This window comes from Adiantum capillus-veneris, chromosome 5 (genome assembly GCF_014529385.1).
Source record: "Adiantum capillus-veneris isolate H3 chromosome 5, ASM1452938v2, whole genome shotgun sequence".
Taxonomy (NCBI): domain Eukaryota; kingdom Viridiplantae; phylum Streptophyta; class Polypodiopsida; order Polypodiales; family Pteridaceae; genus Adiantum; species Adiantum capillus-veneris.
This window is the reverse complement of record NC_140935.1, coordinates 106,127,914-106,200,002: the sequence shown is the minus strand read 5'-3', so window position 1 is coordinate 106,200,002 and position 72,089 is coordinate 106,127,914. Positions and strand designations below refer to the sequence as shown.

At 42.7% G+C, this 72,089-nt stretch overlaps 1 protein-coding gene across 7 annotated transcripts; it reads left to right on the top strand.

Moving 5' to 3' along the window:
- The first annotated feature begins 12,294 nt into the window (after positions 1 to 12,294).
- Positions 12,295 to 67,911, top strand: LOC147457872 (KH domain-containing protein At3g08620-like). Of its 7 annotated transcripts, none has more exons than XR_015188157.1 (9): positions 12,295 to 12,865; positions 12,991 to 13,076; positions 14,132 to 14,268; positions 14,340 to 14,471; positions 14,676 to 14,792; positions 15,760 to 15,903; positions 15,992 to 16,297; positions 17,158 to 17,202; positions 67,675 to 67,911. XR_015188157.1 is itself a non-coding variant. In XM_086512655.1 (7 exons), the coding sequence occupies exons 1-7, from the start codon at positions 12,735 to 12,737 to the stop codon at positions 16,136 to 16,138; spliced, it is 894 nt and encodes a 297-aa protein (XP_086368781.1). In that variant the 5' UTR covers positions 12,295 to 12,734; the 3' UTR covers positions 16,139 to 16,549. The 7 variants fall into 7 exon arrangements, 1 of the variants encoding a protein (XP_086368781.1); XR_015188155.1 differs by having other exon boundaries at positions 15,992 to 16,317; XR_015188156.1 differs by lacking the exon at positions 67,675 to 67,911 and adding an exon at positions 17,380 to 17,489.
- The last annotated feature ends 4,178 nt before the right edge of the window (positions 67,912 to 72,089 follow it).

Here is a 72,089-nt window from a genome sequence, read left to right as displayed (position 1 = left end):
AATTAACAAACATGGGGGCATCATCATTAGCACCTTCATGTGCAAAATCAATAACGGAGTCTCTCGGGGCTTGCCTTTGGCTTAACCATTATTGAGCTACGAGCAAGCTCAACAGGAACCATAATCAACCGAGCAATGTTAGACCCTCTCCACTAGTGTTTGCAATCAATAGTGTCTAAACCACGGGTGTGGCTGCTTGAGAACTAATTTTCAAAGGTAAAGAAGAGTAGCAACTAAGGTTTTTGAGGGTACCAAAGCACAAAGTAATTCTATAGTTTAATTAGCATGATTGACAATAACCAAGAGAGTAGCATGAACATTAATAACTTTGATTTTGCACATGAAGGTGCTAATGATGATGCCTCCATGTTTGTTAATTATCTTCTTACTAGGTTGCATCAAGCTATGGGCAACCCTGCTTTGCAAGCCATAGTTACCCAACAACTTCGTGCTTATGGGATTTCCCTTCCTCTCCAAGAGGAGAGAGAGCTTAGGAGGCCTCTTGATGAGACTCCCAAAAGAAGACTCGCTCCCATAAGAGAGGAGGAATCCAAAGAAAGAGAAAGAAGTGAATCCCTAAGTTCCTTTGAAGGTGTGGCTCCATGAAGACGGTCGCCAACTCCTCCCAAGAGGAAATGGTCAACCCATAGTCCTCCTCCTCGTCACTACAAAAGGAAAGAGAGGACACAAAGGAAGAAAAAGGCAAGAAAGAGGTCACCCTCTTCTCCTTCTTCTTCACCTTCCTCCTCTTCCGACGAAAGCAATAGCTATTCTCCTAGAGAATACAAGAGGAGAGGACATCGTAAATCTTACCCTGCATGGGAAAGGTCCCAAAAGCTCAAGAAGTTTAAAGAGGGAGGAAAGAGTATCTCTTTTCTCACCTATGATGGCACCTTTGGTGCTACCGATAAAGTATTGGCCTTCATCCAACAATTTGATGTGGCCTTTGGAGATGAGGGCTTCACGGAGTCCTCCAAGCTATGCCATGTAGCTATGCACTTCCAGAAATCTGCTCGTCAATGGTGGGCTAGCCTTCGTGGCAACAGTGAAGCCCCAAAGACATGGAAAACTCTACGAGTTTCCATCATGAAGCAATTCCTTGCAAGCGATGCAAAGGTCAAAGTTAGTGAGTCCGGTCGCACTATAACACTTGTAAATTCACCTGCTTTTGATAAGTCAATGAAAAGCTCAGTTTTTGCATACATCATTTTTGTTAAAGAGTCTCTAAATGATGCTAATGTTTTAACAAAGCAAGAAGAATCAAGAAGAATTAGACTTGTCTAATTTTCTAAATGTATTCCAAGATGTGTTTATCGATGATATCCCTTTTGTTCTCCAATCTTTTTAGTGCAAAAGAAAGATGGTATATACTGCACGTGTGTCGACTATCAAGCGCTAAACCATATCACTATCAAAGATAGATTCCTCGTACCACGGGTAGAAGGTCTGTTTGATAAGCTACCAGGTTCGATCTACTTCAGTACAATTGACCTTAAAAGTGGCTATCATCAAATAAGGATAGTGAATGAAGATATCCTAAAGACTGTGTTTCGTACAATGTTTGGTCTTTATGAATATCTATTCATGCCTTTTGGCTTGATTAATGCACCGACCACATTCAATCGTTTGATGGAGAAAATATTTAGACCCTACCGCAAGTTCACTGGAGTGTTCTGATGATATCATCATCTACTCCAAGCCCTTGGAGGAGCACAAGCAACATGTGAGGGAGAACAAGCTTTTTATCAATCAAAAGAAGAGCAAATTTTTTCTTCAAGAGATTCAATACTTAGGTCACATTATCTCTCAAGATGGTATTCGTATGGATCCATCAAAGTTGGAGGTAATAAAGCATGGCCTAATCAAAGGAATCTACATGAGCTGAGAAGCTTTATTGCTATGTGTGCATACTATAGACGCTTCATAGCAAAATTCTCTCAAATAGCAGGACCATTGTATGACTTAACAAAGAAGAACGCTAAGTACTCATAGACTGCTAAATAGCAAAATGCTTTTGACAAGCTCAAAGAGAAGCTTACCTCCCAACCAGTCCTTATGCTTTTGGATCTCTCAAAGACATTTGAGGTCCAACGTGATGCTTGTGGTGATTGCCTTGGAGCAGTTTTCCTTAAAAAAGGGAATGTCATAGCATATGAGAGCCGAAGGCTTGATGCCGATGAATGGGTCTTGGTCATATGCGAAAAAAATCTTTTAGCTGTTCTAAATGCCCTAGACACATGGAAGCACTATCTGTTGGGGAGACTTTGGTGGTCCCTTTGCAAAGTCTCAAATACTTCGTGACGCAAACCAAGCTCTCCAACAAACAAATGACGTGGACAATTTTTTTTTTGCAATTTTATTTTCATATTGCTCACATTGCTGGTAAGCATAATCAAGTAGCCGATGCACTTTCACGACTACAAAGAGTTAATGCGGTGTCGATAGCAACTCACAATGATCTATCTTCTATGATAGATGAGTATGCTATTGACCCCGACTTTAGAGACATAATGTCAGCCCTTGCATTGGGGGGAAGAAAGAAGAACCATTCACCTTGCAGGATGGTTATCTTCTCCATGGCAATAGGCTATGTGTTACCCACTCCCTTGGTGAGAAAGTTATGTATGAATCCCATGCTCCTCCCTATGAGGAGCATAGAGGCATTCAACCTACTCTTTGAGGAGTAGAGATGTACTTCTATTGGCCTATCATGAAAGTAGACATACAAGAGTATGTTTCAAAATATGTGGTATACCAAAAGACCAAGTATGATAGAGGAAAGCAACCTACATTACTCCAATCATTGTCAATGCCTAATTCACCATGGAGAGTATATCTATGGATTTTATCTTTGGATTACCAATGTCTATCCATGGGAATACATGAATATGGACAATAGTCGACAAGTTTAGCGAGCAAACACACTTTATTCCTGTCAAAAAGACTATTAAAGCAAACCAGATGGCAACTCTCTTCATATCTTAGATTTTCAAACACATGGATTGCCAACATCCATCGTGTCAGATAGAGATCTTAGAATGACCAATAATTTTTGGAAAGGTCTCTTTGAAAATCTAGGTCCAAGATTGAACTTCTCTTTGGCCTACCACCCACAAACAGATGGCCAAAGTGAGATAGCCAATCTTACTATTCTCGATCTACTAAAGACTTATGTTACCAAAGTAGATCAACGCTCACAATGGGAGAAGTACTTACCCCTTGTAGAGTATGCGTACAATAATAATGTCCATACTACTACAGGAAAGGCACTTTTTGAGATCATAGAGGGAAGACCTAAAAGTCCCTTGCTACTTAAAGTACATGGGAAGATCTTCGTTTTGGTGATGAGTATAGCGGTGACCTACAAAAATCTTTCCAAAAGATTAAGGAGGCTATATCCATCTCTCAACAAAGGCAAAAAGCTCTTTCTTATAAGCATAAAAGGGCCTTAACATTCAAAGAAAATGATTGGATCTTACTTAAGTTTCCCAAGGCTTGATTGAGGCAAACGACATGTCAAAATCCTATGGACCATCAAAAGTATTATGCTAAACTAGCAAAAAGATACTATGGTCCTTTTCAAATCTTGAAGCCAATCAATGACGTGGCTTATCAACTCGAGTTGCTCAACTGTTGGCTCATACTCAATGCTTTTCATGTGAGCCTACTTAAGTCCTACAAAGGAGAGCCACCAAGAAAACCAATTATTGAAGACCCTCCAAAAATCGAAGACCAAGAAGAGGTGCTACAACCCGAAGCTATCCTTCGGCATGAAGACAAGGTACTACCACATGATAAGATTATCCGATGATATCTTATTAAGTTCAAAAATTATCGTTTTGAAGATGTTAGATGGAGGCAAGGAATACAGCTTAAGGATAGTATGAACCTTGTCAATGCTTATAATGCTACATTAGAGTAAGAAAATGTACATGTTTCTTTTAAATGAGCAATGTTTTTGTCTTATAAGGCTAGTTCTCTCTTTATTGTGCACAAATTTAAATAGTATGCATGCTTAGAATCATGTTTGTGATGACGATGTCTCTCAAACACCAAGTAGAATTTGTCACTCTACTTTGGGAGAATGAAATAGAGTAAAGAACAGACATGCTTGCGGAAACTACGTCTCCCAAGCACCAAATGGATTAGTCATCCATCTTGGAATGATGTCGTGGGTAAAAAGGGATCCTCTACCCGCTAAGAAACATAGACTAATGACTAAAACTTTATCTCTTTTACCTCATAGTCGAGGACGACTATGATCTCAAGAGAGAGGTAATGTCATACAACATAATATCTAAGCAGCCCAAATGATTTTTTCATATTAAACTGATCATTTAATGTGGGAGAATAAGGGTTAGGATATAGACATGCGCTTATGGATCTATCTTAATATGGGGCCAAGTAAAAGGGTCCAAATGAGAGATGGTCTGTCAAAGAGAAATGCTACCTATTGGAGCTTAAAGACCTTCGGGTTAGCTTCATTAAAGACCTCAAAAGGTTAGTGTCAAAAAGTGCTTTGACCTTAGGAAAGCTAGGGATGTGCTTGAGGTGGGAACCCGGCCCAAGCTTGAGGTGCTTGTCATGCTTGCGGACTAAGGTGCTTGTTGTCATAAAATCTAATATCTAACCAACCCAAATGATTTTCTCATATTAAATTGATCACTTAATGTGGGAGAATAAACGGGAACAAGTGTTAAGATATAGATATGTGCTTATAGATCTATCTCAACACGGGGCCAATGGTAAAGGGGCCCAAAAGGGAGATGGTCTATCAAAGAGCAAGGCTAACCAATGGAGCATAAGACCTTAGGGTTAGCTTCATTGAAGACCTCCAATAAATGTGTGTAAAAGTCCTTTGACCTTAGGTAAGCTAGGGCTGAGCTTGAGGTGGGAACCCGGCCCAAGCTCGAGGTGCTTGTCCTGCTTGAGGTGCTTGTCGTGCTTGAGGTGTTTGTCATGCTTGAGGTGCTTGATTAAGATGCTTGAGGTGCTTGACTTGCTCCATGCTTGAGGTGCTTGACTTGCTGCATGATTAAGGTACTTGAGGTGCCTTGAGAAACTTGCCTGAGATGCTTGTGGGAACACCCCCTAGTTCAAGTGCTTTGTCATGCTTGGTGAGTAAGGTGCTTGATCACCTAAAGTCGAAAGCATTCCTACAAGAGGGGGGGCGAGCCCTTTTCCTAGGGGCTAGAGAGAGAACACCCACTCACACACACAAGGGAAGCCCCAACTTGAAGAGGCAGCAAGGACACATGTCAGGCCCCTACCCATGTTACCTTCATGTGTTGCTTGAAACCTATTGGCTAAGCTTCAAAGGGGTCCAATGATAAATTACATGAATTATCTAATTGTTTTAGCATTTATCTAGCCCTCTCTCTCAAAAAGGAAAGGGGGACACTTGTCTCAAGGCTACCCCTACTGCTTGTAATGCCTCCTGCTCATGATTGGCGAGGCCTGGGAGGGTCCAATGAGCTTCAAGCATGAGCTACAAGGGGGGTCGACCCAAGCTAGCTAGGGGCTTGCTTGAGGGGTATACTCACCCACACACACTCACAATCACTCTCATTGTGTGCTATGCAAAGTGCAAGTGCTCCCTCTCCAAGCAAGTAGAGGTTGAGAGCCTACACCAACACTCTTGGCTATGGAGTGAAAATCCAACCAAGAGCCATGCTTCAATGCTTGAGCTTGTCATCTCCTTCTTCTTCATTACTATGCTATTATGTATGCTAGCAACAAGAGTATGATAAGTGAGGAACTAGTTCTTTCTCCTATGAAATGTTTCTTCTTCCTCTTCCCTACCCTCATTCCCTGCTAGCTCTCTCCACCTTCGAAGGTGTTTGAGGTCTTGGGACTGAGGCTTGGGACAATTAAAGCTTTCTTCAAGTTCATGTTATGCTATGATTGTGATGCATGAAGCTTTCCATCTTCATTGCATCACCTAGGTCACAAGGAACACAAAGAATGTATTGTAACAAGTCTCTCTTGATGGGAGAAATCATAATACAAATGCCTATTGGAGGGGGGACCGGCTCCACATAAATCCGGTCCTCAACTGTTGTCATGTTCTCTAAATTCTCTCTCTTGCAAAAGTATTGTTCATGCCAAGTTAACTAATTGCTATGATTATGTTGCTATCTTCAATTATGTCTACCCGCTATGCTCACAAAGTTATTTCTCGAAAGTATTCTCATTAATTTCCGCTATTCTCAAGTTGAATAGGCTAATTCCATTACACTTGTCGTGCTTGATCACTAAGGTGCTTGAGGTGCTACGGCTGAGCTTGATGTGGGAACCTTCTCCAGGATTGATAGAGTTGAGCTTGAAGTGAGAACCTCCCCCAAGCTTGAAGGGTTCAAGGTGTTTCCAAAAGTCAACATGATCCCTACTCAAGGGGAGCCGAGTAGGAGCTAGAGAGAGAACACATATACCCTCACACAAGTCAAGTTCTAAAGAAGCAACTAGGACACTTGTCAAGTTCCTCTTCGTGTTGCCCTCATGGTGTGCCTAAAGCCTATTGGTTGGCCTCTCAAGGGGTCCAATGATAATTTAGCTAGTTTATTTAATTGATTATGCATTTATCAAGTCCTCTCTCTCAAAGGGGAAAGGGAGACACTTGTCCCAAGGATAACATGCTTCCTTGATCTGCACTCTTGCGTGTGATTGGCTAGGCTACAACACACTCTCTCATTGTGTGAAGTGCAAAGTGCAAGAGCTCCATCTCCTTCTCCAAGCTTGTTGAGAAGTTGATAGCTTACACCAACACTCTTGGCTATGGAATGCAAATCCAACCAAGAGCCATGCTTCAATGCTTAAGCTTGCCATCTTCTTCATCTTCATTACTATGCTATTATGCTATGCTAAGAAAGAAGAGTGATGATAAGTGAGGAACTATCTCTTTCTCGTATGTTACTTCTTCTTCCTCTTCCCTACCCTCATTCCCCGCTAGCTCTCTCCACCTTCGAAGGTGTTTGAGGGCTTGGGACTGAGGCCGGGGATGGTTAATGTTTTTACAAAGTTTATGGTATGCTTGTGATACATGAAGCTTTCCATCTTAATTGCATCACCTAGGTCACAAGGAACACAAAGATTGTATTGTACCAAGTCTTGCAGTATGGGAGAATCTATAATACAAAAGCCTATTGGAGAGGAGACCAACTCCACATAAATTTGGTCCTCAACTGTTGTCATGTCCTCTAATTCTCTCTCTCTTGAAAAAGTATTTTTCATGCCAAGTTCATTAAGTATAATGACTATGCTGCTACCGCTAATTAAGTTCACCCTCTATGTTCTCAAAGTAGTCTCGTGAAAATGCTCACTCTAATTTTCTTAATTCTGCTATTCTCAAAGTTCTTAGGTCATTTCCATTACAGAGAAAATAAACATTATGCACATTATATGGTTCCTCTTTCGTCCCTAGCAACATTTATCCTTGGCCTTTGTGAAAGTGCATCGGCCACTTGGTTGTGCTTACGAACTATGTGAAAATTAAATTGTGAAAGAGTATTTGCCTATCTCATTTGCTTATCACATAATTTAGTTTGTATCAATAAGTAAGCAAAATAAATGGAGTGCCTAGAAGATAATGCTTCCATGCATCTAGGGCATGTAAGATAGCTAGCAGTTCTTTTTCATATATGCCTGGATTCTTTTCTCGGTCATCCAATCTCGTACTTTTGTATGCTATGGCATGCCTTCCTTGAAGCAAAACAGCTTCAAGGCATTGTCCACAAGCATCACACTGGACTTCAAAAGGCTTTGAAAGGTCTGATAATATTAGCACGGGTTGAGAGGTAAGCAATATACAAGAATATGGACGATAGTAGATTGGTTTAGCAAGGAAGCGCATGCCATACCGATCAAAAAGAGTATTAAAGCACACCATATGGAAACCCTCTTTATCTCATAGGGTTTTAAGTATCGTGGCTTACCAACATTATATTATCTGATTGAGATCCAAGAATGACCAATAATTTTTGAAAGGGTCCCTTTGAAAATCTCGGTACTAAGTTGAATTTCTCTTCGGCCTGTCACCCACAAACGGATGGCCAAAGTGAGATAGCAAATTCAACTATCATCGATCTACTTAAATCCTATGTTATGGAAGTAGATCAAAGAGATCAATGGAAAAAGTATTCACCCTTAGTAGAGTATACGTACAATAACACTATCCATACTTCTACAAGAAAGACACCCTTCAAGGTAATTGAAGGAAGACCCAAGCTCCCACTGATAGTCAAGACACTTAGGAACGTATTTGTTGATTATGAGTATAATAGAGGTCTTAAAGAATATTTTCAAAAGATCAAAGAAACTATATCCATCATGCAATAGAAGCATAAGGCTATTGTTGATAAGCATAGATGAGCCATGATCTTCATGAAAAATGATTAGGAACTGCTCAAGTTTCCAAAAGCATGCCTAAGCCACGCTACGGACAAAGGCATACAAGGACGTCCAAAGGGTCACCAAGAATATTACGTTAAGTTAGCAAAAAGATATTATGACCCATTTCAAATTCTTAAGCTTATCAACAATGAACCAACTTATAAGTTAAGGTTACCAAGTACTTGGCTCATTCATAATGCCCTTCACGTGAGCCTCTTGAAACCTTATAAGGGTGAACCACCCAAAGAACCAGTAATTGAAGAACTACTTGAGTTCGAGGGTCGAGAAGAAATTTTGTTAAGTTAGCAAAAAGATATTATGACCCATTTCAAATTCTTAAGCTTATCAACAATGAACCAACTTATAAGTTAAGGTTACCAAGTACTTGGCTCATTCATAATGCCCTTCACGTGAGCCTCTTGAAACCTTATAAGGGTGAACCACCCAAAGAACCAGTAATTGAAGAACTACTTGAGTTCGAGGGTCGAGAAGAAATTTTGTAGTCAAAGAGCATCCTACAACATGAAGACGAGGTTTTAAGAAGTGGTAAGACTCTTGACGATATCTTGACAAATTTAAGAATTATCCTTTTAAAAATGCAATGTGGATAATGTAAACCTTATAAATACTTACAATGATTCCTGTCAAAGGTAAGAATCATGTATGAATAAGTATTGTTTATAAAGAACTTTGTCTTGTTTTGACTCTAAGATTTCTTTTAAATGCTCATAAGTTTTAAGTGTATGCATAGTATGAATAAAGCTTACGACAGTTTAGTCTCTCGAGCATCTAGTAGACCTTGTCATTCTACTATGAAAGATGATTAGGACTAAGTAAAGACATAGTTACGATAGTAGTTAAGCCTTTTAAGCACCGACTGGAGTTAGTCACCATTGTGGAAGAATGTTGACAAGGAATAAGGGATCCTCTACCAAAAGCAACAGAACTAGTTATGACTTTATTTTCCCTACCCCCTAATTGAGGATGACTATGATTTCAAGGGAAAGGTAATGTCATGAATATTAAATTTTAACCTTCTAAAAGTATTTTCCATCTTAATTTGGCCACTTGAGTCATGAAAAAATAAAAAGGGAACAAGTGAAGTTGATTAAGTACCGCTGATAGACTAACCTGGTCAAGGTTTGGGACCAAAAGGAAAAAAGTGCATAAAAGATCAAGGGTAATTGCTAACTAGTTACCTTAGTCATAGCTATAGGTCAAGAAATGATAAATGTATCTTGGGTAGCTTTAATCAAAGGTACATGACAAAGGAGACGATTGGGAGCAATTATAGGAGTCTAAAAATAGAAAGTAATTGTGCTAAGCTCAAGTCATTAGAAAACTCTTTAGACTCCAAGTATGAAGTCTAGAAAGTCGTAGGGTGAAATTCTAACTTGCCACAAATTGTCTAAATTTAGCAGGTTTTGAGAGTAGCTAGGTGGGCCTTTAAAGCATTGTGCTAATGTTTCACATGGGAGGTAAAAGTTATAAAGCACAAAGGTGAGTTTTATTTTTACCGAAGATTATCATAATTTAGCAGGTCCCAAGTTAGCTGGTAAGCTGTAGTCCCATGTCAACTTTTTAAGCCTCTAAGGTTTGCGCAAAGGTCTTGTACCTGAGCTAATCTAAAAAGGAGTAAGTTTATGGGTTTTAATAAATGAAAGAGAAAAGCTAAAGTCTAAGGTTAGATCAGCCCATCCTTAATTAGCAAGTTGACCTTAGACCTTCTATTCCATGTTTGACTAGGCCACATGTCCAAAGTAGCACGTATTGAAAAGCGTGATTCTTAGTTGAGAAATAACGTAATCCTTCGAAAACACAAGGGGATAGCTGATAACAGGGCTACGAGAAGATACAAAGAGACCTATTTTTGGGAGATTCCACAACATCCTACCCCTGCTAACACTGGGCACGACCCAATTCTAAGTTTCATCTTTAAGTGTTTACTTTCTCATTTGACCACATGGTAAGCATTCCTTCTTTAATTTAGAGCAAGTTGGGGGAAGAAAATAGCACGAAGGGCTCGTTGGGTTTTTCCTTTGTCACACTCTTCATTTTTGCAACTTTTGAAGTTGGCAAAGGAAAGCAAACTCTCTCTCATGGGAACTTAAGAGATGGTCTCCATGCTCGAGAATCTTGGCTATGGATGCAAATCTCGCCAAGTGAAAGCTTCATCTTCTTCTTCATCATCTCCTACTACTCTATTATAATAAGTCGTGCTAAGAGCTTACCAATGGGGTAAGCGTATACATTGTACAATTCTCTTGCTTGCAAAATGCTTCTTTTCACCCCCATCTGCCTCTTTCCCCGTAGTTCCTTTCTCTCCATTGGGGTGTTCAGGGTTCGGAAAGGAGGGTTAGACCATGGAATCTTGAATAACTCAATATTTTTGATTCAAGAAAGACTCTGCAAGAGCACAAACATGTATTGTAATAAAATTATAATAAAAGTCCTTTTGAAGAGGGGACCGACTCCAAGCAAATTCGATTCTTATCAAGCTGTCAATTTTAATTGGGTATGCTCTTTGAATTATGTGCATGATTGTACTGTATTTTTGTGTGCAAAGAAATCAGCCCAGCACAACCTATAATCTCATTGTTATCTTTTTCTTAAGGAAAACTCGCTCCTTTCATAGTTAAATTCCGTTGAATCTAAAAGTAAGAATTAGGTTCTCTTACATAAAACATCTTGAGCCTTCAAGGCGGACAACTCTTTGGAGGAGAAAGTGGACATATCTTATCTCCTCCACCACATTTTATTATCACAAAATAGCAATAACTTTAACATGGTCGGATCATTGCCTAAGTCCTCCTAGGAAATGTAGGAAATGTAATGGCTCACTTCAAGTAAGCTTTAGAACTTAAGTCCCAAGACAAGTGGTACATTCCAAGCATAGAAATAGTTCCTCTTTTGTATACATTCACCAATTACATACAAAGGTCGCCCTTTGTGTGCTAGTTTTGAGGGTTTTACCACTCGAGGAAGGATTTGTACATTCCAAGCACAAGACGAGGTCCATCGTCCTCCTTTGCGAGTTAGTAGAGGTGTTGCTCTATGTCATGCAACAACAAACAAAGACAAGTTGACAACTGATGATGCCGATGCTAAAAAAACACCTAGGTTCAGTGTAATCTCACTTGCAAATTTAGAAAGAATCCAACAAGAAAGGTAAGATGCCATTTGGCACTGGAGGGAGCGCATGAACAGGACCCTCTAGAAGGGTGGAGGAGGACATCACAACTAATCATGTGTACAGGAGGTCTCTCTCTCTCTCTCTCTCTCGTGCATGGTAGGAAGATGGGGGAAGGTGGATCACCACTGCTCGGCACGTTCAGTCCAACACAACTTTCACGTTCCATGTTCTCACCCTTGCAGACAGCTTCAACCATAGCTCGAAGGCAAACAAAAATAGAGAGAGCTCGAAGAATCACATGCATTATCCTAGATTTGCGTCGCTCTGATGAGAAAGTTAGGGGTGGTGTTTTGCAACCTACTTGGTTAGGGAGATAAGGGAAGGGTTAGCAACGGGCCTGTGTGGTTGACGTGCGAGAGTGAGAGAAGGGGAACAAAGGCGAGGGAGGGGAAAGCAGGGGAAGAGGGGAGGTAGGCTGCACGAGGGGGGGAGGAGATCACGTAGAGGAGAAGGGAGTATTCCGCGGTAGCAATGATTTTATTTTTTTGAGGAGCACACCAGCAAAAGAGAGAAAATTGTTTTTCGAGGAGAATGAGGTATGAGCTCAGCTCGAAGAGTAACATCACACCGCACGTGCGAAGCTAAGACGACGTATGGAGGTAGGAAGAGTTCAAGTAGAACAAACGAACGCTTCAAGGCGTGAACAGAGTCTTATGAGCGAGTCGGTGTAAATTATTACGGTGCCAGGTGGTGAATTTAGAAGGGAAGATAGGGCGAACCTCATACAAAGAGAGACTCTCTCTGTGGGAGAGAGGGAAGGGGCGGGGGGAGGAGGAGGAGCAGGAGGACGAAAGAGAGAAACACAGAGAAACCCATCACAGAGAAAACCCAAAAGGGAAGGCCACCCCTTTCCATTTTTGTCACTGCGGGAAAACCCAAGTTTTCTTTTGTGCATCTTCCTCGTCCTCATTTTGCCGTGATTCCGACAGGGAACCCTAATCCTAGCTCCTGCGAGCTAAACTCGCTTCGCGTTTATCTTAGTCTGCAACAACCCAATTCTTATTTTTGCAGGAAACGGAGACTTCATCTTTAAAGACCCTTAATATTAATCCTTGATTTCCATCCTCTACAGAAGCCGGAGCTTCACCGTTCTTCAGAGAATCGCAAGCATCAGTGCGCACTTTTTAGTGTCATTTGTCTATATTTGCTAAAGATGATTCCGACGCGACAATCTCCCAAGCCCATGAGCCCCATGAATTCCCTTTCACCATACATGCAGTATTCCTCCAGTGGAGGGCCATCTCCACATCATCGCTCACAATCAGCTGCCTCAGAGCTGGAAAAGTAAACCTTCCTGCTTTTGCAAAAGCGTTTTGTGCATACTTGTCATTCGTTTGGTTTGCTTCACCATTTCTATTCAGGTTTGACCGTTTCTGGCAAGTTTAACAGGGTTTTCATGTCTCCTGAAGGTTCCTGTCAGAATTACTCATAGAACGCCAGAAGTTGGGTCCATTTATGCAGGTCCTTCCTAACTGCAGCAGGCTACTTAATCAAGGTCATCTCTTTGCCCTTATCTGAGTGTCTTAATGCACTGTGTTTTTTCCCTTAAATATTGTTGATTGTCAGATGACGGTTGCAAATGTGTCAAGTTCTTTTGTTTAAGTGCTTTCCTTCTTCCCAACTGGATCACGAGGATGCTTTTGTGCATGCTTGTTTTTAGGGTGTTTTCTAGTGTTCGAGACCATTGTGGAAGAGTTTTTAGTGCAGGTAAAAGATTTCACAAGGAGATGTTTTTTAAAGTTTTATTGGGATCAAAGAGATGGGAGCAATTGTTAGAGCCATACCGACTTGAAGCAGATGGCTACTTAATTTGTTTGTGGTTGGCAACTTAAGAGGGAAGAGTTTCTGTAGAGGATTCTCTTCGACATCTTTTGTGCTTTTTAATTGGACAGTATTTTGTGCCTAAGAAGGGCATGATCACCATGGCATACATGCCACATACATTGCCATTTCAAAATGAAGATGAAACTTTTGCTGGCTATGACAGTGGTGTTTTTGTACTTAAGGAATTGAAACGTTGTGCCTTGTTTTGCATATAAGCCGTCATTATTTAATTTGAATTCTGTAATACACATTTAAAAAAGTTTTAAAAAAGATGGCTCAGTATGAAACCAAATGCAAGAGTTTTTACTTTATTTATGGCAGTCTTTGTAACATGTGTTTCACATGAAAGTCCAATTGTATAATTTTTCATGCTACTCCAACACAGTTATAGAAGACAGTGAAAAGTGCTTCAAACTATGAGAGGACAAAAAAACTCGTTTGAAGCATAAAAATCAACTTACAAACAGGTAGGAAACAAACAGTTAATTGCTAGTCAATGGCCATATGCTCCAAGATAATCTCACGAGTATTAGTAATCATGTAATTATCTTGTTGTTTGCAAAACCCTATTGCAATTTCTTAAGCTTGGCCAATATCAAGAAGTCTTTATACTCCAATATGGACACACGCACACAACTCAAGATCTGTTTCTTGCACTTTCATGTAATGAATTTTCACCATTCTGGGCAATCATTAAAGCAGAGCATGTTTGGTTTTGCTTTGCAGAGATCATGCGATTAACCAGTTTGATAGGGACTAGTTCTTTTGTAGACCATGATATCTTAGAGCATGGCAGTCCACTTTCGACAATGTCAAGTGGGCGTGGTGTGGAGTTAAATGGCTGGTCTGCTTTTCAGTCTGAGGTGAAGTATCAGGGATCAGCTCAGAATTCCTCGATGTGAAATTTGCTTATATAGTCTCATGTTGGTTACAGAGGCTGGTGCAGCAAGCTTCTGCAATGGGTTGGCGTGGACTACCGGGCATGGGTGGTGTTCCTATGAGTTCTCCTGGCCATATTCCAAAAAAGCTTCTTAGAATTGACGTTCCTGTAGATACTTACCCTAATGTAAGTATACGATAGTGAGGTTGGGTGTGATCATGAATGATGCATGGAATTGCTTTTGCAAGCTGAGCTACTTTCTGGTTATACATAGAGATTCTGCTTGATGATTTTCTGGTTGTCTTCAATTTCGTTTGATGAAGTTTCTGTGCCTTTCAGTGATCTGTTGCTTAATTCTGGATTCGTAACATTGCATTTGAAAATTTTCAGTTCAATTTTGTGGGGCGCCTATTGGGACCAAGAGGCAACTCGCTTAAGCGAGTGGAAAATAACACTGGCTGCCGCGTCTTCATCAGAGGAAGGGGTTCCGTTCGAGATGTCGATAAGGTAGGGATTTTGAGAAATCTTTGCTATATGGCACAGTTTTAGCGTTATGGTGTTAGTTCTAAGGGAGACTGGAATAGGCCTGGTCTAAGTGCTAACATCAATCTGAAATTGGCATCTATTTTAATTTATAGTATTCGGAAATGGCCTGATACTGGCTCCAAGGCATGGGGAAACAGGTATGCTAAGGGAATGACATTTCTTTCCTTATTGTGAAGCGATGCCATGTGGTGTTCTCTTTGGAGCAAACGCTTGAGAATAGCACTTCGTTTTTCCCTAGGTTTTCCCTTACGCTTTCCTATTGTGTGAAGAAACATGGTCGAGAGATGATTACATTGACATGTTTAAGGATCTAATAGACTATTGGCTAGGTGTCTGGGTTGTTTCTGTCGTTTCTTATTGGTATCAGCCTTTTTAGGTGTCAGTTCAATGAATAATGATGTTTTGATTTTTTTCAGACTTAAGTCGCCTTCCTATAGGCTTTCCAGATGCTTCTCTTGTTTTTCCAACTTGCAAACTTCTCAAGGGTGTTCCTGATTTTGAAAGCACTCTGAAAAGTGTTCCTCCTCCTCCCGCCTTACCATGATGATGATGTGTATTTAAAATCATTCTGATTTGTTGCTTTTCATACTCTCTTCCTTTGTTGAAATTGATCGAAAAATGGACTTTTGTTGATTGTGATCCCTATATTTAGGGTGGTTCCCTTCTTAATTACGATTCCTTTTTCCCTCTCTCATGTATGGTTTTCCAAGAAACAGGGCAATAAAGGAGTTATGGTTCTTTGTTTTGACTTCTTGACACATTACAAAGCCACAAACCCTGGATGAAAATTTGACCACACGAGGAGAAAAAGTACTCGGAAATTGTCTGAACTTGACTGGGAAAACACATGGGTTGCCTGTTCAAGGAAGCCAATGGCTTTCCATAGATTTCAGCTTTTAATAAGTTCTTGCTATTTTATTTTTTACAGGAGGAAAGTCTAAGAGATAAGCCTGGATATGAGCATCTCAATGAACCTCTTCATATTTTAATCGAGGCAGAACTTCCTGCCAATGTCATTGACATTCAGCTTAACCGTGCACGTGAGATAATAGAAGACTTGTTAAGGCCTGTGGTACGTGTTATGTTTATGGTGTTTATTGGATGCATTTTTTAATAATGATGGTGTATATGAACCCACTGAAAGTTGAGAATATTTTCAGGAAGAATCACATGATTACTTCAAGAAACAGCAACTTAGAGAACTTGCAATGCTGAATGGTACTTTGAGGGAGGACACACCTTACTGGAATGGAAGTCTCTCTCCATTTGGCAGTTCTGGAATGAAGCGAGCTAAAACAAGAGGATAGTTGTGGTGGCTTGTCAGCGTTTGTCCCCACCTGTAGCATCAAGATGTTGCAATAAGTAGAGAATGCTGCTGCTGATGTTCATGGTTTGGAATTCGAGGGTGTAGCAAAGTGTTTGGTCATGTAGATATGCTCCCTTCAGCAGGTCCTGTTTCGAAGCAGGTGCACTCATTTTCCACTTAGTAAGACTCTCAACGCTTGTTGTAGTGCAAAGAGTTCTTTTTTTCCTGAGAGGGTTTCCTAGCATTGATCAGTCTCCCCAGCTATGAATCCAAATAAGTGGCTTTCTGAGCAGATGTCATTTTTGTTCACTCTGGAGAGGAAAATTTTGTAGTGTCAGTACATGTTTTTGTGTGTGGTAGGTTTGAGATGCTGTACAAAACCTATTCTAATGGAATGTCGTGATTCTGAGCCTTTTTTTAAACGTCAGTGCGGAGCTCATTATGAACTTTGGTTATATGGATATCACGCCGTATGTCTTTTGTTTTTGCTTATAGAAATGGTGGTTACTTTTGGTTATGTAGTTTGGGAAGCCTCAATGGGATCCCTAGGAGCTTCTTATCTTAACTTACATCGTGCGGCTTGAGGTGTAGCTTTGGGCTTCGTGATTATCTTCTACTAACCAATTTAATATTCGTGAAGCGGTCCGAGTGTTGCTAGTAGCATCGCCAGGCATTAAGATAGTAAAGAATACTAACGCTATGGCTAGTTATTTCTGGATGGCTGTGTGTCACTAACAGGATTGGTAGATTGCCATTTTCTTGTGTAGCTCGCAGCATACTTAATCTGACCCCACATCGAAGCAGCAGCTACTGACATGTGCTTTGATACTGACGCTGACAATTTGCAGAGTGCAGGTACTAAAATTGTGCCTAACCTCTTCGATAAGCTGTTAGGGACTGACTATTGAAGCCATGTTGCTCTTATACCTTCTCTAAAAGGATATTGAAATGATGTGTCTTTTTCGGAATTTGCATTAGTCATGTTTGTGATTTAACATGCTTTTTTTTTGGTATTTACAGGTTCTTTTAGCAGTCATTTGTTGTCTGTCAAGCTTGGGGTGTCAGGTATGATCTTACACTTGCCCTTGTACATGCTTGGGTTTAAGCACTTCAAGCTTTTGGTGTTCTTTGGCGTCAATTCTAGAGATCTTATCTATTTGGAAGGATAGGGGTTTCAAACTTGCAAGAGCTAGGGATCTAATACTTGTGTATTTCAAGCGTTTCATTCATTTCTTTCTTCAGGTGGCAGTATCTCCTCACTGTTAAGTTCTAGCCCATGAGCTGCAGTTTTTTGGATTGATGGTTGTATACTTTCGCTATTAGCTCCCAAATAATCTGATCGTTGCCATGTATATCTTTTCATTTGGCATTTTGTTCTGCTTGTTTGCTGTGTCCCTCCAGGGCTCTGGAGTAAGAACGTGTTTTCATTTGGATTTTGTGGTGTTTCAGTTTCTGCTAAATTAATTCTAGGGATTGAGCTTAAGCATTCTGCCCCTTCCCAAAAGCTTTGACTGAAACAAGTCCAAAGTCGTAGATCTCAAGGTCGTACTGTTTATGCCATTGACTATCATTGTTTGCGTAAATAGGAACTATCGTTTTAGCTCTAGTTTGGTTTTTGCGTGAATAGGAACTATCGTTTTAGCTCTAGTTTTGTTGCAGTGTCGGAGGTTTACCCTTATGAATCATAGAGAAGGTGCAATGGGATCTATGATGTGTAAGTTATGTGTGGATCTTGAAGCTCTGTGGGTCCGCTATTGTAAGACAAATCTCGGCCGCGAATTAAACAAGGGGCTGCTTGTGTTTACCTTCAATGGAGGGGATATGAACACGTGTTCCCAACGATGGGTTGGTTAGGCTACCAAAACCTCAAGAGGTCGTGGGTTAAGGCGCGGGGTTTGCATGGGAGAAATCACCATTTGTCCATGTTAAGTCAACCTCAAGATTGGAATTTGGGTCCTCAAGATTGGAATTTGGGACATGGGCTCTTCACTGTAGATCCCTTTGTCCTCTGGTGGGTGTGGGTTAATCTATGGAGGGTTGGCATATTTTATACTTCGAAGAGTAAATGTGAGTGGAGTCACTTAACTTGAAATAGCACGGTGTCTAGGATTTTTAATAGAGGAGTTTGTGTGCATGCACACATGTTTGTGTTACCATATTATATTGGATGATGAGTTTCAACTTTTTATATGCCAGATGTAGAGGTGGCAAGTAGATTCTCTGTTTGGTCCTCACTTTCTTGTTTTGACTATTGCTATTTTTTCCCCGTAGATGAGGGGTCAAGTAGATTCTCTATTTGGTTTCTTCTTTCTTGTTAAGTGGTGGTGCTTTTTGGCATGCCCCAAAGGGGTGAGGGATAGAGATAATACACACTTAATATATGCATAGAGGAGATCCAAAAAATCATGGACTTGGGTACGTGTGACAACATCCTCTCCTTTTCCAAAGAGTTGAACCACAGTGGTTGAATCTTCTGTCCGTGCTGCGTATATATGCACTACGACGTCATCAATGCAGCTTATGATCATGGTCAATCGGTTGTAGGAGTGCCCTTTTTTGAGGTGGTCTCTTAAGCATCGTGCATGCTTGATGCGTGGGAGAGTGTGTGGCCCTTGCGCACTGCTTAATGTAGTGTCATTGTTCTTCTGGCCTGCGCAGTCCACTCGATACAAAGTGCCTAGTCCTACTACTTTCCGTTCCCATATATTTCTTTGCCCAGCTTGTCTTCTTTGCTTTATAGCACACCTGTTGTTGCAATTATTGGGTGTTGCTTTGTTATAGCTGCTGACAATTGCAACTACACGGTTTTAACTGATTATCAGAGTTTACGCTACTTGTCACAGAAGCAGCTTTTGGAAAAGCAGATGCGGTGGGCTAACATCTTGTTACAGTTTCACTTCTTGATTGTCCATGTGTAGGGACAAAACAACTTGGTGGCAGATGCATTGTCTTGAAAGCCCCTAGTCTTCGCTATTTCCGCGATTCATCATAGAAGCTTTGAGGATATGGTTGATCAGTATGCCACCAATCCGGATTTTTTGATGTATTCACTCGGATATAGAATGAAGAGATTGTAGCAGGATATTTCATACGGGATGGGATGGTTACTTGATGAAGAAAACGACGTGAGTTACACAACCGTTGAGGAAAAGGTTTTGATTGAGTGCCATTGTCTACCTTTTACGGGTCACCGCGGCATTGACACCACCTTGAAAGGTGTCGAGCGTTATTTGTTTTGGAAGGATGTGGACGACTTTGTTCGCAGTTGTTTGGTATGCCAGAAGGTCAAGTTTGACAGGTATAAGGCACAGGGATTACTATAGCCTTCACCCATTCTCATTCGTCAATGTGGGAAAGTATTGCAGTGGATTTTATCTTTGATCTCCCAAAGACAGTGAAAACGATGGCATTTAGACTGATCAAGCAAGGAAGCTCACTTTGTTCCAATGAAGAAAACAAAGCCGGATCATTTAGCGAGATTGTTCATTGCACAGATATTTCGATTACATGGTATGTCTGAGACAACATTTTTCAATCGAGATCTCCGATTCACGAGTTTGTTTTGGAGGGCTATTTGGGAGAACATTGACACGGTTGCAGTTCTTGTTTTTAGTCCACCCGCAGACAAATGGGCAATCTGAGATTGCAAATTTAGCTGTTCTAGATTTATTGAAGTTTTACATCTCTAAATAGAAGACTCAATGGGAAATTTTTTGGCCCTTGTGGAATTTGCCTATAATAACACGGTTTACTCTTTGACAAGGAAGGCGCCATTTGAGATCCTTCAAGGTGCTCCGAAGGTTTCACCCTTCTTAAGTCCTAAAGACAATATTTTTGAAGCCGACCAGTACTCGAGCGACTTGGACACCAAGGTCCGGGAGACTAGCAAAATCTCAAGAACGACATAAGAAGGCAGGAGATCGAGATTGCCGAGATTTGAAATTAAAGAAAGACGATTGGGTGCTCTTACGTTTTGAGAAGGCACGTCTAAGCAAACGAAATGAAAAGGAGCAGTTTTTTCAAAAGCTTAGGATGAGGTATTATGACCCTTTTTAGATTAAAGAAAAGATAAAATGATGACTCATTTCAACTCAAGCTGTCCGATACTTGGAAGATTTACATGTGTCTCTTGAAACCTTTCATAGGTGATGTGCTAGTTGATGCGGAGGTCGAGGATCAACCCGAAGTGAAAGAAACTGCGGAGATACTCGTTTCAGAATAAATTTTGGCACACAAGGAAAGAAAGATGAAAGGTAAAAGTGATATGACGGTTTTTGGTTAAATTCAAGAACTATCTCGCATTGGATGCGAAGTGTGCAAAGTGGATGGAGGAGGAGGACTTAGTAGATACTCCTCAAATTTTTGAACGTTACCTGGAAGCATTCGGTTTAGCATAGTCTACTTTGATAGAACCCCGAACTCAGCAAGGGTGAATATGGTGCAGCAAGTTTGCATAAGAGGGGAGTCTCTCTGTTGCTTTGTCAATAGAATACCTCGATTTTGGAATAAGGTCATTGGTGTACCCTTTGGTTTCAGGGATACTAATGGGCTAACCAATATTCTGTTGTATAACTTTATGAAATGGAATTTTCGAAAATGAATACGATTCATTTGTACTCACTTGACTTGTTTGAGTACAGGACTGAATGTCACAAGATGGGCACCATGTGCCAATATAAAAGAACAGACTGAAACAGACTTTTAGCACTTCAATAACAATTGAACTGAGAGAGAGATGACAGGCGACACAGAGTTGCAAAATCACCCCAGAGAGTATTGGTCGTAAACCTTGGCGTCCCTTTTGGTATTTCTTTATATTGCATCAACACTGTACAAGCCGGTACTCCAAACTCTGCACTTTCTTTAAGAAGCATGCTAGAGAATGAGCCCTAATCTCATATTTAAAGGCCCTAGGTCCCAAAAGCAGTTTACAGTAAAAAGCCTTCAAGTTCAAAAGCTTCTGGTCCCAAAAGCAATGCCAAAAAGCTGCCAGCGTAATTTATGAAAATTCCTACAACCAGCCACGTCATCAGCCAACGCAAAACGCGAAAATCCATACAGCCTGCCACGTCATCATCCAACGTAATTTTTGGAAATCTGCCACGTCATCAGTAGCTACGCAATTTCTTGTGTGTTTGTGGGTCATGCTTTATTTCCTTTCACTTGGGGCTCCATCGGATGGGGTCACCATAAGTTGGTAGGACTTCTTCTTCTGTTACTTGTTCTTCTTAGGGTTTAGGCCCATCGGCCGGCATCTGCAAGTTGGCTCCATTCTTTAGGGCTTTGACACGTCAGCAGTTTGTGACATCTCTCCTTCTTGAAAGAGAGTAATCGTTTGCAATTACAACATATTTGCAAAACAACTCAAGTTAGCTCTAATTTTTTTTCCGAGGGTCATTTCGAGGGACTTTTAGTTTGCTCTTTTTGTTAAGGAGTTAGCTTCTCCTCTCGGCTCTTTTGATCAAGGAGTTAGCTTCTCCTTTCGTCCAGATCGAAACTCTTGATTCCGGCATAGTAAAATTAGCTATCACACCTAGACCATATTGATCTTCCACGGGTGTCTTAATGCACTAAAATTACATACCCAGGCAATCTCATCCAATTAGGAATATTCAGTGGTTGGCACATCACAATGCAACACAAATGCTCATATATGCATGTTACAAGACATAGAAACATAAAGCCGCTGATGAACACTACCTCGCAATTAACCATCACTCCTTTCGCAAATAACCTAAAAAAGGTCCGGGCGATGAGATATAGAGGCCTTTTACAACCAAACGCCCCTCAGATTGCACATGGAGGTGTTGAGAGTAACCACTACTCAGACTTCTTAATATACTTCCCCGTAAATAACGACAAGGATCCTAGCCATGAGTAACAACACTTTTCATTCAATTACCCCCTCCCCCCCCCCCCCCCCCCCCCCCCCCCCTCGCAAATAACCACAAGGATTCGGGCCATGAGTATGAACAAGCATTCTCAAACATCATTTCTCACCCTCCACCTAAGAGTAAAATCACCGATCATTGAAACTAGTATTAAAACCAGAAACATTTCAAATCGGCACCAAACTGGTTTAAAGCAGATAGCATCCATTTCAAACAAAATTTCAAACAATACTTTCTTAAACAAAGTTCAAAAGTATCTAACTATAAAACAACTAGAGAGTTAATTTAGAGTTTTGTTCGGACAACCGAACTTTGAGGACGACTGGCTTGTCCTTCTGCATCATGGTGATGGTTTGGTTCGGTTTCGAACCTTCAGAGCTGCATCATTCTTGTCAATGCTAAGGCATGCCTGGAACGTCACAATTGCTCAACTTCATGATGTGGAAATCATCCATGATAATCTTGAATAGTTACTGGAAGAGCACCAATGAGCGGTACCACTTTCTGAGTTTGCCCCGTGTCTAGATGGACTTCAATTTCTCCACTCTCTGCATCATAATCAAAGTACATCTGCTTTAAGAATCTTGGATGGATGAAGTTCTCTGAAGCTTCGGGGCTCGAGAAAATAAGGGCTTTGAAGCCATTGACTTTGCCATCTATGCTCGACATAATTCATTTGTACTTTCAAGGCGCATGCCATAGATGTCAGGTACTAATCCAATAGCCGGTTTAGCTTGTTTGGATAAAGATGGTCCTTGGTTTCTGTCGATCGTTGACGTGGGAGTCGGCTCCGCGAGTCTGGCAGTGCGTTGGGGACAACCAAAATAGTTATGTCCTATATGAAAGCATCCAAAACATCCGCCTTCTTGTAGTAAGGTGTCTCGTTGTTGAGGTGTCAAACGAGGCCTTTGTGGTTGACTTTCATGAGACTCGAGAATTTGTTCTTTGTTGGCGAGAATTTGACCACCAATTAAACTGGCGATCAAGAAACCTCCTTCTTCAAGGATGTTTACAGAACAAGAACTTCAAGGTGGTTCAGACTCAGATCAGTCAGCTTTTGAACATGAAGAATCAATTCAAAAAGCAATTAAAAAAAAGCGCAAGTAGGGGACTGACTACCCTGGTTATTTGGGCCGTAAAATCTTCTTTTGCATCTGCAAGAGAGAAGAAGAAGCGTGTACGCTTTGAAGGCTACCTAGTTCTTCCTCCTCCTCTTCTTGCTCTTTTGACTCGAGCAAGGAGGACAGAAAGGGCAAAAAGCAAAGCTTCGAAAAGAGCAAGAAAAAGGCAAAGGTACTCATATTTCGACCAATTTTTGATAGCTCTACGGAGGAGTCATCCTTTGACAGTTCGAACTCTGATGACCACATGTTTTATGCAAACTTGCAAAGAAGCACTTCTACAGAGCCAACCAATATGACTTCCTCAAAGATGAGCAAGAAAACAAAAGAATTTAAAGATAGTGGACAATCGATAAAATTTGAATCCTTTTTTGGATTCCGAGATGCTCTGAAAGCTTTGGCCTTCATCCAATAGTTTGATATAGCCTTCTCTGGAGGGCACTACTTAGAGCACTCCAAGATTAAGAGGGTTGCATCTTTTCTCAAAGGAAATGCTTGAATATGGTGGTCCACTTTTCTTTTGAGGAAAGAAGCTCCAGTCAAGTGGTTGAAATTCCAAAGGCTCTTTATTTCTTCTTGGCTGACCTGGGAGTACGAACGGGATGTAAGAACCGCTTGGTCTATCTTCGGATGACCAAGGGAGATTCTTTGGACGCTTATTGCGGGAGATTTTGGGACTCTTTTCTACCAACCTCTTCATTTAAGAAGGTTACCTTTAAGGAACACATTGAGCGGTTGCTGTGGACTCCTACAGAGATCCGAGATTACTGCCTTGAATAAAAGTCGAATTTTATACAGGAATTAGTGGGTCATGCGAAACAGGGTTTCTTGATACATTCGGGGAATTTGACTTATCCCACTGATGAGATCTTGACTTAGAGGATCATACAGACCTTCAACAATGAAAGTAGAAAGGAGAAGACTTCCCAAGAAAGAAGGATATACGACCCCGATCGACCCTTCGAGAAAGGGCTAACTATCTCAAAGAGGGAAAGTGTTTTGTTTGCGGGAAACAAAGGCACATCTTTGCAAAGTGCCCCAAAAAGGTACATCAAGGATAGATTGAAGACAAGCCAGAGAGTTCTAGAGCAGAAGAGAAACGGAGCAAAAAAGGCAAGATGAAAGCAGTATTGTGACCAAATTGCATGGGTATTGACCTGATTGATGAGAGTATAGAACATTGTCTAGCTTGGGGCGAAGTGAAAGATTAAGAAGCCCTGATTTTCCTCGATGGAGGAGCCAAGGTCAACTTCATTTCACCTGAATTGGCGACTCAACTCGAGAGTATACTCGACGAAATGGAACCAGTTGACACCCGGACGGGTCATAGCCATTACACCTGTCATTGGCAAACTTCGGTTGCATTGTCAGGGGTATATAGGACACAAGGACTTTTGCATAATGCCCTTGGAAGGTTGTGACGTCCTCGTAGGAGTCCCTTGGTACCATAAGAACAACGTCGTGGTCGACTATCAGCCAAAGAAAGCGACTTTGACGAATGGAAAGAGCTGAAAAGTTCTACTTGATGTAAAACTGAAGGGCGAGTCCGTCCCTATTGTATCTACTTCGGCCATTTCTAAATTAATGAAATCCAGTCTCTTTGTTTACTCGATCTACTTTGAAAGAGTTAAATCATGAACACAGAACGAACATATCTGAACTTGATAGGAAACGCCAAGATTTTCTCCACACTCATGTCGATTGCTTCTCTTAGGGCTTGCTAGGCGAGTTTGCCCCATCTCGTCTTGAGGATCACACCATTGATCTGATTCGTGGAAGCACACCACCGAACCTACCACCTTACCGTGTTAGCCGAGCCTAGAATGAAGAGATCGTGAAGGAACTAAAAGACTTTCTTGAAAAGGCTCTCATCCAATCGAGTACTTCACCCTACTACTCTCTGGGACCTACTGCTCTTTGGTATTGTTGGTATTAAAGAAATACAGATCTTAGAGAATGTGCATTGATTACAGAGCTCTCTATAGAATCACTATCAACAATAGATTTCGGATTTCAAGCATCGATGATATTCTTGACCGACTACAGGAATCCTCTTGTTTCAGTAGGATTGATTTGAAAAGCGGATATCATCAGATCAAAATCGTTGCGGGAGTTGTCTACAAGACGGCCTTTCAAACAAGTTTTGGTTTATATGAATTTCTAATGATGCCTTTTGGCCTTACCAATGCTCCAACGACTTTCAATCGGATGATGGATAGGATTTTCCGAGAGTATTAATCTTTTGTAGGGACTTCCTTTGGTGAAATTATAGTCTTGTCCAAGGATGAAGCGGAACATTGAGACTATCTGCTACAGGTCTTTCACGCATTGTGTCACAAACTGGTGACATGGAAGGCCCTCGGACAAACACACACGCTGATTGTTGATGTGGCAGGGTAGAAATTGCGTTGACTGGTTGATGACATGGCAGTTGTACGGACTGTCGTAATTGGCGTTGACATGTTGACGTGGCAGCTGTACATAATTCCGTAATTTGTGTTGATTGCTTTTTACCAGTTTTTGAGGACTAGTTGTTGTAGAAAACTTGGACACCCCAACTCAAGATTCAACCGCGACACAACAGAGATTCACTTCAAAATAGTTCACAATTCACACTTGAGTCGACACAGCCCAGAGTAGTTCCATGCCTAGAGGTATTGGCCCCAAAGACTAGCGCCGCCCCTTTTGGTATTTCTTTTTGTATTAATCTGTGTTCAAAGTACAAGAGAGTGGGTAGGTGCTCACTCTCAGACTCTGCGTCCAGATGCTCTAAGAAGTGAGGCCTTGCCTACTTATATGTTGTTACAAGGGATGCCCAAAAGCAGAGCCACATGCATTCAACTTTTAAAAGCTTTAAAAAATAAAGCAACTGTCTCAAAAAGTATCCAGATATCAGCTAGCACTGAAAAAACAGATTTTCGTGCAACTCGGCAACGGATTTTGCGTCAGAAAATCCGGGCTGCCATGTGCGCCGTATAGTAAGTGTCCGGGTCTGCTGCGTGTATTTGGGACAGTGCCACGTCACCAGTTTGTGGCATACCCCCCTCTTGAAAGCATTGTAATCGCCCTCGATCACGCTTGCAAAACAGATAGAGGCCATAAACTGTCTTCGTAGACATTGACTGTTAGTATCGACGCACTAGGAACAACACATCTAGCACATGTACCAATCGACAATCACATCACAGAACACATGACAACATGACAAATCACATTCAAAATCGTTCTAAACCTCAGACCATGATTAAACGGCAACGTATTTAGCAATCGCATCTAGATCCAATCCGGACCTCACAGATGTCCGATTAACTAATCCATATTGCAATCATGCCTATAGAGATTTATGAGACCGAAATGATGCATTCATTTCGTTTATCAATTCCTGCACTCAAAAAAGTCAAGTACAAATCAATTAGTATCATTTTCATTATCCAAAATTCGAGTTCATAAAGTCATATGGCAGAATATTGTCAGTGCAGCAGTATCCCTGAAACCCAAAGAGACATCAGTGACTATATCAAAAATCGGGGTAATATGTTGACAAAGAAGTAGAGTGACTCCCCTCTTGTGCATGGCCACTACACTAGATTCACCCATGTTGAAATCGGGGTTCTATCAGAGTAGACTATGGTAAACCGAATGCTTCAAGGTAAAGTTCCACAATCTGAGGAGTATCTGCTAGTTCCTTCTTCTCCATCCGCTTCGCATCCAATGCAAGATAGTTCTTGAATTTAACCAAGAACCGTTGATTGGAGTTTTTTAGTTTGAAGTTTACCACCCCACTCGTTTTTTCCATTTTTGAGTGTGCTATGGTTGCTTGTATATTGCTGGGCAATGCCAATCTTTGATGTATGCTCTTGGCTATGGTCTACAGCTCACCATTTGACCAGCTTTGCAAGTGTTCAGTAGTGTTGAAGTTGAGCATGAATGCTCAACTAGAGGGTTGGGCAAAGATGATGGATTCTAAATTGCTCCGAGTCGATGCATCTCAAGGTGGAATAGTCCTATGGTCAACCACCTAGGGGATGTATTCGCAAGTTTTGAAGCACGTTGGAGTGTGTATAAGCAAAAGCTTCCAAGGTTAAGATCGGTGAGGATGGTTCTCTGAACTCTAAAGGTGGCAATGTCACAAACTGGTGACGTGGCATGCGCGGACACACACACACAGGTAGCAGGATGACGTGGCAGAATCTCGGAAATTCCGTTTACATGTTGACGTGGAAGATTTCGTACGATGTTGAGGTGACAGGGCCGGAAATTATGATGGCTACTGTACGTATTTCCACAAATCACGCTGTTGCTTTTTTTTGGAAGATTTTGGGATTAGTTGCTTTTGAAAAAATTGCTTTATTTTAAAAGCTTTCAAAGTTTGAAAGCGTTGTTGAGTTTAACTGCTTTTGGCATCCCTTGTAAGGACAAAAGAGCCCTAGGGGCCTCACTCTTCAGAGCATCTACACACAGAGTCCAAGAGCAGAGGTTCTTGTGGAAGTTGTACTTTGCTCAAAGATTAATATAAAAGAAATATTGAAAGGGGCGTCAAGTCTTTGGGGCCAATCTATCTAGGCACGGAACTACGTTGGGCCATGCCGATCAAATTGAACTGTGATTTTAAAGTTGTGAAGTATTTTTAAGTGATTCTCTCACGTGTTGCGACAGAATCTAGACTTGGGGTGTCCAAGTCTGTTACAGGCAATCGGACATATACTTTTTTGGCCGACATTCGAGCAAGCCATGAAGTCGGTAGTGCTATCATCAAGTGCTAGCCGTCGTCTCCTCTGCAAAGTTAAAGCTCGAAGGCTAAGAGGAGGGTTTGAGCTACTATGATTGTGGCAAGCATGTGCTGCACAGTGGGCGTTGCCTCAGACAGGTCGCTTAGAGAAGGCAAATGCAAGGGAAAAGATGGCCATGCATTGGTTGCCCATAATGTTCCCGGCCATTCCTGGTGGGAACTTGCCCTTGATTAAGTTTAAGGAAATCTCAAAAAATGGAAGTCGTCGGAATGATTAGGCACGTGAGCAAGTGAAACCGGCCTATTCAATCCAAGAAGGGCGGTAGACTTTACTTCAAACCTTGATTTAGCTTTCACCCATTATTAGTCGTCTATTATACCTGCGCTATAGTGACACAAGAGAGGGGAATGGGATACAGATATGCTAGAATGCACCTGTATGAGAAGACCGACACCAGATTGGCCCCTAACTTAGGCGCCCCTTTCGGTCTTTCTTTATTGTTCAAAAGAGGGAATAAACGTTGTGGATCCCTACAAGCTGCCCCGCACACACTTGGCTGAATTTCAACTGTTCCGGCCCGATTTCGGCAGCGTAACTGTACTAGGACCCTTCACAGTCAGTATTCCCACGCATTGACTGACTTTCCCGACGCATACGGGCACTTTGCAAAACCTGGCGAGAATCTGCAGCTCGCTGAATTCTCTGTTTTCAGCCCCGAAAATGCGCCATATCACCTGTACAGCGGTCCCCTTGCGTCCCCGAACCTCCTGGGGGCATTAGGGTCCGTTTAGGGCCAAAACCCTAAACCTGCAAAAATACACAGCAGGCTGTAATTTACTGTTTCGGGCTCTGTTTCGCGTGCCGGTCACATCCTTAGCAAGTCCTCGAGCTCCCGCACCTGTAGGGCTACTTGCCCTTTGAATCGGACGAGATTTCTGTCGTGAAACCTCTCCGAATTCACCTGTACCTGCGGGGGATTAGCCGCTAGCTAATCCAGTACCTGTGCAAGAGGCTCTTGCCTCGGCAATCGCGCATGAACCCACACAACTGTACATTGGTCAAATGAAGAGCCCACTAGTGGGGCATAACATACTGCCAAAGGGGAGAGAGAGGGCAGTGCGTAGCGTGTAGGGCATCACTCCTGGCACCGCACTGTGCATAAGAGGGAAAGCAAGCACTCCATAGCTCTTAACCTGTGACAAATTCTGAAAATGAGCCTCTCTCAGCTTAAAATTCAGCGCCACTTCCTTCTTGCATTGGAAAGTGCACCAGAATGTGCCACTTGGCACATTTAAAAGCATTTTCCCGTTTCGGGGTTGCCGCCTAAAAATCTCCCAACCGGTTGCCCAATTGACTTCACGGCAGAGTAAGAAAATGTTCCCCTTGTCATTTCGAAGTCATTCCGGAGGTAATGACGCAAACACATTTTCAGGTCCCAAAATAGCAATTCCCTAAATTTTAGGAGATACTGCCATTGTATCTTTCTAGGTCATCCGACCCTCTTTGTACACTGTGGCCACATCTAGAACTGAATTGTAGCCTCTGTAGCAAAGGATTCCACTTTGGCTAGTCAATGACCCCACTTTGGCTAACCATAGTCCTTGTCCAACCTTAGTGCTCTCTTGCCCTCAGGCCTGGACTCCCTCTGGACAGTTCCACACTAGCTATGCAATGTAGGGCAGTTAGATTTCCCGAGGGGTGTTTCCAAAAAGTGAAAGTAAATAGATAATAAGAAAGAAATCAATAAAAAGGATATATAGTAGTCACACATTGGTGACATATCCCCCTCTTGAAATCTCAAATGTCCTTGTTTGCATCTATGTCGTACATGCTTCCAGTCAACACTGATGTATTCAACACTTGTCGACACACGTACGACACATACATGCTCATTGTCAACGCTAGTGTATTTAACACCTCGTCGACTCATGCATTGTCTGCGTGTGAACCCTGTCCCAATGACATAGTGATAGCTTTGCACTGTGCCATTGCTTTGAGTCTCTAACTTTCCAATGACAAAATGGTAGCTGCACATTTTGCCACTGTCTTATAGTACACGTTGGATCCCGTAACACTTTCGAGCATACCGAAACCGACAGTTTAAGAATGCAGTTACACATGTACTCTTTAATAGTAGCAATTACTGTATCCTTGACAAACTGACAAGAAATACTCACTTCTATAGCACTAACCCAACTTTTGGACATTCCATAAGAGCAATTGCCAAACTGACAATCTGGACAACTCTAACATTCATGTAACAGGTATTTCATTTGAGCGCACTTTAAATACCATGTACATCATTTGTTTCAGAAGCCATTGTCACACTGACAATCCATGTAGCTTTGAAACTCAAGGGGTCAAGGTAGGTTGCAAACCGAAGGCTTCCAGGTAAAGTGATAACACAGTTGGTGACTCTGCAAGTTCACCTTCTTCCATCCACTTAGCATCCATTGGTGGATAGTTTCTGAACTTTACCAAGTAACGCCTAGCAACCTTGCCTTTCTCTTTCCTTTCTTTGTGTGCCAAAATCTGTTCGGGAACCAAGATCTCGTCAAGTTCGTCGACTTCCGGCTGATCTTCAGTTGGCATATCTTCTGGCACATCACCCACATAGGGTCTGAGAAGACTCACATGAAACGCATTGTGAATCTTCCAATTGTCAGGCAATTTCAGTCTATATGCAACCTCACTGATTATGTCGCACACTTGAAAAGGCCCATAGTAACGCATGCTGAGCTTTGGAAACAGTCTTTCCTTGCCCTTCATCTTCTTTAACCTTGCCTTTTCAAAGCGCAAAAGCACCCAATCACCAAGTGAATATACCACTTCACGACGGTGACGATCAGCTGCTTACTTTTGCTTTGCCTGAGTCTTTTGTAAGGCCACTTTGACCTTCTTGTACATTTCATCCATGTCTTGAACATACTTATCTGCTTCAAATATCTTGTCCTTTGTATGCAGTATGGGAGGACTTTCTTGCCATCTTCAACTATCTCAAAAGGTGCCTTGCCAGTTGATAAATGCACTGTATTATTCTATGCATACTCCACCAATGGCAAATACTGCTCCCACTTTCCTTTATGCTCTGACACATAGCACTTCAGCAGATGTAGGACAATAGAATTTGCCTCTTCTGACTGCCCATCTGTTTGAGGATGAAACGACGAAGAGAATTTGAGCGTTGTGCCCATATTCTCAAACAAGCCTCTCCAGAACAAACTTGTCATGCGTGGATCACGGTCGCTAACAATCGACTATGGCATGCCATGATACTTGAAAATATTGCTCATAAACAAGCGTGCCATATGATCTGGCTTTATCTTCTTCCTGACAGGAATAAAATGAGCCTGTTTGTTGAATCTGCAAATAATGGTCCAAATACCATCGTTTCCTGTCTGCGTTCTCGAAAGATCAAAGATAAAATCCATAACAATACTTTCCCATGGTTTATCTGGAATAGGTAGTGGTTGCAATAACCCTGGTGCCTTTTGCCTGTCAAACTTGACCTTCTGACAAATTAGGCACTCTCGCACAAAGGCATCTACATCTCTTCTCAATGTAGGCCAGTAGAAGAATGTCTCAACCGCTTTAACTGTAGCATCAATACCACGATGCCCTGCATACGGTGGGACATGACTCTCTTCCATAACTTTGCGTCGTAATGGCTTTGTGACACACAATCTGCCATGCATCATCATGAACCCATCTTTGAGAAGATAGTGTTCATGACGTTGTCCATCCATTAGCTGCTCGAAGACCCTTGCAAAATCTTCATCATTTGCATACTGTTCTCTCATATCATCAAGTTCATGATGATAAGGAATTGACACAGCTGAAATTTATGGCTTCCTTGACAAGGCATCAGCCACAACGTTCTTCTTGCCTTCCACATGCACAATCTGAAAATGGAACATGGACAAGATATTTGCCCATCGCATATGCTTCTCAGATAACTTTGTCTGTGTCAAGAAGTATCGCAAGGTCTGATGGTCCGTTTGGACAACGAAATCTGCACCTAGCAGGTAGTGTTTCCAACTTAAGAGCGCATGAATCACAGCCAGTAACTCTTTCTCATAGACCTGCATGGTCATCTCTAGCCCTTGCAAAATTCTGCTCTCATAGGCTACTACCCTGCCATCTTGCATTAGCACTGCACCAATGCTACTACCGCAGGCGTCACACTGGACCACAAATGACTTCCTAAGATCTGGCAACACAATGACTGGATCTGAAGTCATCTTTTCCTTTAAGAGATTAAAAGCTGAAATCTCTTTTTGTGTCCATCTGAAGGTGACTGCCTAATTTTGAAGAGCATGTAAAGGTGAAGCAATCTCAACGAAATTTCGGATAAACCTTCTGTAATAGGAGCATAGTCCCAAAAAGCTTCGCACATCATGCACCGTCTTCAAATTTGGCCATGACTTGATCGCTTCAACTTTTGCAGGATCCATTCTGACACCATCCTTTGAGACAATGTGTCCAAGAAAGTGAATCTCTTCCAGAAAAAACTCACTTTTCTTTGCATTGATGAGCAACCTATGACTGCGTAGCTCTTTGAACACAATGGCCAAGTGATGCCTATGCTCCTCTTCATTCTTTGAGTAGACTATCAGGTCATCAAAGAATGTACCAACAAACTGCTGGTGTGGACGGAAAATTCTGTCCATCGTCCTATTGAACGTAGCAGGAGCATTTGTGAGACCAAAGGGCATCACTAAAAATTCGTAAAGGCCAAACGTTGTTCTAAAAGCAGTCTTGTGCACATCCTCTGATCTAATGCGGATCTGATGGTACCCACTCTTTAGATCTATCCTGCTAAACATAGCTGCTGCTCCTAATTTGTCCATAATATCATCAATTCTAGGTATAGGGAACCTATTCTTGATGGTATTCTTGTTCAGTGCACGGTAGTCGATGCACATATGCCATGAGTTTCCTTTTTCTGCACCAAGAACACTGGAGAACAGAATGGAGATGAACTGGGCTGAATCAGCCCCTTTTCTAACAGCTCCTGTACTTGGCCCATTATCTCTTTCTGTTGAGCCGCACTAACCTTGTACGGAGGCTTATTTGGTGGGCTACTTCCTTGCACCAAATCTATCGCATGGTCCTCGGGTCTCTCTGGCGGTAATTGAGACGGTAATGAATCGGAAAAACAGTCACTATACTGTTGTAAAAACATTGACCTTTCTTTATCTAGCACATATAAATTTGATTCATGACAATCTGACACTTCACGTGCAAAAACCAACTACGCAGAAAGATGCTTTTTCATTACAGAAGTAATAGCATAAGCTGATACAGTGGGAATAGACTCCCCTTTAAGCTTTACATCCAGAATGTGAGTCTTTCCCTTGCTCTGTACAGTGATCTTTTTGTTGTAGGCATCCATGATTCCCTGTACACGAAACAACCAAGGAATACCTAACAACACATCACATTTGTCCAGTGGCATGATGTAAAATTCTTTAGCATCTACATAGGACTGGATATGTAGACGCAACTTTCCAATGATGGGTGTCAAAGTCTCTGTATGGCCAGGACAAGCCAAACTTGCCTCTGCTGTATACCCCATCTTTTCAGGTCTGATTCCCAACTTTGAAGCCAATTCTGGGGAAATGAAGTTGGCTTTGGCACCTGGATCAAAGAAGATAAGCACTGTTTGATCCCTAACCTTTCCCCATGCTCTGCAAAGCTCACTTGCATGTGAATTTGGCTTGTCGCCCACCATATCTGGCACTAGACTAGCCATGGACTTCTTTCCTTTCCTGTTCTCCTTGTCTTCAGAATCAGCTGGCCTTTTCTTTGTAGGACAATTGTAAGCAATGTGGCCAGGCTGCTCACAAATAAAGCATTTGTTCTCTGTCCTCGGGACCTTCTTTTTCTCTTCAGACTTGCGAGGAAAACGTCTTTTCCATTTCTTCGCTGGTCCCTTTTTTGATTTAGCCGAAGCTTTGCCTTTCCCTGCATTGGCTGGCTCCTGAGTCACTTTAGGAACCTCCTTGGAAACATACTTCTTCGCTGAATTTTTCTTGGCTGATCCTGCCTTGACGCCAGTATTAAATTCACAATCTTCTCCCTTGAGCAAACCATTGCCAGTGTTTGCTACCTCGATGAGCTGCGTCAAAGTAGTGACTTTTGTCTTCGTGCAGTATTTTCTCTATCCTTTGGGTAGGCCACAAGAGTATTTTTCGATCTGTTCTGTCAATGGCACAAACCTATAGGAAGTTATTGGAAGTAGAGCTTTCCAAAACTTTCGATTGTAGTCATCCAGATTCTTGCAAGTAGCAGCATTAAGCTGGTGCCATTCTGTCATGACATATGCTTCAAAATCATCAGATAACCATGCTGCTGCAAAAATCTGCTTGAAGTAAATCCATGTGGACGGAGCTTGCCCTTGAAGCAATAAAGTTGTCCACCATTGTCCTGCATTCCCTGTCAAGAAAGTGGCTGCCTTGCGGACCTTTGAAGCCTCTGTAAAGTTTCCCCCTGCATAGGCCTTGTCAAACTGCTGGAGGAATGAAAGAGCCTTCTTCCTGTCATCAAACCCTGTAAAGGTCGTGAATGTCACACCTTTGCCACCTTCTTTGTACGGAGTTGGCCTCTCCAGCGGCGTTAAATTGTCATATGGAAGTGATTGAAACATGGGAACACTATTAGGGTTCATCTGTGTTCCTTGGCCGCTATTAACTTGACCTGGAAATGCCATATTTGGCTGCTGATTTGTAATTCCAGCCATACCAAAATTTGCCTGTAGCATCCCAAATTGGCCCTGAGTGCTCTGAAACCCTGGTTGCATACCCATGACACTGTACATGGGGTTAGGCATCATCGTTTGAGCACCCCCAAACACTGTTCCTCGCGTGTAAAACTGATTTCCAGGTGCATGACCAGCCATGCTCTGGAATACCGATCCACCTCCAAAATAGCCAGGGTGTACTGAAGGTGGTGGGTGTACTGAAGGTGGTGGGAAGACCTGTTGCATAGCCTGTAGGTTGCTTCCCTGCCCATTAGAACCAGCTATAGGCTGCTAAAAGGTGGCGGGCTGAACTGGTACAGCTTGAAATACTGGCATCTCAGCCACCTGTTCTTCCACCTTAGGCACAAGTTGTGGAGAGTGCATGTTTTCCGTCAAGTGTACAAGTGTTTCCATTGACTGTGCGGTATGAATCACCTGTGCTCGAGCCTTAACAGGCTTTTGAATATGATCCAGTGACCCAACTTGCTGAGACGGGACAAGAGGTTGCAGAAAGGCTAAAAACCTCGGATTCTGCATTACTTGTGTGAACATAGCCACAGCAGTAGCCAACTGGGTCTTGAATATATCGTCATCTGTCCGTGGTGGTCTTGAGAACTCACCCACTTCATGTGTCTGTTGACCCTGTGAAGAGGAAACCTCTTCAGTCACATCATCTGGTCTGTCAGCCATAATTGCAATTCCCTGTGTCTGGTCTATGATCCCCTGTGTCTTCAAGCCCAAAATTGACCAAGGCTCACTTCTATGGGAAAAAGTGATTTAATCCCGTCGATGGAACCATGAAACCGGCCTGTTCAATCCAAAAAGGGCGGTAGACTTTACTTTAAACCTTGATTTAGCTTTCACCCACTATTAGTCGTCTATTTTACCTGTACTTTCAAGACACAACAAAGGGGAGAGGGATACAGGCTGCTAGATTGCACTTGTATGAGTAGACGGACACCAGATTGGCCCCTAACTTAGGCGCCCCTTTCGGTATTTCTTTATTGTTCAAAAGAGGTAATAAACGCTGTGGTTCCTACAAGCTGCCCCGCACAAACTCGGCTGAATTTCCACTGTTCCAGCGCGATTTCGGCAGTATAATTGTACTAGAACCCTTCACAGTCAGTATTCCCACGCATTGATTGACTTTTCCGACGCATACGGGCACTTTGCAAAACCTGGCGAGAATCTGCAGCACGCTGAATTCTCTGTTTTCAGCCCTGAAAACGCGCCAGATCACCTGTACAGCGGTCCCCTTGCGTCCCCGAACCTCCTGGGGGTATTAGGGTCCGTTTAGGGCCAAAACCCTAAACCTGCAAAAATACACAGCAGGCTGTAATTTGCTGTTTCGGGCTCCGTTTCTCGTGCCGGTCGCATCCGTAGCAAGCCCTCGAGCTCCCGCACCTGTAGGGCTACTTGCCCTTTGAATCGGACGAGATTTCTGGCGTGAAACCTCTCCGAATTCACCTGTACCTGCGGGGGGATTAGCCGCTAGCTAATCCAGTACCTGTGCAAGAGGCTCTTGCCTCGGCAATCGCGCATGAACCCACACAACTGTACATTGGTCAAATAAAGAGCCCACTAGAGGGGCATAACATACTGCCAAAGGGGAGAGAGAGGGCAGTGCGTAGCGTGCAGGGCATCACTCCTGGCACCGCACTGTGCATAAGAGGGAAAGCAAGCACTCCATAGCTCTTAACCTGTGACAAAACTGAAAATGAGGCCCTCCCAGCTTAAAATTCAGCGCCACTTCTTGTTGCATGAGGCAAGTGCACCAGAAGGTGCCACTTGGCACATTTATAAGCATTTTCCCGTTTCGGGGTTGCTGCCTAAAAATCTCCCAACCGGCTGCCCAGTTGACTTCACGGCAGAGTAAGAAAATGTTCCCTTTGTCATTCCGGAGGTAATGACGTCAACACATTTTCAGGTCCCAAAATAGCAGTTCCCTAAAATTTAGGAGATACTGCCATTGTATCTTTCTAGGTCATCCGACCCTCTTTGTACACTGCGGCCACATCCAGAACTGAAATGTAGCCTCTGTAGCAAAGGATTCCACTTTGGCTAGTCAATGACCCCACTTGGCTAACCATAGTCCTTGTCCAACCTTAGTGCTCTCTTGCCCTTAGGCCTGGACTCCCTCTGGACAGTTCCACACTAGCTATGCAATGCAGGGCAGTTAGATTTCCCGAGGGGTGTTTCCAAAAAGTGAAAGTAAATAGATAATAAGAAAGAAATCAACAAAAAGGATAGATAGTAGTCACACGCTGGTGACAACAAGGGTATTGTGTGTGCGTAGTGAGGGGTTGCGGTGGTGGAAAAAAAAGGCTATTGAGAAAGCTCCCATGGGAGAACAAATAAAAAAAGGGTGTTGTCTGAGGACGGGTGGCGAGGTCAAGCAGGGGGAAAGTGATCAAGGAGGAGCGCCATAGCACCAGGAGAGGAGAGGGAGCCATTGGAAGGGGGGACTCGATATTGGCAGCACAAAAAGAGGGAGAGCAGAGTCGGGATGCACATACCTAGGGAAGAGGTGGGCGACTCAAAAAGCTCTGTAAGAGAAGAAGGTTCAAGAACCAGAGTCGGCAAGGGGGCGCCGGCCCATGAAGCGAGGGCTACAGGGCGATCAAGCAGAGAAGGGGCTGCAAAAGCCAGGCTCTCCAGTAAGCACATAGGCGGGGGCTGAAATTGAGGTGGCCATCAAGAGGAGGTTGAACATTTAGGGAATAAAAAACTGGAGCTTGACACCAGAGGAGAGTCGTCGCAGGGACGTTCTTCGTAGCGGTGCAGGAGGAGGCCGCTCGTAGAAGATGAAATGAGAGTGGCAAGTATAAGTAAGAGAAGGGAGCTTTGATATGAAGCTAGCTCGCCAGGAGAGAGAAAAGTTGGACGAGCTGTCCGTAGGCTGCAAGGGATGCCAATTTCAGAGGAGGCCAACTTTAAGCAAAGAAAAGGGAGCGCCTCTCAATAGAGCGCACACTTATAAGCTACACCATCAGGTAAAATTAGCGCGAGCTTGAGGGACGCCTGTAACGAACGCTCTTGGGTAGTTCAGAGGCAAGCTTGATAAGGCTTGAAGAGAGCAGTAGACAGGCAAGTATTCAGGGGAAGGAATGGCGATTTGATAGCGCACAGGGAAGGAGTTGAATGCTAGAGGGATTAAGGGGGCTGGGCTTGAGCAAAACAAAGGAAAGAAAGAGAGCGGGGCAGTTTGGGAGGATTTCATATGAGAGGTGGCCTCCGATTTTGTAAGGAGGGAGTTGAATGCTAGAGGGATTAAGGGGGCTGGGCTTGAGCAAAACAAAGGAAAGAAAGAGAGCGGGGCAGTTTGGGAGGATTTCATTTGAGAGGTGGCCACCGGTTTTGTAAGGAGGTCCCTTCGAGGCTGTAGAGAAGGGATATAAGCTTGAGGTTTTGCATTGACGAGCATACAAGAAGGCACGAGAGCAATGAACAGAGGAGATTTTTGTCCAAAAGTAATCATTGTACACTCTCTAAATGAAGTTAACCTCATCGCGTTATCATGTTCTCTATATTTTTGGTGTTTTAGTGAATATTCTCCATCTCTTTCTTGCTCGCGTATTCGTTTGTTTGCCACCATATATGTGTGTGAGTATGCTATGTGCAAATGGTATCGAGGCTTGTGGATATCAGGTTTGTGTAAGTTTACAAGTTTGAAGGGATATATATATATATATATACCCGTGGGGACACACAAACTCACATTCTCTCCAAACTCAAGTGCCCTCACTTACAGCCAGGTGGTGCCAACGAGGCGCTTAGGGTGATAGAAAAGCTGGAGCTCTACTATCTATTTCAATGCTTGACGATGTGGGCGAGCTATTGAGAGGCATTATCTTGCTCTACCCTTTTTTCTGCAGCGCCTAATCACTTTACCTTTAATATTTCTATCTTTATGTGCCAGTATTCGTTCTGGAACGAGTATGTCCTCGCTTTCCTCCACCTCGGGTTGCTTATCTGGCTCCCCATCATCAAGCACATCGCCTTTAAAAGGCTTGAAGAGACTCACATGAAAAGCATTGTGAATTCTCCAAGTATCAGTCAGCTTCAGTCTAAAGGAGACATCATCTTTATCTTTTCTGCTATTTGGAAAGGTCCATAGTATCTCCTGCTAAGCTTGGAAAATCTGCTTCTTTCCCTTTTTCTTTCTCATGCGTGCCTTCTCATAACGTAAGGGCATCCACTTATCTTCCTTTAATTTCAAATCCCAACGGTGTTTTGGTCGGCTTGCTTAGGATGGAACCTTCGTAGCACCTTTTGTCGTGCTTTTTGGCTTTATTGTTTGCGTCCAAAAGTCGGTTGATCTGTGTCTGAACCACCACTTCTAATTCTTGCTTTGTAAATATCCTCGCAGAAAGAGGTTTGTTGAGTGCCAGTTTGATGGGTGGCTCTGTGGCCTTTTGCCACTGGGTGTGCACTTCTTCGGGGGACTGTCGAGTCAAAAATTTTACAAATTTTTTCAAGAAAAAGATCCTATTATTAGTTAATGAAACTGCCCATATGGCTACAACCACCTCTTCGAGAGAGTGCTACAACAACCATGATGGGGAGACTCTCCCAATGAAAAAAGAGTATATGTATAATGAGGCTAAATCAAGAAATGGGAGGAGGGAAAAGCCACATAGGTGGACGGTAGTGCCATCTGAGTACAAAGTCCAGAACGCCAAAGTCGAAGGAAGGCCGAGAACGCCAAAGTCGAAGGAAGGCCTCTCTGGGCTCCCTCATGTTGTCGGAGCTGCCCTGAAGTCTCTCGAGCTGTCCTCTGAGTGTGTGGATGTCACCAGGAGGTGTATTTTTCCTATTGCCTTCTGTAGGTAAGTACTAGATATTTTTATTTATTTTATTTTTACTTATTTTTCCCAGAACCCTTGAAAAGGTGCAAGTGGACATTGCATGGTTTGTGTGAAACGGCTGTGACCGAATAGGTTTCTCACATCGGGAGTCTAGGCCGGTCAGTTTAGCACTGGTGGGGCCAAGTAGCATTGAATTCCATGAGTATGGAAGCCTGTGTGCACCAAAAGGAATTTGGACGACTCGGCAAGTCACCTACAACTTTATAAGTCAATGGGAACTAGAGAATTAACTCAAAGGGGTAAACTAGACACTTGGCAGGAGGAGAGCTACTTGCAGGACACCTCAGCAAGAGGAGGCGTGTAACAGACTAGACACTCCAAGTCAAGAATCGACCGCGACAGCACCAAATAACCACTTGAAAACAGGTCACAGTTCACAATTGATTTACACTGGCCCGACGGAGTTCCGTGCCTAGAGATATTGGCCCCAAAGACTGGCGTCCCTTTCGGTCTTTCTTTTTATATTAATCTGAGTTCAAAGTACAAGAGTGGTTGGGTCTCACTCTCAAACTCTGCGTCCAGATGCTCTGCAGAGTGGGAGCCCAAACCACTTATTTATTTGTTTAGAAGGGATGTCAAAAGCAGAGCCCCAAAAGCTTAAAAGCTTGTCAAAAAGAAAGCAGAGAAATATTCTCTCACAAGCTCTCTTGAGCTTCCAAAATAAAGCAAAAGAGCTCTCTCTCTCTCTCTCTTTGTCTGAAATTGCGTAGCCAATAAAGCAGCCAAAAAACTTTCGCAAATTACTCCGCAAAACGTGGGCGTCCGTACAGTTTGCCACGTGGCACAATTTTCGCAATTTCCGGGCATGTCCGTATTGTAGCCAGCCGTGTCGGCAATTCCAAAATTAGGGTTAGGATTTGTGGCAACATTTAGGTTTTCCGGCAGTTAGGATTTTTGGAATTAGGGTTTTTGCAGATTAGGGTTTTTGACAAGAATTAGGGTTTTCAGAATTTCGGGTTTCAGCAGTTGGACATCCATGTCATCAAAACCCTAACAATTGGATAGCCACGTCAGCACTTTGTGACATACCCCCTCTTGAAAGCATTGTAATCGCCCTCGATTACGCCTGCAAAACAGACAGAGGCCATAAACCGGTTTAGCAGACACTGATTGTTAGCACGTACGTACTAGGAACACACATGTAGCACATGTACCAATCGACAGTCACATAACAGGACATCAAAGGACATCACATGACATTCAACATTCATTCGGATCTTAGACCATGATCTATCGGCAATGTAGCTAGTAATCGCATCTAGATCAGTCAAGACCTCATCGATGTCCGATTGACTAACTCCTTTTGCAACCATGTCTATTAGAGATCAAGTAGACCAAAATGTTGCAGTCATTTCTTCTATCAGTTCTTGCACTTAAAAACAAGTCAAGAACAAATTAGAATGCTGCAAGAAACAAGTCAAGAACAAATCAAAATGCCGCAGTCATTTCGTCTATCAGTTCTTGCACTTAAAAACAAGTCGGAACAAATCAATTTCTTGTTCAGGAATTCCATTTCATAAAGTCATACAACAGAATACTGTTAGCTTTCAGTGTCCCTGAAGCTCAAAGTGGCATCAGTGACTCTAGTATCAAAACCGAGGCATCTGTTGACAAAGGAGCGGAGTAACTCCCCTCTTGTGCATCCCACTGCACCATATCTCCGGCCAAGCTGAAATTTGGGTTCCATTGGAGTAGACTATGCTAAACCAAAAGCTTCGAGGTAAAGTTTCACAATCTGAGGAGTATCTGCTAGGTCCCTTTCCTCCATCTACTTCGCATCCAATGCAGGATAGTTCTTGAACTTAACCAAGAATCACCTTCAGACTTTACCTTTTTTCTTCGTATCCTTATGTGCCAAAATTTGTTCAGGAACAAGGATCTCCTCGTTTTCTTCCACTCCGGGTTGCTCATCAGGCTCCCCATCATCGAGCACATCACCTCTAAAAGGTTTCAAGAGATTCACATGGAATGCATTGTGAATCCTCAAGTGTCAGGCAGTTTCAGTCGGAAGGAGACATCATTAATCTTTTTCTTCCACTTCGGGTTGCTCATCAGGCTCCCCATCATCGAGCACATCACCTTTAAAAGGTTTCAAGAGATCCACATGGAATGCATTGTGAATCCTCCAAGTGTCAGGCAGTTTCAGTCGGAAGGAGAGATCATTAATCTTTTCAGAGATCTGGAAAGGTCCGTAGTATCGCATACTAAGCTTTGGAAAAAGCCTCTTCTTTCCCTTCTTCTTTCTAGGCGTGCCTTCTCAAAATGTAAGAGCACCCAATCATCCTCCTTCAATTTCCAATCGTGACGATGGCGATTTGCTGCCTTTTTCTCTTGTTCTTGAGATTTCTGCAAAGCCTGGCGGACCTCGGCAAAAGCCTTGTCTAAGTCGCGCGTATACTCTTCAAAAATCTTATCTTTCGTGCTTAGGAAGCATGGAACCTTCGCAACAACTTCAACAATCTCAAATGGCGGCTTCCCCGTCGAAGAGTGTATCGTGTTATTGTAGGCAAATTTCACCAAAGGTAGATACTTTTCCCATTGAGTCTTTTGATCCTAGATATAAGACTTCAATAAATCTAAAACCACTGAATTAGCAATCTCAGATTGCCCGTCAGTCTGCGGGTGGAACGATGACGAGAATTGCAACCGTGTACCGATGTTCTCCTAAATTGCCTTCCAAAACAAACTCGTCAATCTGTGGTCTCTGTAGGAGACAATCGTTGAAACCGGCCTCTTCAATCCAAAAAGGGCGGTAGACTTTACTTCAAACCTTGATTTAGCTTTCACCCATTATTAGTCGTCTATTCTACCTGTGCTATAATGACACAAGAGAGGGGACTGGGATACAGATGCTAGAATGCACCTGTATGAGAAGATAGACCCAAGGTAAACCGCTCAATTTGTTCTCTGAACGATTTCTTCTTGAATGAAGAGGCGGGTAGAAAAGAGCTCCAGAATCTCTCGCAATAAGCATCCATTGTATCTTTCTTGGTCATCTGAAGATGGTTCCAAGCAGCTCGTATATCGCGTTCATACTCTTGAGTCAGCTAAGAAGAAATAAAAAGCTTCTTAAATTTCAGCCATTTAATTGGTCCAGACTTGTTTAAAAGAAGCGTGGACCAGCAAGTTCGAGCATGCCCCTTAAAAGTAAGAGGCAACTCTCCGAATCTTAAGTGCTTTGAGTAGCGTCCTCCCGCGAAAGCGATGTCAAACTGTTGTATAAAAGACAGCCTTCGAAGCATCTCTATATCTCGAAAACGTGTCAAATTTAATTGACTGTCTACCTTTCTTAAACTCTCGGACATTCTTGCTTTTGTCTTCCAGAAAGTCATACTGGTTGGCTTTATAAAATTCTTCTTGTTTATATAAAAGTTGCCGTCATCAGAGTCTAAACTGTATGTAGACGACTCCTTTGTAGAACTGTCACTCACTGGGCGAGATTTAGACTTCTAAGCGTTGTTTCTTGCCCTTTCCGAAGCGTTCTTTCTTGCTACGCTTTTTGCCTTTTCGGTCTTCTTCGCTCGAATCAAAAGAGCTAGAAGAACTGTCAGAAGAAGAAGAAGAAGAACTAGGTACTTCTTCAAATTGAACACGCTTGCGTGAAGCCATAGGTGTCGTGGGAAAAAAATGGGGATTGGATTTCTCGTAGAAGAGAAATCGGCAGTGGTCTGATACTATTGTAACAGTCTTGGACACTCCAAGTCAAGAATCGACCGCGACCGCACCAAATAACCTCTTCAAAACAGTTCACAGTTCAATTTTGATTTAAAGAGGCCCAGCGGAGTTCCGTTGAAACCGGCCTGTTCAATCCAAAAAGGGCGGTAGACTTTACTTTAAACCTTGATTTAGCTTTCACCCATTATTAGTCGTCTATTTTACCTGTACTTTCAAGACAACAAAGGGGAGAGGGATACAGGCTGCTAGATTGCACCTGTATGAGTAGACGGACACCAGATTGGCCCCTAACTTAGGCGCCCCTTCGGTATTTCTTTATTGTTCAAAAGAGGTAATAAACGCTGTGGTTCCTACAAGCTGCCCCGCACAAACTCGGCTGAATTTCCACTGTTCCAGCGCGATTTCGGCAGCATAACTGTACTAGAACCCTTCACAGTCAGTATTCCCACGCATTGATTGACTTTCCCGACGCATACGGGCACTTTGCAAAACCTGGCGAGAATCTGCAGCACGCTGAATTCTCTGTTTTCAGCCCTGAAAACGCGCCAGATCACCTGTACAGCGGTCCCCTTGCGTCCCCGAACCTCCTGGGGGTATTAGGGTCCGTTTAGGGCCAAAACCCTAAACCTGCAAAAATACACAGCAGGCTGTAATTTGCTGTTTCGGGCTCCGTTTCTCGTGCCGGTCGCATCCGTAGCAAGCCCTCGAGCTCCCGCACCTGTAGGGCTACTTGCCCTTTGAATCGGACGAGATTTCTGGCGTGAAACCTCTCCGAATTCACCTGTACCTGCGGGGGGATTAGCCGCTAGCTAATCCAGTACCTGTGCAAGAGGCTCTTGCCTCGGCAATCGCACATGAACCCACACAACTGTACATTGGTCAAATGAAGAGCCCACTAGAGGGGCATAACATACTGCCAAAGGGGGGAGAGAGGGCAGTGCGTAGCGTGCAGGGCATCACTCCTGGCACCGCACTGTGCATAAGAGGGAAAGCAAGCACTCCATAGCTCTTAACCTGTGACAAAACTGAAAATGAGGCCCTCCCAGCTTAAAATTCAGCGCCACTTCTTGTTGCATGAGGCAAGTGCACCAGAAGGTGCCACTTGGCACATTTATAAGCATTTTCCCGTTTCGGGGTTGCCGCCTAAAAATCTCCCAACCGGCTGCCCAGTTGACTTCACGGCAGAGTAAGAAAATGTTCCCTTTGTCATTCCGGAGGTAATGACGTCAACACATTTTCAGGTCCCAAAATAGCAGTTCCCTAAAATTTAGGAGATACTGCCATTGTATCTTTCTAGGTCATCCGACCCTCTTTGTACACTGCGGCCACATCCAGAACTGAAATGTAGCCTCTGTAGCAAAGGATTCCACTTTGGCTAGTCAATGACCCCACTTGGCTAACCATAGTCCTTGTCCAACCTTAGTGCTCTCTTGCCCTCAGGCCTGGACTCCCTCTGGACAGTTCCACACTAGCTATGCAATGCAGGGCAGTTAGATTTCCCGAGGGGTGTTTCCAAAAAGTGAAAGTAAATAGATAATAAGAAAGAAATCAACAAAAAGGATAGATAGTAGTCACACACTGGTAACATACCCCCCTCTTGAAATCTCAAACGTCCTCGTTTGCATCTATGTCGTACATGCTTACTGTCAACACTGATGTATTCAACACCTGTCGACACATATACGACACATACATGTCATTGTCAACCCTGGTGTATTCAACACCTTGTCGACTCATGTATTGCTTGCGTGGGAACCCTGTCCCAATGACATAGTGGCAGCTTCGCACTGTGCCATTGCTTTGAGTCACTAACTTTCCAATGACAAAACGGTAGCTGCACATTTTGCCACTGTCTTATAGTACACGTTGGATCCCGTAACACTTTCGAGCATACCCAAACCGACAGTTTAAGAATGCAGTTACACATGTACTCTTCAATAGAAGCAATCACTGTATCCTTGACAAACTGACAAGAAATACTCACTTCTATAGCACTAACCAAAGTTTTGGACATTCCATAAGAGCAATTGCCAAACTGACAATTTGTACAGCTCTAACATTCATGTAACAGGTATTTCATTTGAGCTCACTTTAAATACCTTGTACATCATTTGTTTCAGAAGCCATTGTCACACTGAGAATCCATGTAGCTTTGAAACTCAAGGGGTCAAGGTAGGTTGCAAATCGAAGGCTTCGAGGTAAAGTGATAACATAGTTGGTGACTCTGTAAGTTCACCTTCTTCCATCCACTTAGCATCCATTGGTGGATAGTTTCTGAACTTTACCAAGTAACGCCTAGCAACCTTGCCTTTCTCTTTCCTTTCTTTGTGTGCCAAAATCTGATCGGGAACCAAGGTCTCGTCAAGTTCCTCGACTTCCGACTGATCTTCAGTTGGCATATCTTCTGGCACATCACCCACATAGGGTCTGAGAAGACTCACATGAAATGCATTGTGAATCTTCCAACTGTCAGGCAATTTCAGCCTATATGCAACATTACTGATTATGTCGCATACTTGAAAAGGCCCATAGTAACGCATGCTGAGCTTTGGAAACAGTCTTTCCTTGCTCTTCATCTTCTTTAACCTTGCCTTTTCAAAGCGTAAAAGCACCCAATCACCAAGTGAATATACCACTTCACGACGGTGACGATCAACTGCTTTCTTTTGCTTTGCCTGAGTCCTTTCTAAGGCCACTTTGACCTTCTTGTACATTTCATCCATGTCCTGAACATACTTATCTGCTTCAAATATCTTGTCCTTTGTATGAAGTATGGGAGGAACTTTCTTGCAACCTTCAACTATCTCAAAGGGTGCCTTGCCAGTTGATGAATGCACTGTATTATTGTATGCATATTCCACCAATGGCAAATACTGCTCCCACTTTCCTTTATGCCCTGACACATAGCACTTCAGCAGATCTAGGACAGTAGAACTTGCCTCTTCTGACTGCCCATCTGTTTGAAGATGAAATGACGAAGAGAATTTGAGCGTTGTGCCCATATTCTCAAACAAGCCTCTCCAGAACAAACTTGTCATGCGTGGATCACGGTCGCTAACAATCGACTGTGGCATGCCATGATACTTGAAAATATTGCTCATAAACAAGCGTGCCATCTGATCTGGCTTTATCTTCTTCCTGATAGGAATAAAATGGGCCTGTTTGCTGAATCTGCAAATAATGGTCCAAATACCATCGTTTCCTGTCTGCGTTCCGGAAGATCAAAGATAAAATCCATAGCAATACTTTCCCATGGTTTATTTGGAATAGGTAGTGGTTGCAATAACCCTGGTGCCTTTTGCCTGTCAAACTTGACCTTTTGGCATATTAGGCATTCTCACACAAAGGCATCCACATCCCTTCTCAATGTAGGCCAATAGAAGAATGTCTCAACCGCTTTAACTGTAGCATCAATACCACGATGCCCTGCATACGGTGGGACATGACTCTCTTCCATAACTTTGCGTCGCAATGGCTTTGTGACACACAATCTGCCATGCATCATCATGAACCCGTCTTTAAGAAGATAGTGTTCATGACGTTGTCCATCCATTAGTTGCTCGAAGACCCTTGCAAAATCTTCATCATTTGCATACTGTTCTCTCATCATTTGCATACTGTTCTCTCATATCATCAAGTTCATGATGATAAGGAATTGACACAGCTGAAATTTGTGGCTTCCTTGACAAGGCATCAACCACAACGTTCTTCTTGCCTTCCACATGCACAATCTGAAAATGGAACATGGACAAGATATTTGCCCATCGCATATGCTTCTCAGATAACTTTGTCTGTGTCAAGAAGTATCGCAAGGTCTGATGGTCCGTTTGGACAACGAAATCTGCACCTAGCAGGTAGTGTTTCCAACTTAAGAGCGCATGAATCACAGCCAGTAACTCTTTCTCATAGACCTGCATGGTCATCTCTAGCCCTTGCAAAATTCTGCTCTCATAGGCTACTACCCTGCCATCTTGCATTAGCACTGCACCAATGCTACTACCGCAGGCGTCACACTGGACCACAAATGACTTCCTAAGATCTGGCAACACAATGACTGGATCTGAAGTCATCTTTTCCTTTAAGAGATTAAAAGCTGAAATCTCTTTTTGTGTCCATCTGAAGGTGACTGCCTTCTTTTGAAGAGCATGTAAAGGTGAAGCAATCTCAGCGAAATTTCGGATAAACCTTCTGTAATAGGAGCATAGTCCCAAAAAGCTTCGCACATCATGCACCGTCTTCAAATTTGGCCATGACTTGATCGCTTCAACTTTTGCAGGATCCATTCTGACACCATCCTTTGAGACAATGTGTCCAAGAAAGTGAATCTCTTCCAGAAAAAACTCACTTTTCTTTGCATTGATGAGCAACCTATGACTGCGTAGCTCTTTGAACACAATGGCCAAGTGATGCCTATGCTCCTCTTCATTCTTTGAGTAGACTATCAGGTCATCAAAGAATGTACCAACAAACTGCTGGTGTGGACGGAAAATTCTGTCCATCGTCCTATTGAACGTAGCAGGAGCATTTGTGAGACCAAAGGGCATCACTAAAAGTTCGTAAAGGCCAAACGTTGTTCTAAAAGCAGTCTTGTGCACATCCTCTGATCTAATGCGGATCTGATGGTACCCACTCTTTAGATCTATCCTGCTAAACATAGCTGCTGCTCCTAATTTGTCCATAATATCATCAATTCTAGGTATAGGGAACCTATTCTTGATGGTATTCTTGTTCAGTGCACGGTAGTCGATGCACATATGCCATGAGTTTCCTTTTTCTGCACCAAGAACACTGGAGAACAGAATGGAGATGAACTGGGCTGAATCAGCCCCTTTTCTAACAGCTCCTGTACTTGGCCCATTATCTCTTTCTGTTGAGCCGCACTAACCTTGTACGGAGGCTTATTTGGTGGGCTACTTCCTTGCACCAAATCTATCGCATGGTCCTCGGGTCTCTCTGGCGGTAATTGAGACGGTAATGAATCGGAAAAACAGGCACTATACTGTTGTAAAAACATTGACCTTTCTTTATCTAGCACATATAAATTTGATTCATGACAATCTGACACTTCACGTGCAAAAACCAACTACGCAGAAAGATGCTTTTTCATTACAGAAGTAATAGCATAAGCTGATACAGTGGGAATAGACTCCCCTTTAAGCTTTACATCCAGAATGTGAGTCTTTCCCTTGCTCTGTACAGTGATCTTTTTGTTGTAGGCATCCATGATTCCCTGTACACGAAACAACCAAGGAATACCTAACAACACATCACATTTGTCCAGTGGCATGATGTAAAATTCTTTAGCATCTACATAGGACTGGATATGTAGACGCAACTTTCCAATGATGGGTGTCAAAGTCTCTGTATGGCCAGGACAAGCCAAACTTGCCTCTGCTGTATACCCCATCTTTTCAGGTCTGATTCCCAACTTTGAAGCCAATTCTGGGGAAATGAAGTTGGCTTTGGCACCTGGATCAAAGAAGATAAGCACTGTTTGATCCCTAACCTTTCCCCATGCTCTGCAAAGCTCACTTGCATGTGAATTTGGCTTGTCGCCCACCATATCTGGCACTAGACTAGCCATGGACTTCTTTCCTTTCCTGTTCTCCTTGTCTTCAGAATCAGCTGGCCTTTTCTTTGTAGGACAATTGTAAGCAATGTGGCCAGGCTGCTCACAAATAAAGCATTTGTTCTCTGTCCTCGGGACCTTCTTTTTCTCTTCAGACTTGCGAGGAAAACGTCTTTTCCATTTCTTCGCTGGTCCCTTTTTTGATTTAGCCGAAGCTTTGCCTTTCCCTGCATTGGCTGGCTCCTGAGTCACTTTAGGAACCTCCTTGGAAACATACTTCTTCGCTGAATTTTTCTTGGCTGATCCTGCCTTGACGCCAGTATTAAATTCACAATCTTCTCCCTTGAGCAAACCATTGCCAGTGTTTGCTACCTCGATGAGCTGCGTCAAAGTAGTGACTTTTGTCTTCGTGCAGTATTTTCTCTATCCTTTGGGTAGGCCACAAGAGTATTTTTCGATCTGTTCTGTCAATGGCACAAACCTATAGGAAGTTATTGGAAGTAGAGCTTTCCAAAACTTTCGATTGTAGTCATCCAGATTCTTGCAAGTAGCAGCATTAAGCTGGTGCCATTCTGTCATGACATATGCTTCAAAATCATCAGATAACCATGCTGCTGCAAAAATCTGCTTGAAGTAAATCCATGTGGACGGAGCTTGCCCTTGAAGCAATAAAGTTGTCCACCATTGTCCTGCATTCCCTGTCAAGAAAGTGGCTGCCTTGCGGACCTTTGAAGCCTCTGTAAAGTTTCCCCCTGCATAGGCCTTGTCAAACTGCTGGAGGAATGAAAGAGCCTTCTTCCTGTCATCAAACCCTGTAAAGGTCGTGAATGTCACACCTTTGCCACCTTCTTTGTACGGAGTTGGCCTCTCCAGCGGCGTTAAATTGTCATATGGAAGTGATTGAAACATGGGAACACTATTAGGGTTCATCTGTGTTCCTTGGCCGCTATTAACTTGACCTGGAAATGCCATATTTGGCTGCTGATTTGTAATTCCAGCCATACCAAAATTTGCCTGTAGCATCCCAAATTGGCCCTGAGTGCTCTGAAACCCTGGTTGCATACCCATGACACTGTACATGGGGTTAGGCATCATCGTTTGAGCACCCCCAAACACTGTTCCTCGCGTGTAAAACTGATTTCCAGGTGCATGACCAGCCATGCTCTGGAATACCGATCCACCTCCAAAATAGCCAGGGTGTACTGAAGGTGGTGGGTGTACTGAAGGTGGTGGGAAGACCTGTTGCATAGCCTGTAGGTTGCTTCCCTGCCCATTAGAACCAGCTATAGGCTGCTAAAAGGTGGCGGGCTGAACTGGTACAGCTTGAAATACTGGCATCTCAGCCACCTGTTCTTCCACCTTAGGCACAGGTTGTGGAGAGTGCATGTTTTCCGTCAAGTGTACAAGTGTTTCCATTGACTGTGCGGTATGAATCACCTGTGCTCGAGCCTTAACAGGCTTTTGAATATGATCCAGTGACCCAACTTGCTGAGACGGGACAAGAGGTTGCAGAAAGGCTAAAAACCTCGGATTCTGCATTACTTGTGTGAACATAGCCACAGCAGTAGCCAACTGGGTCTTGAATATATCGTCATCTGTCCGTGGTGGTCTTGAGAACTCACCCACTTCATGTGTCTGTTGACCCTGTGAAGAGGAAACCTCTTCAGTCACATCATCTGGTCTGTCAGCCATAATTGCAATTCCCTGTGTCTGGTCTATGATCCCCTGTGTCTTCAAGCCCAAAATTGACCAAGGCTCACTTCTATGGGAAAAAGTGATTTAATCCCGTCGATGGAACCATGAAACCGGCCTGTTCAATCCAAAAAGGGCGGTAGACTTTACTTTAAACCTTGATTTAGCTTTCACCCACTATTAGTCGTCTATTTTACCTGTACTTTCAAGACACAACAAAGGGGAGAGGGATACAGGCTGCTAGATTGCACTTGTATGAGTAGACGGACACCAGATTGGCCCCTAACTTAGGCGCCCCTTTCGGTATTTCTTTATTGTTCAAAAGAGGTAATAAACGCTGTGGTTCCTACAAGCTGCCCCGCACAAACTCGGCTGAATTTCCACTGTTCCAGCGCGATTTCGGCAGTATAATTGTACTAGAACCCTTCACAGTCAGTATTCCCACGCATTGATTGACTTTTCCGACGCATACGGGCACTTTGCAAAACCTGGCGAGAATCTGCAGCACGCTGAATTCTCTGTTTTCAGCCCTGAAAACGCGCCAGATCACCTGTACAGCGGTCCCCTTGCGTCCCCGAACCTCCTGGGGGTATTAGGGTCCGTTTAGGGCCAAAACCCTAAACCTGCAAAAATACACAGCAGGCTGTAATTTGCTGTTTCGGGCTCCGTTTCTCGTGCCGGTCGCATCCGTAGCAAGCCCTCGAGCTCCCGCACCTGTAGGGCTACTTGCCCTTTGAATCGGACGAGATTTCTAGCGTGAAACCTCTCCGAATTCACCTGTACCTGCGGGGGGATTAGCCGCTAGCTAATCCAGTACCTGTGCAAGAGGCTCTTGCCTCGGCAATCGCGCATGAACCCACACAACTGTACATTGGTCAAATAAAGAGCCCACTAGAGGGGCATAACATACTGCCAAAGGGGAGAGAGAGGGCAGTGCGTAGCGTGCAGGGCATCACTCCTGGCACCGCACTGTGCATAAGAGGGAAAGCAAGCACTCCATAGTTCTTAACCTGTGACAAAACTGAAAATGAGGCCCTCCCAGCTTAAAATTCAGCGCCACTTCTTGTTGCATGAGGCAAGTGCACCAGAAGGTGCCACTTGGCACATTTATAAGCATTTTCCCGTTTCGGGGTTGCTGCCTAAAAATCTCCCAACCGGCTGCCCAGTTGACTTCACGGCAGAGTAAGAAAATGTTCCCTTTGTCATTCCGGAGGTAATGACGTCAACACATTTTCAGGTCCCAAAATAGCAGTTCCCTAAAATTTAGGAGATACTGCCATTGTATCTTTCTAGGTCATCCGACCCTCTTTGTACACTGCGGCCACATCCAGAACTGAAATGTAGCCTCTGTAGCAAAGGATTCCACTTTGGCTAGTCAATGACCCCACTTGGCTAACCATAGTCCTTGTCCAACCTTAGTGCTCTCTTGCCCTCAGGCCTGGACTCCCTCTGGACAGTTCCACACTAGCTATGCAATGCAGGGCAGTTAGATTTCCCGAGGGGTGTTTCCAAAAAGTGAGGCAAGTCCGTATTGTAGCCAGCCACGTCAGCAATTCCAGAATTAGGGTTAGGGTTTCAGGCAGCATTTAGGGTTACCAATAGTTAGGGTTTTTGACAGAAATTAGGGTTTTCAGAATTTTGGGTTTCAACAGTCAGACATCCATGTCATCAAAACCCTAACAATTGGATAGCCACGTGATCACTTTGTGACAAACCCTAACAATTGGATAGCCATGTCATCACTTTGTGACATACCCCCCTCTTGAAAGCATTGTAATTGCCTTCGATTATGCTTGCAAAACAGACAGAGGCCGTAAACCGTCTTAGCAGACACTGACTGTTAGCACCTACGTACTAGGAACACACATGTAGCACATGTACAAATCGATAGTCACTTGACACGACATCACATGACGTCACTAGACATCACACGACATCACATGACATTCAACATTCATTTGGATCTTAGACCATGATTTATCGGCAATGTAGCTAGTAATCGCATCTAGATCCAATCAAGACCTCATCATGTTCGATTGATCAACCCCTATTGCAACCATGTTTATTCGAGATCAAGTAGACCAAAATGCTGCAGTCATTTCGTCTATCAGTTCCTGCACTTAAAAACAAGTCAAGAACGAATCAATTTCATATTTAGGAATTCCATTTTATAAAGTCATATAGCAGAATATTGTCAGCTTTCAGTATCCCTGAAGCTCAAAGTGACATCAGTGACTCTAGTATCAAAATCGAGGCATCTGTTGACAAAGGAGCGGAGTAACTCCCCTCTTGTGTATCCCACTGCACGAGACCTCTGACCAAGCTGAATTCTGGGTTCCATTGGAGTAGACTATGCTAAACCAAAAGCTTCAAGGTAAAGTTTCACAATCTGAGTAGTATTTGCTAGGTCCTTTCTCCTCCATCCACTTCGCATCCAATGCAGGATAGTTCTTGAACTTAACCAAGAACCGCCTTCGGATTTACCTTTGTTCTTCGTATCCTTATGTGCCAAAATCTGTTCAGGAACAAGGATCCCACATCGAGGATAGATGACATTCTTGATCAGCTTGAGGGAGCGTCATTGTTTACAAGGATAGACCTCAAGAGTGGTTACCATCAGATACGCATTAGGCTAGAAGATGTCCATAAGACTGCGTTCAGGACAACATTTGGGGTCTCACAAATGCTCCTGCCACGTTTAATAGAATGATGGACATAATTTTTAGACCACATAGAAACTTCGTGGGTACCTTCTTTGATGACATGATTGTCTACTCAAAGTCCGAAGAGGAGCATAGGCATCACTTGACCGCAGTTTTCAATGAGTTGCGTAAGAACATGCTACTCATTAATGCGAAGAAGAGTGAATTCTTTTTGGAAGAGATTCACTTCCTTGGGCACATTGTTTCAAAGGATGGGGTACGCATGGATCCCGCGAAGGTCGAAGCAATTAGGTCATGGCCAGACTTGAAGTTTGTACATGACATTCGAAGCTTTCTAGGCTTGTGTTCCTACTACAGGAGGTTCATCCGAAATTTTGCTGTAATTGCTTCTCCACTCCATGCACTACAAGGAAAAGGAGTTACTTTCAAGTGGACAGCCAAGGAAATTTTAGCGTTCAGACACTTGAAAGAGAAGCTCACTTCAGATTCGGTAATCATTTTGCCAGATCTTTCGAAACCTTTTGTGGTTCAGTGTGATGCGTGGGCCATAGTCTTGGTGCAGTTCTAATGCAGAATGACTTAGTAGTCGCATATGATAGTAGAATTCTTTTGAAGATCGAAAGGAACTTGCAAGTCTATGAGAAAGAATTGCTGGCAGTAATTCATGTTCTCACTAGTTGGAAACACTATCTGCTAGGGGTTGATTTTGTTGTCCAAATAGATCATCAAACCTTACGATATTTTCTTACACAAAGGAAGTTGTCTGAGAAGCACATGCGATGGGCAAACATCTTGTCAATGTTCCATTTTCAGATTGTGCATGTGTAAGGGAAAAAGAATGTGGTGGCTGATGCGTTGTCACGAAAGCCCCAAATTTCAGCAGTGTCAATTCCGTACCATTGTGAACTAGACGAAATGAAGATGCAATATGCTGAAGATTCATGCAAGGATCTATGATCAGGTTGTTGATGGGCAACATCACGAGCACTACATGCTTAAGAATGACTTTCTCATGATGCATGAAAAGTTATGCGTTACTAAACAGTTACGGCCAAAGATTTTGGTGGAAAGTCACGCTCCACCCTATGCTGGGCATCGTGGAATTGATGCGACAGTGAAATTGGTTGAGGCATTCTTCTATTGACCAGCTTTACGTCAAGATGTTGACACATTTGTAAGATCATGCTTAGTTTGCCAAAAAGTCAAATTTGACAAGCAAAAGCAACTGGAATTGTTGAGCCATTGCCGATTCCTGATAGGCCATGGGAAAGCATAGCAATGGACTTTATCTTTGATCTTCCAAGAACGCAAACAAGCAATGCTGGGATTTAGACTATCATTTGTAGGTTCAGTAAGCAGGCCCATTTCATTCCTGTGAGGAAGAAGATAAAGCCAGAAGACATGGTCAATATATTCATGAGCAATATCTTTAAATATCACGGGATGCCTCAGTCAATAGTCAATTGTCAGTGACAGGGATCCACGTATGACGAGTCTTTTCTGGAAGGCATTGTTTGAGAACATGGGCGCTACGCTAAAGTTCTCTTCTTCGCTCCATCCGCAGACTGTTAGAAGAAGCAGTTTCTATTGTGAGGCAAATTCTACTGTCCTGGACTTGCTCAAATGTTATGTGTTAGAGCACAAGGCAACTTGGGAACAACATCTTTCATTGGTTGAATATGCTTACAATAACACTGTGCATATGTCAACAGGTAAGACACCATTTGAGATAGTGGAAGGAGGGAAGAAAGTCTCGCCCATTTTGCATACTAAGGACAAGATTTTTGAGGCAGACAAGTATGTGCAAGGTGTGGATGAAACATATAGGAAGATAAAGATTGCTCTTGAGAAGACTCAGGCTAAGCAAAAGAAAGTTGCTGATTGTCACCGTCGTGAACTTGTATTTTCACTTGGTGATTGGGTGCTTTTGCGCTTTGAAAAGGCCAGGTTAAGGAAAAGCAAAGGCAAGGAACGCTTGTTTTCTAAGCTCAGTATGCGATATTATGATCCTTTTTAGATTTCAGAAAAGATAAACGATGTAGCTTACAGGTTAAAGCCACCAGAAGGTTGGAAAATACATAATACTTTTCATGTCAGCCTTCTAAGACCCTTTGTTGGTAATGTGCCAGAGAATATGCTTGATGAGGAACAACCCGAAGTGGAAGAATTGGATGAGATTCTTATTCCTGAACAGATATTGGCACATAAGGAAAGAAAGGTTAGAGGAAAGGTTGCAAGAGGCTATTTGGTGAAGTTCAAGAACTATCCCATCGCTGGATGCCAAGTGGATGGCAAGAGTCTGAATTGGTTGATTCACCTCAGCTTTTGCAATTGTATCTTGAAGCCTTTCAGATGGAACCCATAGTGACTTGATATAGCCTTTTTGGAGCAAGGCAAGAGCATGGTTCATGATGCTTAAGAGAGTAGTTAAGCAATTGTAACTACTCTTTCCATTTAAATTTAGCCAGAGAACTTTGTGCTTGAGAGTACACTAGAAGACTTCTATGCTTGATATATGTGTCATAGCCAAGTTGGTGGGATTGTTTAATCGTCCAACGATACATTTCCGGAAGCATGTATATCTTGGATTCCTATCATAGAATATATGTGATATCTTGAGATATCTACATGTATGATTGGCTTGCAAGCGAGGTCGCTTGCAATATTTCAAGGGTGGGTGTGTCACCAGGAGGTGTATTTTTCCTGCTGCCTTCCGTAAATAAGTACTAGATATTTTTATTTTTTTTTATTTTTACTTGTTTCTCTCGGAACCTTTGAAAAGGTGCAAGTGGACATTGCATGGTTAGTGTGAAATGGCTGTGGTCGAACAGGTTTCTCACATCGGGAGTTTAGGCCGGTCAATCTAGCACTCGTGGGGCCAAGTAGCACTGAATTCTGATGAGTATGGAAGCTTGTGTGCATCAGAAGGAATTTGGGCCACTCTGCAAGTCACTTACAACTTTACAAGTCAGTGGGAACTAGAGAATTAGCGCAAAGGGGCAAACTAGTCACTTGGCAGGAGGAGAGCTGCCTGCAAGACACCTCAGCAAGCGAGGCGCCCAATAGAGATGGGCCTGATTTTTTAATGATAAGTGACCTACAATGTGTGTGTGAGTAGTGGGTGCAGGTCTACAGCTTTCATGGAAAGCTTGCCTTCTCCTCTGTCTCATGTAGCGCGATGATTTGCTCTCGTGCATCTCTCCCCCCCATTGGTTCTTGCGGTGCCACGAGCAGGAGCTTGGCATGGTGGATGGGGTGTTGTATCGAAGCACATGCCTCACAGTATAGTATCTGGCACATATGGTAATGCCCCACTAGTTGGGCTACTTAGATGAATATGTACAATTTTGGGGGTTTATGTACGTTTGCCAAGGCAAGAGCCTTCTGAACAGGAACCGGATTAGCTAATTGCTAATCCCCCACAAGTACACAGTTTCATCGCGAAAGATTGCGAGTTTGGAGAGTTTTCTCGCGTGAAAACTTGTCCAATTCACAAGGGAACTGTCCCATGGTGTGCGGGAGCCCTTGGGACATGGGTAGGCGTGTTCGCTCCGCTAAAAACGATCCGAAACAGGGAATTAAAAAAAAGTGTTTTTCTGTAGGTTTAGGGTTTCGAACCTAAACTGCAAGGGAACACTAGGGGAGCCTCGTGAGAGCCTTGTGATGCGAGTACAGGCTTTTGGGCTCCCGGCAATGAAAAATAGAGAATTACAGCCCGCTGAATTTCTGTGAGAGCTCACCATAAAGCTTCCAGACAGCGAGGGAATCCGCCCTAGATAGGTTCTTTTGACCTACAGGGGTTTTTGCGTCGTCATTGCATCGAAATCAGGTCGAAAGCCTGCGTTTTCAGCCCTCGCCAGGTTTTGGACAGCTTTGTGAAAGCTTGTACTAAGTGGTCGGATCATCTACCTTAACTTAATAACGAAATACCGAAAGGGGCGCCAATCTTTGGGGCTTGTAGGGTGTTGGTCTCGTGTGCGCAGTGACATTCTGGTCGCTGGACGCAACTGTGTTCTCTTTTCTTCTCAGTGCTCTGTGTAAATTTAACAGGTAATTGAAATAGTACCGACCTCTATGTTGTACAGCCCGGTTATAGTGGATTAGCTCTAACCAAAGATATGCAAAAGTCTCTGTTGGTGGTACAGGGCGAGCCTCTAAAGATGCGGAAGCAATGGGTCCGCCAGATGAACCAGAGCGTCAGGCCACTGATGAGCTGCCAACATTGCTCTTTCTCACTACACTCCTGTGGAGTCAGCTCTGTGGCAGGCTGGAGTGTGTAGGTCGCCCCCCGTGCATCACTATCATCTTGTTGGTGGAAGATAGCTCAAACTGAAGTGCCGGGCCCGTGAGAGTGGACCAAGCAGTTGTCCCCCAAGTGTACTGCCGAGCCGTAGAGAGAGTAGGCATCAATCGAAGAACTCAGGGACAATCCCAAAGACAGTGACGTTGACTCTCCACAAGACGGTCCCAAGTAGCGCATGCGGCCGAGAGACCACTATGCACAAGCCAGCTCCCAACTGCTGTAGCTTTGTGTGCGACCAGTCACTCAAACAAAGAGACTTGTCTCGGTTGTCTAGAGTCCCACAACTTTTCCCGAAAAGCTGCCAAGAACTCAACTGTGAGTCATCTTGCCAATGAGATGCTGCAGCAGGGCAATCCTCTCTCTGTGCTGTCAATATGTGACGTCCCAATCGAACAGTGTACTGAAAGAAAGGGACACCTGGGTGGTCTGTAGAAGAGAAAGGGTCCCTCCAAAGCCACTCTCCAGGATCCCACTGTACTCGCGCTAGTGGACAACACTCCCAAGCCCACAGTCTCCAATGTCCAGTCTCAAGAGCAGTTGGGTCAGGATCGATGACACAAGTCCTTCCACAGATGCCCACTTATCGGATCCTGTGAAAACACCACTCTTGCCACCTACGGGGCCTCTACTGCAACTCGTTGTAAGCCTCCCTCACCCTGTAACTCGAAAAACATTGAGGGAATAGTCTTTTAGCAAGTCCGAACTAAGATGAGAACCTCCAGTCGCGTGAAGGCTCCCATCCATCTGGGCGCTGGTGACTCGAGAGGTGTGAGCCACTTCGTTGGTACTGCTTCTAAGATGTTCTGGCACATGCTCTGCACCCCTCTCATGCCCTGTAGCTGAGAGCCCTGCAGCTCCTCTGACAAGCTTGAAAACTGTAACCAGTCATCTAAAGAGCGTGCTGGACCTGCTGCCACGGGACCCCAGGAAACATGAGGATGACTACCAACCAAGTGGCCTCTCTGAGTGCAAACCATGGGGTTCCAAACAAGGTGCTGTCGCAGGCGCTCCTCCGCGCAGGTAGCCTCGCCGCTCCTCCAGGCCTTGTCGCAAGTGCTCCCAAGATTGAAGCAAACCCACAGCGAAGCGGTTCTCCAGTCTCCTGCTCAAACCAACTTTGCGTATCTCTGTGAAGATCCATATGGTCGAAGGTTGCCAAGGGCCTCATACCCGAGGCACCCTAGCACGAAGGGAATGTGGAAAGAACTTTTTTCAGGGCTCCTCACCTGGAAGAAGTCCTCGGACGATGAACTTCCCAAGAAGGGCTCTGCTCTGCTGTGTTGGGTCTATGATCCCAAGCCCTCCCTGTGAACAAGGAAGAGTGATGACCTTGGTGTCTGAGTGTAACGCCTTGACCAAAGGAAGTTCTTGATCAGCCTCTCTATCTGACTGATACAAGAACTCAAGAAGATCTAGCAAGAAGTGATGTACCACATAGTAGCCAACAACACCTGGTTGGCCACTACAACTCTGCCAGCCAAAGAGAGTCGTGCGGAGCTCCAATGTAACAACTTTCTCCTGATAGACAGGAGGAGGGGAGCAATCTTCTGCTCGGGAGACAAGTCCAAACCAACATGACAGCCCAAGTACCGAACTGCAGTCCTTGGGAGAATCCACCTGAAACCCTCAACCTGACATCCAATTGGGTACAGGAGCACTACCAACCGAGAAAGCCACTATCTTTCTCCAATTGATCAGTGCGCCAGATGCACAACAGAAGGTCTCAAGAGCCTGCTCACAGCTGTGAAGGTTGGCCTCTTGGCCATCCAAGTACAAGGCTGAGTCGTCAGCAAACTCAACGTCCAGTAGTTGATCTCCCCGAATAGGTAGCTCATCTCTCTGAATAGGGAGTGCTAAGCCCCGTAGACCAACCTTGTGCGACACCAAAAACCTGCTCATCCCCTATGCATAGAACAGAAAGAGGAATGGAGCAAGAGGGCAGCATTGTCTGACCGAATGTGTGAGCATGAAACGATCACCTCTACCTCCTGACAAAAGTACCTGATTGTGTGCTCATCTGTACAAAGCTGACACCCCTCTGATCCAAGCATCTGAGAAGCCCATCCTGCGTAGAGTGCCCTCTTGAAAGTCCCAGTTAACTTTGTCGTAGGCCTTCTCAAAATCGAGAAGAAGAATCACGAGATTATCACCACGGAGCTACGCTAGGATAGAAGCCTCCCAAAAAGTAAAGATGTTGTCAAGGATAGTGCGCTCCTTGACAAAACCTGTCTGAGTCCCATGTATAAGGCTCTCTAGAAGTGGATGGATCCTCAAACTCAGAGCCTTGGCAAGAATTTTGTAGGTTGAGTCGAGGATGGTGATGGGGCGCCACTGTCGAATCTCATCCAAGGAGCTACCCTCCTTAGGAATGAGACCCTTACTCATGCTGTCAGGCATCTCTGTACCCTATGGGACAGTTCCTTTGCGAATTGGACGAGTTGTCATGTGAGAAAACTCTCCAAACTCGCAATTTTCCGCGATGGACCTGTGTGTACCTGTGGGGGATTAGCAGTTAGCTAATCCGATTTGTAATCAAAAGGCTCTTGCCTTCGCAAACGCACATAAACCCTCAAAACTCTACATTATTATTTGAGTAGCCCAACTAGTGAGACATTACCATATGTGCCAAAGGGGAGGGAGAGATGCACGAGAGCAAATCATCGCGCTACACGAGATAGAGGAGAAGACAAGCTTTCCATTAAAGTTGTCAACTTGCACCCACTACTCACACACATAGTACGTCACTAATGAAGTTCAAATCAGCCCCAGCCTAATTTGGACGCCTCCTCTTGGTGAGGTGTCTTGCAGGTTTCTCTTCTTATGCCAAGTGTCCAGTTTGCCCCTTTGAGTTTATTCCCTAGGTTCAACTCACTTATAAAGTTGTGACTTTCCGAGTGGAACATATTTCATTTGGCACGCACAGGCTTCCATACTCCTCAGAATTCAAAGCTAACTGGCCCGACCTAGAGTCTCGATCATGTTCGGTCGCAACCGTTTCACGTTGGCCATACTATGTTCACTTGCACCTTTTCAAGGGTTTCGGGAAAACAAGTAAAAATAAAATAAAGAAAAATATATAGTACATATTTAGAGAAGGCAACATGAAAAATACACTTCCTAGTGACATATGCCATCTAGTCGAAAAATGTGTGCAATGAACAGTCTCGCTAAATGATCTGGCTTGACTGTCTTCTTCATTGGAATGAAGTGAGCTTGCTTGCTAAATCTGTCAATGACAGTCCAAATGCATCATGCCACTCTGTGCCTTTGAGAGATCAAAAAAGAAATCTCTTGCAGTACTTTTCGAGGGGCGAGTGAAAATGGGTAGAGGTTGTAGAAATCCCTGTGTCTTATGCCTATCAAAGACCTTCTAGCATACTGTGAACAAATATGTCCACGTCTTTCTTGCTTCTCCGCCAAAAGAAGTAATGCTCCACACCTTTCAAAGTGGTGTCGATGCCGAGGTGGCCGGTAAAAGGTGGACAATGGCACTCAGGTAAAACCTTTTTCCTCAACGATTGTGTGAGGCACATCATTTTCTTTATCAAGTAGCCATCACGCATGGAATATCCTGCTACTACCTCCCCATTCTGTATTCGAGTGAATACATCAGAAAAATCCGGATCTGTGGCGTACTAATCAACCATGTCCTTGAAGCTTCTATGATGTATAGCCAAGACAAGGGGCTTCTGAGACAAATACATTTGCCAGCAAGTTTTTATATCCCTCAATCTGGAACTGAAACTGTGACAAGATGTTAGTCCACTTCATCTGCTTTTCCGAAAGTTGGTTCTATGACAAGTAGCGTAAACTCTAAAGATCAGTAAAGACCGTGAAATCAGCTCCGAGTAGGTAATGTCGCCACAGAGTAAGTGATGTCAATTTTGGCCTTGAAAAGAATCGCCTTTCATAGGGAATCACATGGACTTCTTGCATTATGCTGCTCCGCTCCCAGACTACTACCAGAAGCATCACAATACACTTCGAATGACTTTTTCAAGTTCGGCACTTGCAAGTCCAGCAAGGTCAACATTGGTCAGTAGTCGGTTTTTCTCTAAAGCGTCTGAAAGGTAGTGTGTCGGTTCCCACGAGAGGGACTCCTTTCTGAGTCAATATGTGTAGAGGAGAAGCCACCTCTGCAAATTTCGAATGAACCGTTGGTAGCAAGAACACAAGACTAGGAAGCTTTTAACTTCATGAAGATTCTTCAATCTGGCTAGTCACGTATAGTGTCAATCTTGGCTAGGTCCATCTGTACTCCTACTGTTGAGACGATGTATCCCAAAAAGTCCAGTAAGAAAGATTCACTCTTTTTGGCATTTATACCTAATCTATGATCACACAATGTGTAACAAACTTGGGCACTCCAAGTCTAGATTCTCTTGCGACACGAGAGAGATTCACTTAAAATACTTCACAACTTTAAAATCACTGTTCAATTCAGCCGACACGAGTCGACGTAATTCCGTGCCCAGAGAGATTGGCCCCAAAGACTTGCGTCCCTTTCGGTATTTCTTTTATATTAATCTTTTGGCAAAGTACAACCCCCACATGGTCCTCCGCTCTTAGATTTTGCGTCCAAACTCCTTTGAGAAGTGAGGCCCTTTGGGCTCTTTTATTCTTACAAGGGATGCTAAAAGCAGAGCCCCAAAATCAGTTAAACTCAAAAGCAAAGGTTTCAAAAGCTTCAAACTTAAAAACAAATAAGTTCCAAAAGCAACTAGTCCTCAAAAACTCGCAAAAAGCAGCGAGCACAAATTACGAAATTATTATGAAATTTTGTACAACTGCCACGTGAACATGTTAGCGCAAATTGCGGACGTCTGTACACTTGCCACGTCATCAGCCAATCATCGTTATTTCTGACCTACCACGTCAGCAATCGACGTGTGTAGTGTGTTTGTCCGAGGGCCTACCATGTCACCAGTTTGTGACATCATATCCCCCCTTGAGAGAATTGCAATCGCCCTCAATTACGCTTGCAAAACAGACAGAGACCATATATTGTCTTAGTAGACACTGACTGTTAGTATCGACGGACTAGACACGACTCATCTAGCACTTGTACAAAGACGACAATCACATCATTGCACATGACATCACATGACAAGCAATCACAGAAACATTCATTTCAAATCTCAGACAATGATTGCTAGCAACGGATTTAGTAACCACATCTAAATCTATTCTATACCTCATTGATGTCGGGTTAACTAATCTCATATTGCAATCATGCCTATAGAGATTTATTAATTTATTTTTTCAGACAAGTCGCAAACATCTCTAAATACAATTTCTTTTGTAGCTCTTAGAATCGTTCTCCTCAAGCATTAACATCTACGAGAATCATTTTTGAGGATCCCAATATATCATTAAGTTCATACTGAATAGAGTGTCCAATCATTATGTGATTTATGATTCGTTATCAAGTTCATTCGGGAGCTGTCATTGCTCCATTTTATTCTTAATTCTGCTCTTTTTCCAGAATTAAGAGATCCTTTCATAGAAGATTAGTTTTATTCAAAATTTAAAACATCTTTCAAAAAGGTCTTGTTTCATAAATTGCTAGTTCAAAAATTTCTTCATAAATGAGTGTTGTCTCGTCCTACTGTCCTTTCAATCTACCAATCATCCTGATTCTTGTGCCCTTTTGGGACACCGTGTAGCGATATGTCCTTGTTCTCCACATTCAAAACACTTTCCTGCTTTGAAATATTCATTTCTGTGGTCTTTTGTTAGTGAAGGGTGTCTATACATGCTTGAGACAATAGTCTCTGACAGAGATCCCCGTTTCACGAGTTTGTTTTGGAAGGCTATTTGGGAGAACATTGGCACACGACTGCAATTTTCGTCATCTATTCACTAGCAGACAGATGGGCAATCTGAGATTGCAAATTCAATCGTATTGGATTTATTGAATTATAGAAGATTCAATGAGAAAAGTTTTTGCCTTTGGTGGAATTTGCCTACAATAACATGATCCACTCTGCGACAGGGAAGGCCCCATTTGAGATTATTGAAGGTGTTACAAGGGTTCCACCCTTTCTAAACATGGAAGATAAGATTTTTGAAGCCGATCAATACACGAGGGACTTGTAGGGGGTAGCAGTTGGAGGAAAATAAAAAAAATGGTCATATGAGTTGAATGGAAGGGTTAACTGGAAGAGGGAAAAGGTAAGACAAGGGGTAGCCAGATAGAAATAGGGGTGCTCTTTCCCTTAACTCTTCCATTCAACTAATACAACCATTTTTTGATTCCTCTAGCTGGTACCCCCTACGGACATTGCTTTTGCCAAGGTTCGGGAGGCTTTAGCAAAGTCTCAAGAAAGACACAAGAAGCCAGCAGATCGACACCGTCGCGATTTGAAATCAAAGAAAGATGTTTGAGTACTCTTATGTTTTGAGAAGGTACGCCATTGTCACAAGACGGGCACCACGTGCCAATAGAAAAGAACAGAATGAACAGACTTTTGGTACTTCAATAACAATTGAACTGAGAGGGAGAGACGACACGCGACATGGAGTGGCGGAATTCCACCCAGGAGAGTATTGACCCCAAACCTTGGCGCCCCTTCCGATTTTTTTCTTTATATTGATCAACAGAGTATAAGTCGGTATTACAGACTCTTCACCTTCTCTAGGATGCATGCCAAAGAATGAGCCCTTAGCACATATTTAATTGCCCTTGGCTTATGAAAAGCAGTTTACATGAAAATCCTTTAAACTCAAAAGTTTCTGGTCCAAAAGCAATGCCAAAAAGCTGCCAGCGTAAATCACGGAATTTTGTACAATTGCAAGTCCAAAACGCGGAAATCCGTACGGCCTTCCACGTAAGCATTGTTTGTGTGATTTTCGAAAACTGCCACGTCATCAGTTGCGAGTCTTGCTTTATTTTTATTCTTTATGTCACTTTGGGCTCCATCGAAAGAGGTCCCCATAAGTTGGTAGAACTTCTTCTTTTGTTACTTGTTCTTCTTAGGGTTTAGGCCCCTTGGCTGGCATCTGCAAGTTGGCTCCATTCTTTTGGGCTTTGACAAGTTAAGCAATTTGTGACACAGTTTATGGCCTGGCGATTACAATGCTGTCAAGAGAGGTATGTCACAAATTGGTGACGTGGCAACAGACCTTGGACACACACTGTTGAGATCTCCTCGAAAAATGGGCTTATAGTGACGTGGCAGAGTATGGAACCCCCCGCTTTTTACGTCGACTGTTATCGACGTGGCATTCATATGGATTTTTCGGATTTTGCAAAGTAGTTGACGTTGCATTGCGTACGGATTTCCTAGATTTATGTTTGTTGTTTTTATGGCAGCTTTTGGGGATAATTTTTTTTGAAAGAGAAGCTTTTCAATCGAATGCTTTTGGGGCTTTGCTTATGGCAAAAGCATCCCTTGTATCAATAAATAAGCGGGCATGGCCTCATTTCTAAGAGTCTGATAGTGAGCACCTACCCACTCTCTTGTACTTTGAACACAAATTAATACAAAAGGAAATATCGAAAGGGGCGCAAGTCTTTGGGGCCAATATCTCTAGGCATGGAACTACCTCGGGCCGTGCCGACTCAAGTGTGAATTCTGAACTGTTTTAAAGTGAATATTTGCTGTGTCGCGGTAGAATCTTGACTAGGGGTGTCCAAGTTTGTTATAGCCACCATCCATTTGATTGTGACATGCATGCCAAAAAAGCATATCTAAAACAAAATGATTTGAAGGCAGCCGACTCCATTGCCCTTCCTTGCGGTGTTGTGGTCATTTGCTGCCGCCTTCCACTCTCATAGCCTTCGCTTGGCTTCGTCCCCTTTGCCTCTACCGTCATGGGTCGCCACTTGCCTGCAAGCAATGTGCGGCACCCCTTTGCTTTGCCAGAGGGGATCTTCCCCGATTCTAACTATTAAACAATAAAACTGAGTGGGTACTGGCCGTTTCCAGATAAAAGAAAAGATAAATGTTGTCTCCTTTAGACTCAAGCTCTTAAATACTTGGAAGATTCACAATGCATTCCATGTGAGTCTATTGAAGCCTTTTAAAGGCAATGTGCGAGTTGATGGGGAGCCTGATGAGCAACCCGAAGTAGAGAAAATCAAGGAGATACTCGTTCCAGAACAGATTTTGGCACACAAGGAAAGAAGGATAAAAGATAAAGGGATTAGGCGGTTCTTGGTTAAATTCAAGAACTATTGTGCATTAGATGCGAAGTAGATGGAGGAGGACTAAGCAGAGACTTTTCAGATTTTTGGAACTTTATCTTTAGCATTCGGGTTACATAGTCTACTTTGATAGAACCCCAAATTTAGTGAGAGAGTGAATCTAGTGTAGTAGGTTTGCACAAGAGGAGAGTTACTCTTGTCCTTTGTCAACAGATTACCCCGATTTTGAATAAGGTCATTGATGTCCTCTTTGGGTTTCAAAGATGCTAATGGGCTACTAATGGGCTGACTAGTATTCTACTGTATGACTTTATGACACAGAATTCTCGAAAATGCATATGATTATGTGCTCTCTCAGACCCAATCATGCTCCTTTGTTTGCAAGCCGCGTCGATGCTTGTTTGCTTGAGACTTCAAAAAAAAATCTTCCTGAAGGGATTGCTTTGCATCTCTAGAGTTATGATTGAAACTCAATATGTAGATCTCTCTCTCTCTCTCTCTCTCTCTCTCTCTCTCTCTCTTTTTAGTCTCTTGGGATAGTTTCCCACTACGTTAAAATTCTCTCTCTCTCTCTCTCTCTCTCTCTCTCTCTCTCTCTCTCTCTCTCTCTCTCTCTGTGTCTCTCATGCGCAACTGGCATATCACCATGGTTGACACGTACGGTCACGTACGACGGGTACACGTACGAAAACGTGCGGTTCTAATCGAACTAAAGAAATTAGGTGTACGTTGACGTAACGTACGATGCAAAAATAAATTCATACGTCTTACACACTACAAGAGAGACTAAACCAAGAATTTTTTAAACTTAGAAGTTGGAACATGATAGATCATATAAGTCATGACATAGACCTTAGTACTTAGTACTAAGTACTTGTAACTTAAGTCTTACAAGTCAGAACATGAAAGATCTGTCGATGGAAGGAAGATAGGTTTGATGGGAACATATCTATCTTCATTCATGTGGCTGGTGCTAAATGTGCGTGACTTAGTTCGGGAATCCCTTAAGACCATAAAACATTCTCGTACTTGTGCTTTTGTCATCGACCCTTCGATGCACCAGAAATGTTCATGACTTTGTCATTTTCACATCGAATCTATGAAGCAATCTTCTTTGCATGCTTTGTCACCCATGTTCTCATGGAAAATGCTCCTTCCCGGTGGTTGGACACTTCCTTTAGATGGTCACCTATGCGGTATGATGCATTAGAAGTGTGTGGTCTAGATGGCCAATTATATGTGCCCTCGTAGTGATGTGGTCATTCCCTTCGAATATCACATTCAAGCTACTTGTTCTAGGATGCTGCAACGTTTGCTTGACATATTTATCTATTTGACGTATGGGAGGGTATGGTGAAATATACACAAATTGCTCTTTAAAATTGTTATTTGGGCCTTTGAACAAATGATTACTAGCTTCTATGAATGCTACACAATTGGTATCCATTCTCTCCATCATTGAATGTCTTGCTAGTTTGAAGAACTTTAAACAAATCCAAATTTGAGAAACTCTCGTTTGGCACCCCCAACACGTTCTAGCATGTTTACGAACACAATGAGGATTTTGATTTCTAGTTGGTATAGCTCAAAAAGAAGGGATAGCTGGTTGATTTAAATGGATGTTGACCAAATTATATGAAATGGTGTATGGTTATAACTTTTATCTCCTCGTTTGTTTCATTTATCTTTGCAAAGTCTATTCATTTATACCGCAGAGGAGATTTTATTTTTGTACCGGTGTAACTCGTAGAGCTTATTGATGCGCAAAACATAGCATCGTGGAAGAGGAGGATTGAGTCAAGAAGTATCTATGAACTTCACAATAGAAGAAACCATCTCAAACTTAGTTGCTATGTATCTCCTTTGCTATCATGTTTGTCATGTCTAGTCCATCTTGTTATTATCAATAAATTTTAATAATTAATGTTAATGTTGCTTTAAAGCGTATATGGTACTGAAATGTGAGCAAAGATTAGGCTCTAAACATTGGATTAATAGGAGCTAAAAGCAGAGTAATTGTGTAAAAGGAGAGTATGAGGTATATTGGTTATTTTTTCAGAGGAATTGTCTTATTGATCAAGTTAATCTTATTCATGATAAGTTTATCAATGCGAGAGACTTGACAAATCTACAGGGGTTTGGCATTTCTTTTGTAAAAAGAGAACAAACTGCAATAGCGAGCGGTAGAAATCACATTATACACAACCAAATGTTGTGTACCATAAATAGGATTGGGCCAACAAGTATCACTAACATTGACATTATAAGGTACCATCTCAAATTGACTTATTTGCTGTGTATGCCTATTGTCATACCTAGCCCTTTCTTATTATTGATAAATTTGAATAGTCAATGCCTACTTTAAAGGTCATATGTTGTGAAAGCTGGTCAAAACTAAGGCTATAGACATTGGATGTAGTGTTATGTTGATTATGATTTTATTTCAAAAAAATTAAACAAAGGAAGGGTATGGGGTATAATGGTTAGCTTTTAAGAGGATTTATGTAATTAATCAAGTAAATCATCTTTCTGATGATATATATTTCATTTTTGAAAATCATGTGCAACAAATCTTTCTTGGACTTAAAATTAGACTTAGGAAACCTTGATTTAATAGGAAAAAGGTAAGGTTTGCCATTTGCGGGTTGGAAGCAAGTGAGCTAGAAGGACAATTAGTGACTATGGTATATGGTTGGTTTGAGGATTCACTAAGATTACCCCGTGCGAATGAATTTGAAACATTTCATATGGTGTTGTGTTGTGTTAAGAGGAATGTTCTAAACATTGTATTGCTAAGAATGTGGTAGAGCTTTTCCAAAACTCTCTTAAGCCATTAATGGTGGGAGTATGCAAATCTAAGCCCCCTTACTCAAATACCATCTTGATATGTCGCATCTTTAAGACTGTCAATAATTCTTCATATATAAATCAACAAACGTATAAGTAAATAAATAATAATTAGATAGTCCCATGGGGGGTTTAGCCCAATTGACTGCTTCTTGTATAGTTGAGCATTGAGAGCCTTGCCAGGCAATGAGAATTGTTTGTTAGTGCTTACCAGTACGGCCGCCCGCTGGAGGTTGGTCTCTCTCTCTCTCTCTCTCTCTCTCTCTCTCTCTCTCCCCTTCACTCCCCTTGTTTATCCAGTGCTTCACATTTAGCTTTCAACGCGCAGATGTTGTGTACTTGGATTGCTGTTATAGAATACATATAGATACAGTTGCTCGACATGTGGTAAGCACAATGAAATTGAGAGGTAAAGTGAGCTGGTTTGTGTGGTACGAGATGCATTCTTTTTCTATCTAATAAGAGTTAAAAAACTTAAAACGTTGAAAAACTAGGAGTAGATCTTTATGTTTAGTAATTTAGAAATTCATGCAACAAGATTCTCTTGAATTAGAGGTCTTGTTTTTTAAGCAGTTGCTTGAGCATTAGCTTGGGAAAGAATTCAATTTCAAATTGAGAACATGGGTAAGTTGTTATAGAAGTGATTCACATGTAGTGGCAAGCATAACGATATTTAGACGTAAAAGTGTCGAGATGTGGTTTGTTTGCTATGAGGTGGATTCTTTTTCTATTTAAGCAGAGTTTAAAAATATAAAGGTTGAAAAAGCAGGAGTGGAACATTACATTCAGTCATTTAGAAATTCATCCGGCATGTTATTCTTGAAATAGAGGTCGCGTATTTAAAGTAGTTGCTTCGACATTATTGTGGGAGAGAATTCAGATTTGAGTTGTGAACAGTTGTTCTTGTGTGTGTTGTTTTCACATGGTGGAGGTAATGTTTAGATCTAAAAGGCAACTTAGGCACCACTCAAGACAAACTTCTACAGGCTTGATTCTTAGAGAGTGTCTTAACTCTTGCCATAATGGAACAATTAACTCATAGCATACATCGTCCAATTCTCAAAAGTGTGTTGGCAATCGTTGATAAACTTTGTTCATGTGAAAAATGACAGCCACAGACTACTTGATGAAATATTTTTATTGTGAAAAGTCTTTTCATTGCCAAAGGGTCTCAAATTTTATTCTTACCTAGTGTCTCATCAATTTCCATCATGGAAGAATGTGCACTTAGATAAAATCCTTCACCTTTGAAATAGGTCATTACGAATGGTTGGCTCCCATGGATCATTTGGAGTTTCTTCTTACTTCATCTTTTAAAACTTATATATCAATGCCGGATATCCCCTTGAATTCTTGGTCAGATTTGTGGCTAGGGATGATGTTGGTCATGAAGAAAAGTATAGGGTAGTGTTTACAGCTCCTTGTTGTTTTCCTTAAATGGTGAAGGAGATGAAGCTTCCTAATTGTGAAGGGAATCCACAATTGGACTGAGGAATGTGCATCTCTAAGAGCCCACGCAACATGTAGTGAACATTCTCCAAAGAAAACCATACGCTAGGCACACACTAGCCATAGATGTTAAGGGGGTTTTTTGGTAGCATTTTCAATCAGGATTATGAATGGCCTTTGAGAGGCGATCTTGTGTATATTCGGCACCTTGGGTGTCAACAAAAGGGAGAAACTAGGCTCGAGACAATCTTGTGAATATTCGGCACCTTGGGTGTCAACAAAAGGGAGAAACTAGGCTCGAGGAGATTGATTCCTTTGGAAAGAGTAAGGAATCAAACCTTGAATGTTAAGAAGAAAGGAATGGAAGAGAAGCTTTTGAATGGAATCGACAAAAATGGTGAGGAGGTTGAATTTTGAATACTAGCAAGACAAATTATATCATGTAGCATATCCAGGGAATGAGGTGGGCATGTAGTTACTAGATGTAAAATCTCCTCTCAAATCAGAGTCTTCCGTCCTCTTGGATGCAAGATATTCCCTTGCCATACCTACAATCCCCATAACACGGTTTAGATGGCATATTTGATATTTCCTTTTACTCTACGTTGGTAATTCCTTGATGCTTTATGGCTCCCCCTTACGATGCATCCTAAATAGTCCCTTATTGTGGATCGAATATGCGCAACATTTGAATAATCTTTGCTTCATTTATTAACTAGAACTATCTAGAAATGACATGTTTAACATTACGAGGTTCTTTACTCTATTTTGCTAGCCTACTTGGTTACAACATGCACAAATTTGTAGGTTAAACCCCTATGTAAGTACTGGGTTACGCATAACTAAAAGATTTTCCTTATTTGAATCACATCTTCTTGAGATCAGCAAGGCGTCAAAACATGGTGATGGAGTCTTTACATGTTTTTGGATACTTGATTATGGAATGGACGGTATGTTCATTGACTCCATGCTTCGTTGCACATTTACATGTTTCTCAACACCTTCTATATGCCAGAATAAAAGTACCAGTTCTATTCTTTCTATGTTTTATTAGGGTATGCTTTTGCTATCTCCAATTGCTCTCTTTGGTAACCGTAAGTTGCAAGAATAATTCTTTTGGCATCTGACATTGATAATTTTTGAGATTTTTTCCACTATGATGTTTATATGAGAACGTAAATTAGTATTTGCTTCATGAAACCAACATGGCCATAATGTTCCAAAAAAAGACATAATTGATGTCTAGAAAGTGAGGTATTAAGAATGTGTACATAGAAGGCATGCCATCCAATGGAGGTAGTAGACACTATAGTCAACCAAGTATTACGTAGTTTTTACGTATCCTAGAATAATCACATTATTGGTCATGCAATCAAATAGTCTATGAATTAAGCAATAGAACCATTGAAGTAATGCATACCCATAATGATCAACTTGTAATAGTTCCAAGGGTGTGCTTTCCAAAAAAGCAAATCCTAAGCAATGCTATATTTTCAATCTACAAAGGATTTCATCAAGCGCAATTGTGGTAGAAAATCACGTAATACTCGGTTGACTATAGTGTCTGCTAACTCCATTGGATGGCATGCCTTCGATGTACACATTCTTAAAATCTCACTTTCTAGACATCAATTATGTCTTTTTTTGCAACATTATGGCCTAGTTGGTTTCATGAATCAAATACTCATTTATGTTCTTGTATATAGACTTTTTATTGTTTACTATAGTATAGGTCATGAGTATGTACTCATTCCATCACATGAAATGTTCTCAACCAAGCATACAAAGGTTTCAAGTTTTGTTTGATATCTATGAGACATTGACATGCAATGAGTGTGAATTTGGCCTTCATCAATACTGTGGAGAGGAGTAGTTGTCTGAGAATGCAACGCTAAAGATGTCCAGCTAGAATCGATTGAGGTGTTGCCAATGTGGTAGCAAGAAGGGTCCAACTTGAGAGCCAAGTAGTCATTGATAGAAATTGAAGAGGTGATCGAGGTGCAACTTGTGTTGAGGCAAGCAAACTGGATGCAAATGTAGAAGGGCAAGCAAGGTTATTTGATTATTGTATCAATGGGATTGTTGACATAGGAGGAGATTAGTAGTGGACAATTAAGCCAATAAAAAGGTAGCGAAGCATTGTGATGGTTGTCTTGGGCTAGTGAGGCTAGCTTGTGCAGGGAGCATGACAAAGGTAATGGTGGTGAGCGTTTTGGGAGGGCTACACAAATGGTTGCCACTTCATCTATTCCT

What these genes read in the sequence shown, in the direction of transcription:
- LOC147457872 (XM_086512655.1), top strand. Translation starts at nt 12,735, where the DNA reads ATGATTCCGACGCGACAATCTCCCAAGCCCATGAGCCCCATGAATTCC. An exon ending in GGTCTGCTTTTCAGTCTGAG is followed by an intron (nt 14,269 to 14,339) that starts GTGAAGTATCAG and finishes TGTTGGTTACAG; the next exon opens with AGGCTGGTGCAGCAAGCTTC. An exon ending in CTGTAGATACTTACCCTAAT is followed by an intron (nt 14,472 to 14,675) that starts GTAAGTATACGA and finishes GAAAATTTTCAG; the next exon opens with TTCAATTTTGTGGGGCGCCT.